This window comes from Taurulus bubalis (genome assembly GCF_910589615.1).
Source record: "Taurulus bubalis genome assembly, chromosome: 5".
NCBI classification, from domain to species: Eukaryota; Metazoa; Chordata; class Actinopteri; order Perciformes; family Cottidae; genus Taurulus; species Taurulus bubalis.
This window is the reverse complement of record NC_136593.1, coordinates 20838282-20910370: the sequence shown is the minus strand read 5'-3', so window position 1 is coordinate 20910370 and position 72089 is coordinate 20838282. Positions and strand designations below refer to the sequence as shown.

The 72089-nt window shown below is 43.2% G+C and overlaps 1 protein-coding gene across 1 annotated transcript; it reads right to left on the bottom strand.

Annotated features, from left to right (window-relative positions):
• Window positions 1-35570: 35570 nt before the first annotated feature.
• chl1b (cell adhesion molecule L1-like b) lies at window positions 35571-62000 on the bottom strand (the record flags this gene model as incomplete). The annotated part of the gene is made up of 26 exons (XM_079218990.1): window positions 35571-35778; window positions 37871-37943; window positions 38891-39022; window positions 44741-44920; window positions 48321-48443; window positions 48578-48782; window positions 48981-49096; window positions 49975-50197; window positions 50984-51054; window positions 51296-51493; window positions 51827-51928; window positions 52306-52430; window positions 52550-52715; window positions 52804-52970; window positions 53259-53370; window positions 54217-54357; window positions 54940-55071; window positions 56110-56291; window positions 56426-56537; window positions 56723-56749; window positions 56990-57160; window positions 57844-57966; window positions 58471-58661; window positions 58820-58928; window positions 60194-60211; window positions 61898-62000. The coding sequence occupies 26 exons, from the start codon at window positions 61998-62000 to the stop codon at window positions 35571-35573; spliced, it is 3510 nt and encodes a 1169-aa protein (XP_079075116.1).
• Window positions 62001-72089: the final 10089 nt, after the last annotated feature.

Here is a 72089-nt window from a genome sequence, read left to right as displayed (position 1 = left end):
TATATACACTGTATATCATTTTCTACTCTAGCATTAAAGTGGTTATTGCCTATTTTTGACTTTTTGAAGTGCCCTTGTTTTTGGGAATCTGTCTTTATCTTAGTGGTGGTGATGTGATGTCATGGGAACTCTTTACTTCCAGCATTTGCATTTACGGCCATAAAAGTGGTTTTCATTTGTGAAGATGACCCTGCTGAACAAAAAGTGTAATTAAAAACCTTTATTTGCCACAAAGCTTATTTTATGAAATGATCCAAAATCCAAAGGAACAATTTCCTTGGCTTTTTGTTATGGGAACCAGTGTGATATATTCGTGGTTGGCCTTCAAAAATATGTCATTCCTTTAGCACTTTATCAAGCACAAAGCAAATGAATCATCATGTGAAATGCAAAGTTTGCTTCTCTTTGTTTTTAACGTTATCTATTAATGAAATAGCGTATATCCCGGTGTGCTCTGGAACCGAGCTCTGGAGTCAACGGCTATTTAAGGGCACAATGCAAAGCCCTAAACATGGAAAAGCCATTAAACAAATGAATGATATCAGTTAGTAAGACATATTTTACTGATTACATGAACTACCCCATGTCAAGACTCTTCAGGGCTCCGAGCGTCTCTCTGGCTCGGCTTATTGTACAAAGCAATCAGTAGGGGAACAGATGACGACTGCCAAACGATGCCGTAGCACTGTGTGGATATCTGTGGTCATAAATGATCTCTGGTTAAACATTTTAATAATGAAATGGCATCCCTGGATTGCAGGCAGGACGCAGTACTTTTCAAAATCGTTACCTGCCAGAGGTTCTGGGCCATTGGCCAAAATGTTGAGTAATTAAACCCAACTGAAACACCAACTGAAGCAAACCCACCAGCCCAGTGCATTTGGTGAATACAACTACAAAGTACAAAGCATACACTGTGGGGGCAGAGGAGTCAACATCATATACAGTAGAGACATAATAAAACAGTATCAATAAAAACCCATTTTCAGCGACTTTGTGCTTCATTAAACCCATAATCTGCCATACAAGCTCCCCCACCACCAACACAAGGAGACTTTGTCTTGTCACACAAACTGTTTTTATGATAAGATAAGGAATGATGCTTTAAATGCTTAACATAATTGGCTAAAAATAATTTCTGGAGTAATCTTGAATATCCAGCATCCCGTTTACTATTCCAATAAGGGGAAAAAAAACATTATATGCAGGATATTTGACAATTCACTTGGCAGCAGAGACCTCTCTCTCCATCAAGAAGCATTTGCGACTGGCACCGTGAGTGATGAGCAACATTTCGCCGAACGGGGTCAAGGTCAGTGATGTTCTGGTTGTGTGCGCACTGAATACAAGGTCTCACAGCTCAGGGGCCGAGCAGTTCTTGGTTAATCAAGCTGTGGCTCTGTTTCACTGCTGGATGACACATCACAGCATGGCATTAAGCACCAATGATTTTACATTGGTTGTTGTAACGTCTGACATCTTTCCCGGAAAAAAAGAAAACTGTGGTGCACGAACCCTGAATGACAACGTAGATCCTTTCTCTGTATCTTCTAGACAAGAAATGGGTTATTTCAAAGACGTGTTGTACTTAGCATGTCCTTTCTTACAAAGAAAAGTAAAAAAAGACACATTACATGCACAATCTGAAAGAAAGTGCATGCTGAATGGACAGTGTGAATTCAGGGTAAATGTCTTTGATCCTCTCTCTTTTGTCCTTTACCCTCTGCAATCGCCAAGAGGGCTTGAGATGACACGCTAAAATGCAGAGAGCCACCGGGGTTTTTCACAAGACACAACAGAAGTATAAAAGCTGCATTACACATCCACTCTCGATAGAAACTGTCAGAGACGATCAGGGAAAACGTAGAGCTCTTACGGGATAAAACCATGTGGGCATGGGAAGTTCATGCTGCGATTAAAACAGGATGTGTTGCCAGACGCATACTGTAAGTCAGAGACAGAGAGCTGCCATTATATCACAAATCCTATTTTGCAGATGACAGTGGCAATTGCTTTTTCTTCTTCTGCTTTCATCAAGTGTTTAAGGCTTTACTTAAACGTGCGGAACTCCAAACTGTGAAAATCGTCAGCAAAAGCAAAATCCCACCCCGCAGCAAATAAGGCGTTACCCATTTCCCCAGTGTCAGCTGCATAAAAACACTAAACAGCCCTGACGAATCTCGCTCCTCTTCATTTTTTTTCTCTATTTCCCCCGAATCGACTGTCAACAGATCCTCGAGAATTTCAATTTTGTGACATTTGTGGGGGCGAGCAATTCAAAGCGCAGACACTGTTGAGAAAAAAAGTATTGATATCCGCTGAGATACTGAGAAAATGCAATGCATCCCCTTCCCTCCCCATAAGAAAACTCGCAATGGGAAGTTTCAGAGAGAAGGCAGTGACCTCAGACGGAGCTCAAAGACATGGTTACTGGACTGTTCAATACTAAACGAAGACTTTTTCCTCTGGAGACCACTGAAGCCTTCCTGGAGCGCAGAGCCGCAGACTTCTCCTCTGTGGCAGCCTTCAAGGTGCAGGAGATAAGGAAAATGAAAAATGACACTGTGGGGAGGCTGAGCACTCTTGTTCTGGAAAAAAAGGAGACGTGCTCTCTCCAAAGCATTGTTTATTTAGACTTTTTGTACTCAGGAATAGTGTCTTTTGTCGGCTGCCATTGATGATCCCTCGCAGAGCTGTTCACAATAAATTCATGTCCTATTCATATATTAAAGTAGCGGCAGAGAAAATAATTTTTCTAAAACTTTCACTATGCAATAATGGCCAGCGGGTTATATTCTCCTGGGGAAATTATGGCCTGAGGGCCTCTAGATTACGAAATCTTAGTTTGTAAATATTGTATTCATAAAAGACTTAGAGAATAAAAGTGTGAAAACACATTCATAAAACATATTTCCAATGCGAAATAAGTTGCACTGTTGTGTTAAAAGATGAAAACTTTGGTCTCTTGGATGAAAGTTGAACTTGCATTACACATATTCATCACTTCGACCTTCACACCCTTACTGTCAGCCATGTGGCCCACTACTTCCTAAATTAGCACTGAGCATTGGCAGTGGATAACCTGTGAGGTGCAGCAGTTATTATTGGGAATACTGGGACTTATGGTCTGATATTTCTTCACTTTAAATAGTAAAAGAAAAACATAAACTGGTCGAAATAGAAAGAAGGGCCACAGGGACCATTAGTGAGTTTGTGGCCATCTACAGACGTGTTTATGCAGAATTTACATAGTTTTTTCTTTCATGTATATCCAGACTCTCATTGAGCAGCAACTACACCACTATCAACCTGTGGAGGAAAGGAGATGAAAACAAATGCTCTGTGCAGACAAAGAACTGACAGCTGCTGTTTCTGAGGACAGAGAGCATCTGAAACATTCATTACTTTGTTTAATAAAACACCACAATCAGGCCATGTCTGTGTTGTCTTCGCAAAACAAACTCTCATTGTTCAGAAAATAAAGGCTCCGCTCCCTACGACAAACAGAAGCACATGGCTAATTATTATGCATAATGACTTCATCAGACCTTCCCAGTTTTTTCCCCCATCTATGACGAAGGCCTGACCCGCCCTCCTCTACCTTTGATTGGTTTACCTTTATATATTTACCCTTACCCTAGACTCAGTCCTCATGCCTAGACCCAACCAACCCAAACAACAAAATCAAGAAGTATTATCCAATGGGCATTTGTTTTTGGCATAACGCTGGCGGACGAATGCGTCCAATGGGACATGTTTTGGACGACTTGAGGATATATAAATAATGGGCTGTCTGAACAATGGGCAGTCCCTGTGGAGGGTTGAGTCCACACAGCATGACACTGGGGAACATGGTTTACATCTCACCCCTTACAAACAGGTTACATTTAGTTCATGGCTAGGTTAGAGCTTGGCAAGGTTTCCTTTAATTGTGTAGGCAATCTCTTCATCACCTTAACCAGACCTTAACCACAATATAATACATATTTAGTGTATCTTTGTCCTCTTGATGGAACACTAGCATTCCCTTTTGCTTATGACAAAAGACGTGTTGAAAAGGAGAGAACAGTCACTAACTGTTGGCCAGCCAGAAAGTTAGCTTTGTATTATATTTATAATTAATTTGTACAGCTATTAGTATTCCCATCACATTTCAGAAACCAAAGTTATGCCCAACTTGAACAACACGTCATGACTTGTGAAGTTGAGTTATATTTTTATGTTTCCATTCTCCAGTGGCCTTCTAATTGACCTCATTTCATTCAACCTGCAGGCAGTGATTATCTGGTGAATACACCCGTCTAATAGGCGTTTTATAAAAATATTGTTTTGATTTATGCCTCATCTTGAGGCAATGCTGCAATTACGCTTCTAATTATGTATCATTCTCGCATAGATACTCCACCTGTCATTAGATTTGATGTGTTTTGTATGTCAAACACAACACAAACTGCTCTGAAGGTGCTGAGAGACTGAAATTGTTTAATTATATAATTTCCATCACTTGGTTTCTGCTGAGTTTTAGTCGCGAAACAAATCACAGCTCTCCATTTTGATATTGACTTCATGAAGGGTTTGGTGCTCCCTGTGTTGGCGACCGCGTTGAAGGGAATGGACAGCATCTGTGCCGCCAGCTGAGTTGACTTAAACCTCCTGGAAAGCGTTTTCTTTGGAGAGCGTCTGTGGTGTAGAGAGAACACAACACTTCCCCACATCCCCGTGTTTGTTTTTATATTACATGGTTTGTTTCAGTCAAACTCCTGTCGCTCTGTTTGTCTCTTTTGAGCAAGACGTACTACGGTGGACGTCTTGGGAGAAGGGTTGCTTAGCAACAATGGCTGTGGTCAGGGTAAATGTATTTATAAAGCGTGTATGTCAAAGTTTGTCGCACTGCTTTCAGGAATAAACTTGAAAAAACAACAAGGGAGTACAATATTAGAGGACAAATGTGTTGGAATCCACCTTGTTTTCTGAGCCTTAAAGTGGTGTAACAATAATGGCAGTGATAAGAAATAATTACCACAAATCTATCAGATTGCTTCTTTAATTCAGTGAGCAACCTCCCTTCAGTTTCATAATTTAGTCTTTTTAACCTTTCACCAAAAATCACCTTAAAAAACGAATATACATGTGCAGCCTGGTCTTATTCCCATGGCGTCAAATAGCTTACCGATGCTTTGTCACGGCCCTCAGTGTCGGATACTGTTGCACAAGACACCCTTTATTGTCTTTTAGAGATGCACCCATTGACTGTCAATTCAAAGTAGACACAGTTACCATGGCATCATCCATTGGTTTGTGGACTGCTATTTTGAAGCCTCAAATCCGTTTTTTTGGCAGTCGCCATCTTGGATTACCAGTTAATTACCATTACATCTCGGTTTTTGGCCGTATTCAACCAGAAGTGACATGAGAAGGTGTACAATAACGAATAATGAGACATTTCTAAGTCGCCAAAAAGGTTCCAATTAACTTTAATGAACTAAAAACGCATGTGGTATCAACCTGTCACTCACAAGGAAGCCACGCCCTAAAGCACACGCTGCTTTATGGTCTATTTTAGAAATAGACCATAATTGACTAAATTAACATCATGCTGTATTGAAGAAGACTTGAAACTATAGATTGAAACCATAAACTCATGTTTACAATGTTTACTGAGAGAATAAATCAAGAGAGAAGTAGAGTAATATTCTCATAGACGTCTATACAATCTGACTTATTTTTGCATCCAGACGAATCGCTCCCTGCCATTAGCAAAAAGGTAGGTTTATGGCACTTCAGCATTGTCCTCACACTTCAGACCCGGAGCTTGCCGCCTGGATGGACATGGCTTTCAAGTAACTCCAATGTGAAGCCATCCGCAGCAATATTAGATACTCAGAGCAAGCTCCCCGGAAGAGACAACATCCGCATAGGGAAGAGGTCGGGGCGGATGGCTGGGTCAAATAAACACATGGCTTTAACCCAGAAGCTCGTTGTTTGTGTACCTTGTGAAACCAAAAGTCAGCGTTGACTTGTTAACATTGACTTTTGAATTCACGTAAACTGAGCAATAAACATACTTATTTGAACCCAAAACATGATCTTTCCCTTTGAACACAATGTCACTTTTTTTAAACTGCGACTGCAGTGGTGCATTATAATACAACATGGTTGTGTGGACCTGTGTGGACCAAACAGACCAACCCACAGTATTAGAAAATTGCAATGTTCAGATAGTTCCAGGAGAGGAGTTAAATTCCTCGTTTGAATTGACTGGAGACAATTAATGTAAAAAAAAATTAAAAAAACCTTTTATCAAGGTTCACATTGATATACCAGCAGAATGTTTTCTTTAAAATGACAAACAACAGAAGACTCAGGACCCTGAAGATGTCTGAAGAATCTCTGCTCTGAGAATCTTATTCTCAATCGGCTGTGATGGCTCATTGTTGAGGACAAAGGTTAAAAGACTCGGCCCAGAAGTTGAACGAGAGGTCTGTGCATTTTCCTCCCCTGTGCTGAGCATTAGTGACAGAGCTGAACTAGAGGACCAAGCTGATCGATTTGGCTGTGTGCTCATTCTTTTTGATTTTTATGACTTTGGTTGGAAATCATTTACCTTGATGTTTAATGGTGACAAAATAAAATCAGTTTCAGGTATAAATGCCAGAAACAGTTGACCCGGTGTTGCATCATTTCAAATTAGCCGGCAGATATGACTAATTAATTATGTATTTTGTAATGTAAACATTGCTGGTATATTATGCCTTGAATAGGCGTTTTAGGATAATTTTACAGGAATGGTAGCAGGTTAAAACATATCCAATGTTGGGCAGAATTCCTAATTAATGGATCTTCATAACTGTTTATTTGATTTAAACCGACAACGTTACATAGTATGAACGCCTCCATATTGATCTAACGCAGGGAAACAGTTGTGCAGGAGGGCCATAAATCAGAGATGACGCGGGGGAAAAAACAACTACTGTGTCCTCCGCCGTACAGTATGAACTAATACAATCCTTATTGTGCGTTCTCTACAGTTTCATCAAGCCTCGAGGAAGATGAATGATGTGCGAAGGAAGCCCTGTGGAAAAAGATCGGCAGTGTGAGGCGGCGGCAGCTCTGGGTCTGTTTACTGTGCTTTGTAGTCACCGGGCCCACGGCCATTTGTCACAGTGTTCGGCGCATCGGCATACAGTAGAGCCCGCCCCGAGCTGCTCCGTCGTTCATCAAGTCGAAAGCTGATGAAAGACTTTTGACTTAAATGAGACAAAACTGAACAGAGCCGTTTGCGTCGTCCCAGTGTGAGCATCCTTTGTCATTTAAATGCCTGAGATTCAAATGACCCACATTTGCTTGTCCCGGCTCCCTGCGTGCGGAGAAAAATACACAATGACACAAAATTATCATTTAAATGAGACGAAGTTATGTTATTTGTAACAATGTCATTATCTTCAAATATGCCAGGCATAAAATTGCAATGTGATTACCCTCCCTCAAATTGTAATTTGAATAAATCAGCATGACAGTGATATGAGCTCGCTTCAGTTTTTTGAGTCGGGGGTGGAGTTTAAGTGAGTTGTTTGACGAAATGTGTTACAACGAGGAATAATATAGTTCTACGACAGCGACTCCCACAATAAGTGTTGGAGGGGTTTCAATCAGCTCTAATTTACAATGTCGTTTTTTTCAGAGACAGTAACCTTAATAGTCCACAATGCAATGCAGCCACAAGGCCAGACAATGCCTTTTTGTTCACAATCCTCGTCGATGTGTCATTACAAGCTATTCTGTGGAATATAATAAATCATGTTTTACATTTCTAGAGCTTCATTAACAGGACTAATATTGTATTCAATACAGGGAGCGCCTGAGGCCTGAAACCATTTGGAAATCAACCCTATTAGTTTTCAAACGATTCAAACTAAAACAAACCGCAGCCTATTATTACACATAAGTAATGAACAAGGCAGTAATGTTTGACGAATTAAAAAATATGTTTGGTTACATCAATAGTTATTGTTCATGCAAAAATATTGATTAATGCAGCTTTAGACTTCCAGATATTTCAGGCTTCATCAGGCTTTTTTTTTCTCGAGAGGAATATGACTGAGCTGCTGTGAGAACAAAAACGTTTTCACATATTGGCATTGTCACGCCTTTTGACTTTTATCTACAATAAAAATGCATTTGGAGTAATAGATTAGATAAAAGACTGTGCTCACGCTAGCAGAGGAGGCTGGTCTGTCATAAAGCTGCTCCTCTGTTTTTGAGAGGCCAAAGGGAGATTAGAATATAAAAAAGATGAATTGGTCGACATTAACCTTTACTAAATCTCAATCCCCGGGTTGAGGCCTCGCGGCATCGAAGGATGTCCAAGTTGTGCGTTATCACAATGTCTCTAGCATCTCCTGCTGACACACAGAGGAAAAGCTCTCTGCATACAAACTGAACTCTGATCCAACAGCGTGTGCTATAATCAAGAGCCATTTACACTCTGTTCTGGGATTTTTCAATCATTGTTGCATCAGAGTGCTCAAGAACAAGTCCATGGCAAATGACCGTACTTTTAGAGATACAAAAAGGCTTTTTGCCGCATTCTTTTACAGCCGCCCTATTAGCCTAAATCACAAGGGAGGAATACAATGCTTCTGTAGGACAGGAAAGGACATAATGGGACTGGCTGGGACAGTATACCTTAATAATCCCAAAAGGGGATTTGGTGTGTTACAGTAAGAAGAGGGTACCAATGAATGATAAATGCACATAAAGCATTATAAAGCAATATAAAGAAAGGCTGTTAAAAAAGAGTGTAAAACAGGCCCAGAGGGGCACATAAGTGGCAGTAATGTTCCTATTTAAGAGCAATAGTTCATGTTGAGATTCAGCCTATTTGTCCTTGTGAAATTCCCGTAATGCATAGAAGCTTTTCCACTTGGTATAAAAAGGTGCAACATTTAAGATTTAAACACAAAACTAGATCCAAAATGAATGTACAAGACGCGGGAGACACTGCTTAGACCTCCCAGGAACTTGCCTCTGGGACAGGCCTTAGCGTGATGCTCTTCATAGTTATTTTTTGGGGACATTGGTGCAGTTAATGGGCAAAAATCCAGCAAGTCCCATTGATTGATTTTCCAATGGTGGGTGCTGCTGTGTAACCTCCGGTTCAGACTTTGTGCCATATGTTCCTCATTTTCAACTCCTTGAATGTTAACCAGACGAGGGTGGGTCTGTGTTGTGTTAATACTGAAGCTAAAGTTTCAATCAGAATACTACATGTGGAGATCTCTGTGGAGAAATTCTGGTGCTGGGCACATAAAATAGGGAGCAAAGAAAATATGAGCATATTTATTAGACTTGGAAATCCTCCCACTGAGAAGAAAGACACCCTGGGAACAACATCAACAGCTTTATGTTCTTTGATGATTTACTATTTGTATTATGTGACTTTGTACAGCATGTTAAAGTATTAATCCTTGAGATTTTCACGATATCAAACCCTGTTTTTGCTACTATTTATGGTCAACTATTTTTTCAGCAATAACCATTCAATTCCATTCACTTTGCATTATGCAATTATGTCTCCACTTTTGTTTGTTTTTTGTTCGTGGCGGTGTGAAACACTGCAGCATCAAACCCTGCAATATTGTGGTTATTATATTTGATTTATATAGTAGCCTGACTGTTTACTGTTCAGTCTCTTTCCACCATGTTAAAACTGTAGTAAGTTACTGCTAGTGTAATCTCTATCAACAGATATCTGTATATGAAAGCAGCATCGGCATTGAAAGTGCTTTTGCTTTTTTAGTCTAAGTAGTATTCACCAATCACGTAAATGCAGTGGCGGGCCGTGGATTGTGTACCTACGGCTGCTCTAACAAGCAGGTTGAGCTTTTTATCATTTTAATCTGTTTACTGAGTATGAACTGGCAACTCGTGAAACAATAGATATCATCTTTCAATTGTCACGTCTCAAGTTGCTAATCTGACTGTAAACAATGACCAGCATACAGAAGAGGAAGTCTTGGGCCGGACATCCAATTAAAGCAACAACAATGTCAAGGCCAGTGGGCAGCGCACACACACAGCCGTATTTTTTTCTTCTGGAAACATTACATTGACCTTTACTCATATTCTGGAGTCTTACCATGCGTCAATGCGTTAAACGGAGTTTGCTATCAATCCATAAGTTTAATGTTGAAGTTGTATTGCTGTAGAGTTGACCAACCCTTCTTTAGTGGGATGTAACTTGAATTTAATTTAGTTTGTTCAAGGACCGTATTATTTTTAAACATCTCTCCTCTGTTGGAAAGTGCGGTCCAATAATCATCAGCATATAGCTGAATCTTCAACTTGAGCTTGAGGCTGGGGACAGTACCACAACTATGGAAGACGTCCTGCGTGGTACCGGTACCAAAGACCCCGCGGCCCAAGGACCTCAACAGCTACCGGCCGGTGGCGTTGACAGCCCACCTGATGAAGACCCTGGAGAGGCTGGTCCTTGCCCATCTCCGCCCTCTGGTGAGGTCATCCCTGGACCCACTTCAGTTCGCCTACCAGTCTGGCATCGGGGTGGATGACGCCGTCTTCTTCCTGCTGCAGAGATGCCTCTCTCACCTGGAAAAGGCTGGAAGCACTGTGAGAGTCATGTTCTATGACTTCTCCAGTGCCTTCAACACCATCCAGCCTTTGCTTCTGAGGGACAAGCTGGAGCAGACCGGGGTGGACCATCACCTGATTGCAAGGATCCTGGACTACCTCACCAACCATCCTCAGTATGTGCGGATACGGGAGTGTGAGTCAGATCGGGTGTCCTGCAGCACGGGAGCCCCACAAGGAACCGTTCTGGCTCCATTCCTCTTCTTCATATACACCTCGGACTACAAACACAACTCTGCTAACTGCCACCTGCAAAAATTCTCTGACGACTCTGCAATCGTCGGCCTCATTTCCGCCGATGACGACAGGGAATACAGAGAGCTGAACCAGGACTTTTTAGGATGGCGGCAGCGGAACCGCCTCCAGATCAACTCCAGTAAAACCAAGGAGCTGGTGGTGGACTTCCGTCGGGGTAAACGCTCTCCTCCGGTACCGGTGAGCATACAGGGACTGGACATTGAGACTGGACATTGGACATTGAAGTACCTGGGTGTTCACTTGAACAACAAACTGGACTGGTCTGACCACGCTCATGCACTTTATAAAAAGGGACAGAGGAGACTGAGGTCTTTTTGGGTGCAGGGAGCACTCCTGAAGACCTTCTTTGACTATGTGGTAGCATCAGCCATCTTTTATGGAGTGGTCTTCTGGAGCAGCAGCATCACTGCAGCTGACAGGAGGAGACTGAACAAACTGGTAAAGAAGGCCAGCAGCGTGCTGGGACGTCCTCTGGATACCGTGGAGGTGGTGGGGGACAGGAGGATGACTAAGATCTCGTCCATGATGAGCCACGCCTCCCACCCCATGCAGGACACTCTGGCAGCGCTGCACAGCTCCTTCAGTCACCGGCTGATTCATCCCCGGTGTCTGAGGGAGAGGTACCGCAAGTCCTTTCTTCCCACTGCGGTCAGGCTGCATAAAACACTGAGCTCCCAGTAGACCACTTTGACGATCGAACACTTGAACTGAACTTGGTCACTTTAGCATTCACCTGTTGCAATATTACGTGCAATACGTTTAAGTACTTTTTTATATATACTTTTCTATTCAATCTGTACATTAATATTCTACTGTTTTACTGCTATTTATATTTATTTATATTACTTGTTTCTATTTTATTATTCTTTTATTCACTTGTGAGCAATGCTGCTGTGATCCTGTAATTTCCCCACTGAGGGACTAATAAAGGATTATCTTATTTTATCTTAATTTATCAGTCGCACATGTCTGGAGTGACTCTGACAGTTATGTTTAGTGTCACACCCAAACAACCTTACACTCGACTTTCACTAACTTGCAGAGTAAAACACAATTTCCTAAAAAGATAGGTGAGAGAGAATGCCAAGCGTTTGAGTATTTGTGGATGTGCTGAGTTTGTGTTGCCGCCACGTTGTTGCGACTGGGTTGGCATCGTCTGTACGGATGTTGGTAAGCCTTTCATAGGATTTGGAATCTTAATTATGACCTTTTGTTTAAAGTGATTGCATTATGCTCCGGCGTAAACCCAAGGATAAAGAAAACACACATTCCCTCGAGTAAAAATTATTTATCTCATAGCAAACATGGAATTAGTCATTGCTTAAGGCGTTTGCTCTTTTGTCAATTCAAATACCATCTGGGTAAACACAGTCCCCGCTGCTCATCTGTTTTTTGTTTTTTTTCAATTTCAAAGACAACAGTATGCGCTGCTTATAACTTGACAGGTGGGAAAGGTTTGAAGTTGGCAGCTTGCCACCGCATCATAGCCAGCGAGCTTTGCTCTTGCAGTATGTTACTGTAGACGGAAACCATTGGACACTGATGATAATCAACGCAATTGGTGTCAGAGGTAAGTACAGAGGAAATTTTAAAATAAGTTGTCAAATTGGAGCCAGCAAATAGTCTCGTTAATGGACCTTTCCAGTATTATTTCTCACAGGTTTATAGTAATCATGTGTGATGTTTGGCACTTTCGTGTCATGACAGAAAAAGGCTGGTTATATATCTTTAAATATTGCTTTTAGCTGTCATTTGTATGGACAGTGACACAAATGATGACGATGTCTTCATGTTTTTGCTATGGGTAAATAACTATGTGAAGGATGGGTGTAAAGCACGTACAGGTATCCGTCATCCGTTGGTACTTGTCCTCATTTCCCTTTTTCCACTTTATTTTAGGTGAATGTCTCAATTCCCCTGAGGTGATTGGAGGGTTATTCTGATTACCTGTTGTGCAGGGTGTGAAGACTTGCTCATGATTAGGAATTGAGAGCAGTTTGGTGCATTTCCCTGAATAGCCAATCAGGGTGTTACTACGCCCGTTCTTTAGAGAGGTGGGGAACTGAACACCAAGGACATTCTGAGGCAGGAGCCCTGCTCTTTAGGCTCTTGAGACTTCTTTTTTTCTGATTGGTGTGATTGAGGTGGTTTTGAGTGTTTTGAAACCAAGCTAGAGTGAATGTTAAAGAACAGCTTTCCGACCTGCATCAGGACCCATTTTAGTGCTAATCTTTCATTCAATATTCAACTACTGCCCTTAGGCTTTTTTGTTGTTGTTTTGTTTATTAGTTTATTTTCATTCAAACCCCATTCATACACACCATTGTTTTCTTTGTGAAAGCAATTGTGGGATCCGTCTCTCCGAATAGATATTTCTTAACTCGCAGTAAAGAGTCAAAATATTTCAGGCTTCTTCATCTAAAATCTTGGTAATCAGTATTGCCACACAATTCCCATTAAAAGACTAATACCAACAATGTGCTCCACCGTCTGGCACTTCCTCGACCCTGTTTTCAGTAGGAACGAGACTGTTGGTTCCTAATCTGTAAATCCATAAACTCACAACTATTCAATAATAGAGGAATTCGAACGAGTGTCGTTTGGGCTTTGAGCGCGAGGTAGGTTGAGTGACGTTAGGAGTGGTGGGGTGTTCAACTGCGACTTGAATTTAGTTGCCGTTGACGTAGGAACATTCAGAAAAATGCCGCCAGAACACTGAAAAGAGTTAAAGAGTCTTTAAAACAATATTTGTTTGTTCATTTTCGCACATCATTATTTGCATTTTTAAAATATGCTGGGAGGGTTCTAGCAGAGCTTGAGGGTGTAGTTACCCTTGTTAATGACTTGGATCAGGATATCAGGGCCTAAACACCTCGGAACATCCCTAATTCCGTATGCATCAGGTGGACCAATCACATACTGTTAGTGACTGTTATAGTCTGCATGTCACGTTAACAGAATCCAAAAAAGGGAATGTGAGAAATGATACAGGAGGTAATTGAGGGCTGGTATTCATCTTTTTTTTTTTTTTTAATCCACCGTCCTTCAAACCATTGTCAGACTCAGCCTTGTAAAGACCGCAGTGTACAAGTGAAGGCTCACTAATGATGAGCAGTGGTCAAAAAGCCAACAGAACATGAAGGCCTCCCTTTGAAAACAGACTTTGATAAAAAGCATTTGTATTGGGTCGTAGTGAAATACTCCCCTTTTTGTATTTCCTCAATGGCAATAAACCGCTCTTTGCTGGCTCAGCAACCATCAGATGATAAAAGGATGGCGGATGCACATTTGATTGTGAAATCTCCGCTATAAAAGCGAGGATAAAGTGATTCTAAATCAACCATAAAATTGCAGATGGTAATCCACTGCACGCCAGTAAATATGTTAAATGACTATCATCATTATCGCCTCTCCCTGCCTGACCCACGGCATACATCATTACCTCATCAATGAGATGGAACTTCATCTTTCTTGGAGGAGAAAGTGTTTTATTTGATTTCCACACAAAAATAAGCAGTCAGTGAAATGTTGTTTGTTTTTCGTTACAAATAGAATATATATGTAATATTCACAAAATGGTTGGGCTAAGAAAGTACCATATTACTGCTCTGAAACCGTAAAGTCATATCTCCTCTGCAGCCGGTGAAGTTGAGGCTGTGCTTATTAACCTTATACATTTGCTCGAACATCCTCAAGACACAAAAATAAACGCAAAGCCCCAAATTGATTTATAGACTGAGATCAAGTTGAGATATGCGATCTCTGCAAAGGCAAAGCAGTAGCAGCAGGATTCCGGTCAGTAAGACAAGGAAATCAGATAATCTGCTCCAACATCAGATAAGCGTCAACCTGTTGGCTCCTTCCATCTCCTCTCATGCAGAGAGGATCAATGTCAACGAGGTCATCATTCCTGTAAGTAATCGTTGTGATGGCAATGCTGGTGGATGATGTCAAGTGTTGTTTTCTTGGCTGTCCAACTTACTGTGGACAACAACACAGTATCACTATGAGCTTCCAAATGTATTCTGGGTGATCTGCTTGTAGGGGGGGGGGGTGATACAGAAATGTTTTAAATCCAAAATCAACACTTGCGGTCAATACATTTGGCGACAGAACAAAAAAAAGTCATGCAATTGGTCCCCATGCAACATAGAGGACATCCTGCAATGGAATTGTATTTTCACAGACAGTGCATGCAGATTAATTCATCAGTACGGCCCTCAAATAGCAAAATACCACTTTAATGTAATGTATGTGGATGTAAAACAAAAAAAAGTGTGATGCTCACGCCATTAAAAATGACATTAACCAAAGGGTCGGTAACCTTTTCGTTATGAAGTGCCATTTTTACATTTTCTTGTTAATCAGTGTGCCGTACCAGCATCAGCTAACATTAAGGTTAATTATGACACCACATCAAAATTGAAGTCACTGCACGTGCATAGCAACATAATTTTTTTTCTCATTCAGGACATTGCAATTACATATAGGAGGCTGACATCCTTATGAAAACCACATCGGAGTTGAAATCATTAACCGTAACAACCAATCTTGTTCACCAGCAATAAAGTTTTGCCTACAAATTCTGCAGAAAGCCAATCAGAGGCAGAGTAGGGCGGGTCTTTGGTGATATGAGAGGGGTCTTTTCAAAGACCAGCAGTTGGCCGATGCGTTGGCCCCAGCGGCAGCCAAAGGGCAGGAGAAACAGCGCTCTAAGCACTTTCAACAAGGCCTGGCAGGTCCGGCATCACTGAGGATAAAAAGAAAGAAGGAAGGAAGAAAATGCGACAACAAGCGCCAGCAGGAACCAGCAGCTCCATCGCCCTGTTTGTCCTGTAATAGTTTATCAATCATCATCTCCACTTTCAGCGCGTTTGGCCTGGAGGCGAGTCACCACCTCTTACCAATTTGAAATCTCTTCCTTCCACTGCTGCTTCTCCTTTGTGAGGTGGTAGAACTCCTTCTTGTGTCTCGGGCAGTTTTTCAGCCGCTCAACTGCCAAACTTTGACAGATGTACTGTATGTTAAGACAGCAACTCATTTGTCCTCTAAATCTTGTTGTAAAGCCAGTGACTACTTAATTGGTTTACAACTGAGTAGATATGTTTACACCAATTATTAAGTTCAAACAATCATGTTAATTAATACATGCACAATGTATATGCTGTCCATTGAGGATTTGAGATTTGGGTTTTTCCTTTAAACTCCAAAACATTCAAACAAAGACAAGAAAGTTGTCCTCAACCTTTTTAAAATTTCACATTGCTTTGAGTAACTTTTACTTCATATTATTTACTAGAAAATAATGATTTAGTAAAAACAGAAGATTCTGGCGGTTGTATGTTAAGAAAGCAAAACAGTTTGTCTTAACCCGTTTTCTTTTTTCTTCTGTGGAAATGTTTTTGTTTTCATGTTATTGAACGAGGGCGTGATTAGTGATATGAAAGTATAAGTGGACAATGTATGGGTTGTCAATTGTCCATCACCTTTTTATTAAGCCATATAATCACTTTATACATTTTCGTACAACTCAAAACTAAACTTGATGACTTTACATTCAATGAATAATGTCACGTTCACAGTGTTTGTGTCAAGTAAACCTAATGCTTTTCTCTTATGTCATTTCGACAGTCCTGAGCATTTGTGTAGCCTTGACAAAAACATTGTATGTCATTGATGGATTGAGGTTTTCAACCTTTGCATCTTGTCTGGAATTTAAATAAAAGTTAGGTGAGTTTGAACAAGCATTTGCAGTGAGCGGCTCTGGCAAAGAGATGCTGTACATGACAAATATTTGGTGAAGGAGAGAAAAATTGGATTTTAATGTGTATGCCAGAGATGAATCTATAAAGCCAGAGCAGCATGTTAATGTCAGGTGGAAAGGATGCCACCGCCTGAGGACATTTTACCCTCTTTACTCTCACTGCAACAGAGAGTCAAAGACAAGAAGAGAGTTTTTACGTCCAAAAGCTATAGGCGGAATACCTCTGTTCTCTGCAGATTTATTATGGCCATTTCGCGGTATGTGTCAGCAAAAATAAAGACTTTGTTTATTTCTTTGCTCTCTTATTTCATCCACTTTTCTTTTTTTCCCTCTCCTGAAGGTCAAAAGCAACAGAGACAAAATTGCTATGACTGTGGTGCATCCAGACTGATCCTCTCAGAGTAGGAGGGTATTTCAAAGTGGCGTGTTAGGGACTCGGCTCAGAGCTTATCCACCAAGTAACCGGTGTGAAAAATGTGGACCGAATCTTTTGAAAGACCTCTTCTTGCCTCTGTGGGTCATGCAGCCCCCCGACCGCGGCTCGAGAAGGTGGACGGCGGCACGAAGGAACTCGCAGCAGATAACGCAAGCCCTGACCTGATTGGATCAGAGTGTGGAGAGGAGCCTTCTAGGGAGCATTGCAGCAGCTGGGAACCAGGGGGGGGGGGCATGGTAAGGGGGGGGGGGGGGGGGGGGGGCACTCCAGCCACAGAGTCATTAGTTTTACCCTGAGCTAAGACCCTGAAGGCCCATGGGGGACACCGCTCGCCTCGGACCAAGAAACAGGCTTTTTCTGATCGATTACTGTACTGACGTTTTTGCTGCATAACATATATTGGTAGAATTAAAAGAACCATTTTAAAACCTGTCTTTAGTTAGAAAAATAGGCTGCATTGTAGGAACGCTGACAGGGAAACTGCAGCAGCTGACCACAGATATTGGATTGATTTTTTTTTTTTCAACACCAGAGAATGTTTTGCACAATTATCTCTATATATTTGAACATCAGTATTTCACCCTGCTTTGTTTGACGCATCATTTTGAGTTTTTAGCAATGAGTGATTTTTAGATTTTTTTTTTTGTCCTTGTCTTGCCACTTTTAGTCATCAGATCATACATTTTAACCTGCATCCCTCGCAATAAAACTTTTCAGGAGCCTTGCTAACGTACGCATCAAAACCCCACATACTCTGATCCGGCTATCTGCATTACACTTCCCCAGATGGTCTGTAAATTCAACAGCTAATGCCCTGAGACTCTTATGACAACAGATACAATGTATTAACATATGTATTGCCATGCACTTACATTAAGATGTCTACTTGTCCTTTGCAGAGGACGTTGTATCCAGGGTAATAATTGTCAAACCAACAACAGTGAACCAGGATTTGCAAGAGGCATTAAAGGAAATTTGTTCAGTACCCTCAACAGCACTTCAATAAATAATACAAGCAGCTCTGAAATTGCGGTGTTATTGAATACAAGCCGGGGGCAATTCCTGGATTACCCTTCTTTCTTTTTTCCTGTATCAGTTCACATTACACAGAGAGTGGGAGTATTTACTGGGGAGGAACTTTATCGGATTTAATCATCGTTTGAACTTTTGACTCTCTCTAATCATCCTCTAATGTAGCTATTACATGTTATAAGTGCTGCGACTGTGGTTTTTTTATGATTTCATGTGGATCTATCGCATTTTCGGTGCTTTTAATCTTTTAAGTATAGAGACCATGCTGATAATTAAATCTACGATTACTTATTTTATTGGCCACTTGGGGGCAGCGGAAACAAGTGGGGAACACATCGTTGCCATATTATCACTTTGCCGCCAGCTTGGTTTCTCTGATGGTACTTTAGTGGGAATTTGTACAGTGCGACTGAAAATGACTATGAAGGTGTGAAACAGAACATTATACAGTCGGCTATACAATGATCTGAAACTCACTACAAAGCTCCATAACGCTGAGAGGAGCTGTAGATAATCCTCTGTAGGCTCATCACTATGACAACCCCTTTTTCCATGTAATTCTCCCATGTTGTATAATTTCATTGTAATTTGTAGTACTCATGGGCAGGGCTGCCACTAAGGAAGTCAAGCAACATAATCTGCATTAGGAGGTTTGATTGATTGGTCAAACAAACCCAGGACATTCAGCCAGGATGTTGCTGTACATGTTCGATATGGGACTAAAAGCACACATTGTTTTGTATTTTATTTTTTGGGGGGGGGGGTTGTACACCTTTTTACACATTTACCACCATCGCAAACAGGAAGTATCCAGATTACTAAATACAAGAACCACTTCCTGTTTAACATAACAAAAACAACAAAAAGATGAGCCATGCTAAATAGCAGAACAGGAATGTATTCTGTTCTGAAAGGGAAAACTTGAAAGCTGCATCATCTTTTTTTATTAACAATGAACAATGGGATGACTAAGTGAAATGTGAAAGGTGTCGCTCCTAATCCACAGATTTATCTCTTAATTATCACCCAACTTTGCAGCTTGACTCCACTTTACCGGGACCTTTTTGCTCTTTTTTTTAAGATCACTTAAACGACCATAAAACAACCTTCTTTTCTACCTTGTTTCTGGTAGCAACAGGCACCTATCTTGGTAAAAAGCAAAGATACTTACTATTTGTTTTCAGCACTCGGAACCAAATGGCTGACAGACAAAGTTAGCTACTAGCGGTTGGGGGAACTCTTTTGAATAAAGACATTATTTTTGTAAACGTTTATGGGCCCAACAATGACGATGCCACATTCTTTAGTAACCTCTTCATGACCGTTTCCTCTTTTCGAGGTGAAATAATTATGGGTGGAGATTTTAATTGTGCTCCTAACCCCCTCCTAGACCGCTCATCAAGAAATGACTCCTCCCATACAAATACCCGAAAGGTGATAGGCCACTTTATGTCAGAGCTGCATCTTTGTGATATCTGGAGAATTAGAAATCCCACCACACTAGAATATTTATGCCACTCAAACACACACAAAACACAATCCCGCAGAGATTATTTCTTAATCTCTGGGACTCTGGCGACCAATGTACAGGACTGTGGACACAAAGGCATAGTTATTTCAGATCATGCCCTACTGTTTTTGCATTATCGCCTTACTCCACATCCCAGGGGCCAAACAGTGTGGAGGCTTAGCCCGAGATGGCTCCATGATCAGAAGTTTCTAAATTCTGTGGAAAGGAATATTGAGTTTTTCTTTGCTACAAATACAGATGAAACCTCAGCATCTATTAGATGGAAAGCCTTCAAAGCCTATATTAGAGGTGTGATGCAAATAAGACGCATCTCTGTATGACTGAACTTGAGCGAGATATTAAAGACCTAGAAAGGGAGCTCTCACTGAATAATACACCGGAGAATGTACAGAGGCTCTCAGAAGTAAGGGCTAAATATAATGAGGTTACAGCAAGTAAGGCCTTAAACAGTATCACTCGGTTAAAGCAGACTTACTATGATCAGGGAGAATCAGTGAGTAAATTACTAGCATGTCGGATTAAAACACTGCAAAATGATAGGGCTATCACTGAGATTGAAACTGAAAGCGGGACAACAACTAATCCGACAGAAATTTACAGAGCCTTTCAAAAATATTATATGAACCTTTATACGTCAGAGTCCCCAGATACTAATGACCTTCACTCCTTTTTGGATCAGCTCTCCATTCCAACCTTAGAGGAAATGGTAAAAGAGGAACTAGACTCTCCCATTACAAAGGAGGAACTGTTTGAAGCGCTGTCCCATATGAACGGAGGGAAAGCACCAGGTCTTTCTGGACTACACATTGACATCTACAGGCGCTTTCGGGAGATGCTTGTGCCACCGCTCTTCGATATGTTAGTCGAATCAATTGAAGCTGAACATTTACCGTCCTCCCTATCCAATGCCTTAATAACACTGATCTTAAAGCCAGATAAACCCCCCCATAAAATGTGGTTCATATCGTCCTATCTCACCAATAAACTCAGATGCTAAGATTATAGCAAAGGTGTTTGCGAGACGTCTCGAAAACCATCTTCCGTCTCTGATCGCTCCTCACCAAAATGGTTTCGTGAAGGGTCGTCAAGGTTTCTATAATATTCGAAGACTACTAAATATCATAGATGTGAGGAAGGAAAGCCCAGACACAGCAGTAGTCTCCCTGGACGCCGAAAAAGCATTTGACAGGGTAGAACACAATTATCTTTTTGAAGTGCTTCAGAGGTTTGGGTTTGGTGAATACATCTGTAAGTGCGTGAAAATGTTATATCACTCCCCAAGCGCGTCAGTCATGACAAACTTTGTAACCTCCCAACCCTTCAAACTCCAACGAGGGACCAGACAGGGGTGCCCCCTTTCGCCCCTTCTGTTTGCATTAGCAATCGAGCCTCTTGCAATGGCAATTAGACAAAACAGCAGTATAACCGGTATCAGAATAGGGAGTGTGGAGAATAAAATAGGACTATTCGCCGACGACATAGTTTTATTCCTGACTCAACTAAAGAGCTCTATTCCAAATCTAATTAGATTAATAAATACTTAAGGATCAATTTCAGGATATTGACTGAATGAATCTAAGAATAATCTAATATCCTCTTTCTTAAACAATCAGAGAGAAGTTGCCCCCCGATACAAACCACATTTAAGAAAACATCCAGTTTTACTTATTTGGGGATCAAAATTACTCATTCAACAGAGGTCCTTGTATCCACTAACTATAGCCCAGTGATATCAGGAGTGACTAATCTTATTAACAGATGGACAACAATGCCAATTTCAATGATTGGCAGGATTAATATCCTCAAAATGAATGTTCTACCCAAATTTCTTTACTTATTCCAATGTATACCACTTCCACCTCCGACAAACTTCTTCCCAAATATGACTAAAGTAGAGCCTCTCTCTACTATATCTGCCATATGACAGAGGAGGGTTGAAACTCCCTAACCTCAAATGGTACTTCTGGGCATGCCAGCATTGGACAACTTCCTTCTGGTTCAGATCCGGTTCATCCCTCTCGTGGGTGGCCATGGAAAGAGAGACTTCATCCAACATTCCTCTTCATACGTATCTATACTCAGATAAACCGGATAAACTAAAGAAATTCACAGGTAACCCATTTGTTTCCAACTCCATTCGTGTTTGGCATGAAGCTCATAACTACCTAGAGGTTCCCCTTAAGCTATGACAGTTCACACCCATTTGGGGAAACAACAATTTTCATCCAGGGGCTAAAGACAAGGCATTTAAACTATGGGCAGACAAAGGTATTGGCCAAATATCAGATCTCTTTCATGAGGGTGTTCTCATGCCATTTGAAGATATTAGAAAACAATTTGACATACCTGCTAAACATTTCTTCAAATACCTACAAGTCAGAGACTTCATCTATAAGACCCCAAAAAAGCTCTCAATACCGGTCCTTTCAGCAGTAGAAAACATTCTGGTAAGCCCTCACCAGAGAAGACTTATTTCCATGTCTCCAGAGACATCAGAGGACAAGAGACTTCCTTGGAGCGCAGACATAGGGGAGGAGATAACGGAGTCTGAATGGCAAAATATTTGTACCCAATCACAAATACAAACATCTAATTCAGGTTTCAGACTGTTACAGTACAAATGGTCCATGAGGCTGTATATCACTCCAGAGCTGTTGAATCGTTTCAATGTTAATATGTTAATATTCCTGATCTAGGTATTAAATGTGAAACACATAAGGGGACACTTTTCCATTGTTTATGGTCCTGTTCAAAAGTACAGGAATTCTGGAGGATGGTTGTTGAGACACTCTCAAATACATCAAAGGTGGCTCTCCCTATGTGCCCAAGAATGTGTGTTTTGGGACTCATACCAAAGGACATTAATCTCAGCAGAGCCAACAGAAAGATGGTTACCCTATGCCTACTACAAGCCAGACGGACTATTGCAAAATGTTGGAAATCTATACATAAGCCGACTACGAAAGGCTGGCTAGAGGACATTGTACAAGTTATAGCCATGGAAAAAATAACCTATTCACTGAAAGGAAAATATGCACAGTTTGAAGAGATGTGGACTTCCTTCTTGGACTTTGTAAAGGGCCCTCAATTTCTTAGGGCTCTAAAGTGACCATACAGTCATTACCCCTGTACAATCGCTGAGCAACCCACTGTCTAAATACCCCTTGCCAATGTACCAATGAGTGTGCCATTGAGTTTTGAGTGTCATTTTATATAATTTATTTTATTTTTATAATTGTTTGTATTTTTATTTATTATTGTCTGGTAGCTTGTTTCTTATGTTTACTGTATTTGTAACTTGAAAGAAAAAGAAATCAAATCAAATAAACACATTTGGAAAAAAAAAAAAGTTAGCTACTAGTGGTGGGACATACTGTGGTCAAGACCAAAAATTGAGCTAAAAGAGAGGAAATATTGGACTTACATTATAACACTCAAATTAACTACTAGAGCTAAGACAGTTTAAAGTCTCGCTCTCACAAATAAAAAGTTGAATTCACAAGTAATAAAACCAACTCTTCTGGACTCCTCCTGTCCTCCTCCTATGTTGGCAGAGCAGGTGTCTCTCATTTTTTCTCCTCAGTGCAGTGCAGAACGAGGCTCAAACACGTGGCTGCAGATGAATGGAGAGGCGAGGTCAAACATGGAGCCACCTGGATCGGAAGAGGCCGATGCCTCACTCCCTGACCTGACAGTGTTGGGCTGTGTCCAAGGAGGGGCTATCTGAGATGTCTAATATAGGCCCATCTGCCATTCTCCCTGGGGTCCCCCGCTACCTTTGCCCCGCCATGTGTTCCCCTGTAGCCTACATTCCCAAATCGGTGGCAGCCCACATTCAGCATCTGTCTGTGCTAGATACGTCGGCCTGAGCTCCCCCTCTTGCAGCCCCTCCACGAGTACCGAAAAGGATAGTCTCGCACTATCCCACACCTCTCCAGTAAATTATCACCTCCCCAGAAAGAAAGCGGTGGGTTGTCTGAGTTTGGATTGCGCAACGTCGAGTGCTGGGCCCAGACGGTTGACATTGCTGTGTAATCATCATTACCCTCACAACTGCCTCTCAAGTAGGGTCACGGGGAAGTCAGCGCTCAAGTATCATACAATAACAGCTATGTAAATGCTTGGATGTTCCAACTGCCCCTTGTCTGCAGGAGTGTATTTTAGTGCCGGCTTAGCAGAGCTCAGTTTTGTGGAGACTGTGGTCTGTGTATAATCGTTTTTTATTTCTATGGTTTGTGATCACTTGAGAAAATATACAGTGTATATGATTATATTTGTTGTTTGACCATGAAACGCTGTGTTGCAGCGTCCAGCAACACCTGTCAATTTCCGCTCGTTGCATGCATGGAAAACAACTTGGTTAGGTTTCAGAAAAGATAACTCTGGAAGCTTTGTTGCCTAAGAACAGAATGTTTTTTGTTTTTGTTCCAGTAGAAAACAAAAATATTATGAACCTGAAAATGTATGAACCTGAAAATGAAAAAATAAAAATAAAAACTGCCAAGCAACACTGCCAAGACATTGGCAATTTCTTTTTATTACAGGATTTGTTTCTCTTTTTTTGTGCACAGCAGATCATCTGACAATTCAGCATATATAAAGTTGACAATTGAGTTTTTATGGATGAAGTTTCCAATACAAATGGATAATCAATTAAGATTGTACTTTCATGTCTCATGTCCATCAGTGAAATTATTATATTCCTTATAATTAGGAACACATCTCTCCAGGAAACTTCCTAGTAGATTATAAATGAAGACCAAATGCATCCTCAGCTTAAACTAGATCGACTTCTCAACTGTAAAACGTTCAAACTGGCACAAAACGTGCACTTGTCTCTAGAAGGGAGAACATTGGTATTGCACCTCAAATGGGAAATAAAGCAATCGGACAGCCACCACTTCATGATTTAGTTCTGCAAATGTTCCACAATGCCACATGGATATTCAGCACGTCAGAAAAAGAAAAAAAAAAGTTTGGGTACATTTCTTTCCTACTTTTCAAAAGTTGCTGCTCACGGGGCAAAAAATGTGTTGATGAATGAAGCTCTGATACAAAGTGAGTTGCTGACAGCCCTGGAGACCCGGGGGACCAATTCATTTGCGGCGCGATACGTTGCGATCGGTCCTTCAGATGTCCCAGACGCCTGAGCACTTTGAAAGAGTCACAGGACTGTGCTGGCACTGGAAAATTCGGTGCATCCGCGCTTTAGAGCGCAGAGCCCCCGCTGCCACTGTTAGGCAGGATTTCTCATTTCCCGACCGTATGAATCAGGCATCCACTGGTTTGATTTGCACTTATAATTTCCGACATCGACTGCAATGGGCCGGTAAGTGGCTTTACGTGTGTGTCTGCTGAAGAAACGGATCGTAATATGTGTGGCCTTATCAAGGAATATGAAGTCATCTGGTATGAGGCAACGGCACACAGACGTTTTATCACCCCTGCACTGTGAAATGATAATTGGATCCACTGTTTCCTTTTTGCTTTTGTGATGTCGGCCTTGCAGCGTTTTTCCTCTTTTTTCGGCAACATGGGAAGAAATTTATATGGCGGGAGAAAGGATCCATTTTTCCTCTTTACTTAATGCAGCGATTCCTTTCCAGTGTGAGACATTCGAGGCAATTCTGACGTTCATTTGAGTCGCGTATTATTTATAACTCTGATTTCGGTGAAACGCTGTCGGAGTGCTTTGCCTGGGACAGAAGAAAAAAAGGCTCTCGCACGTCATTGGAGCTCTTAAAAGTCCACCTTGTGCTTTAAGTCATTGACCCTCCCACTCCTCTATTCATCACTGAACAAATGGCGATGCCCGTAGAGAGACGCTCGCCTCTATTACCCGCTGTGAATTCCATTAGAGGTACGGACACACAATATAGCATTTCTCTAAGCCTTTGACTTTGCCATTGTAATGGACTGAGGGGTCATGGATTGATATGTAGGCGCATAAAAGGCATGGTTAAATATGACACTGTAGGCTACTTTATGGCTTACACATTATCGGCTAATCCTCTCACCTCCATCCCAAGTGCCGCTCCGGGGTTGTTTACCTGAATATATCATCGCCGAATTAATCACGTGACCCCCGTGACCCCGGCGCACACAACACAATGCCTGTGTTGGTTTGACGGTGGCATTCGTATAAGTCGGCATACCCACGGTTCACCTGGGGGCTATTTCACGAAACCCAGATGGCGGATTAAGATTTCACAGTTATCCTGGCTGAATTCTAGCCGTGACTCGGTTTCATGAAAGCAGTGGCACATGAGTTACCTTGGGGATCTGTTCTGTGCAACTAGTCTGCTCCGGACCAGGCTACCAGCCAGCATGGATTAGTCCTGGTGCCTTTTCTGTTCAGTCAGAAAGTCAACCGTCGATTGGAAAACAATGTGTTTTTACAGTTATTCCATGTTGTTCTGTATGTATTTAGCATTAAAATGCCAAGGATACATATTGCATAACAACGAAGTACTGATATTATTGAATAAATGGAATATAAATCAATATTATGCATGAATCTATAATATCGGTCACATTGTTCATGTGACAATTGTCATTAACATTGTTAGTTATGTTATGTTTTTATGAAGACTGCGCTCCATATTGTTGTGAGAGGTTTGATGAACATATCAGGCTATTAGTTGATAAAGCAACTTTTTTAATAAGTAATTTCAACACCAATTAAAGGCTGAGTTGCAAAGATGTTTTTAATGAAGTCTGTAATAAGAACACTATTTACAGTCCTTCATACACAAGCGTTTCTTCCTTTTTATGGAGTTCCCTTTTTCTGACGATGTCATAGATGATAAAGCGCTCCCACTCAGAGAGGATAGGATTTTGTGTTTCCAGTTGGCTTTACTAACTACTACCTGCCTGAGCGGTACCGATTTTCTTGGGATGGCATACCTGCGTAAAGTGCTGGGTTCAGAGATTCAGCATTTCAATTGTTGTGATCTCGGGTGAATTTTCCAGCGTGTTGCTGAGAGACTAAGGGTTATGCCTGTCAGCCATTTCCACTCACTCACTTTGCAGATCCCCAGCCAGCAGCACGGCACACATACAATCTTGTCCATGGAAGTATACGGGCCTGAATAGAAATGGCATCTGGCCTTTTTCAAGTCCCGTTTCCAGTTTCTCCACCACCTGAGAGTCGTCCTAAGCAAGGCCTGTGACATTATTGTTGACTGCACTGTCCTTCATAGCATTGCCTGTCTCGATAACCAAATGGCTCCCATAGTAGCATGAAGATGGGGCTGTGACGATACTAAATGCAATGTAGATGTAGGTATGTCTGTATATAGAGATGCATGTGTATGTCTGTAGGTATAGAGATGTGTAGATGTAGGTATGTCTGTATATAGAGATGCATATGTATGTCTGTAGGTATAGAGATGTGTAGATGTAGGTTTGTCTGTAGGTATGTAGAGATGTGCAGATGTAGGTATGTCTGTATGTAGAGATGTGTAGATGTAGGTATGTCTGTATGTAGAGATGTGTAGATGTAGGTATGTCTGTAGGTATGTAGAGATGTGTAGATTTAGGTATGTCTGTAGGTGTAGAGATGTGTAGATGTAGGTATGTCTGGAGGTATAGAGATGTGTAGATGTAGGTATGTCTGTAGGTATGTAGAGATGTGTATATATAGATATGTCTGTATGTAGAGATGTATAGGTATGTCTGTAGGTATGTAGAGATGTGTAGATGTATGTCTGTAGGTATGTAGAGATGTGTAGATATAGATAGGTAGGTAGGTAGATATAGATATTATCATCTCTGTTTCTCTTCCATGTGTATTTATCACAATATAAGGTTATAAGGTTTCACAATTGTATCCATTGATATATATCTATGCATATATATGTATTTGTTTATTTATTTTCCAAGTCCAATTTCCTCAGTCTCTTTTTATCTCAGTCCAAGTCCTGCCGTTTTCAGTTGTGATAGTTGGTTTTCTCCTTTGACAACTCTATTTGTTTTGTGTGTGTGTGTGTGTGTGTGTGTGTGTGTGTGTGTGTGTGTGTGTGTGTGTGTGTGTGTCTGCTGCACAGACATCTGACAGTTTGTGGATTGTGTAAAAACACACATTAGATAGCAGCAGGAATGGTGCATGGTGTGGATGTCCTTCAGGTGATACTCACTGCATTTTCAGATTGGCTCTCAGGCTCTGTTACCAATATGATATTTCCCTATGAGCACCGCATCCCCAACGCCTTATGCATTATGGACTAAATGAGCTTTTCCAACGAGACCTGATACGTGCGTCCTCCTGCAGTCCACCGACACCGACTCTCACCTCGTGCAGCACCGCCTTCACCCTGCCACATTATATAGAAGCAAGTGTTGACCTATAGTGTTGACAGGTGCCAAGCCTCTGCCTTTTTAATAAATAATACTCACTGGATCAAGGTTATTGTCTGGTGGCTCCACAATAGCAAGTGTGTTGCCAGACTCAGGAAGACAATGTCAGACTGCCCTCAACCAGGCGCATAGGACTGGAATAACATCGGCGACCTTGAATGAAGAGGAGTCGGAGTCGAAGCTTGATTCGCAACTGTCTGACGGCGAGAGAGTACTATTCTATATGTTGTGTCTTTCGTGCTTTTCGGTTGTCCCCTTCACATTTATATGATATTATGTATGGAGTGAAAACTGACTGACTTCTTTTGGGACCATAACTATTGTAAATTTAAATGTCACATTTGGTGTCTGAATTATAATCATTCTGACTATTTGTTAAAATTGTCATTATTGACAATTTGGAAAATTAGGAAATTCTTAATTCTTAAATTCTAAAAAGAGTCAACAAGCTTGAGGAATTATTATTGGATGTTTAATATTACCTCAAATGACGTCATAGAGTATGAAAGGACCTGCAGAACTTAGTCTATTTTGAATTGTTGTTCCTATTGGGCTCTCTTCCAGTAATGCACACCAGCTTCCTCCTGGTCCCGCCTCCATCTCATACAAGTAAGTGGACGTAAAAGAGGCGCACTCTAAAATCAATAAAACAACGGGATTCAGAGTATCCAATCAAGACCTTGCACCATGGAGACTGCCCCTGTTCTCCTTGTGTCAATAATTGAAGCCTTCTGTTGCTAGCAGTGCTGCACTGTCGCCTCAGAGCAGGAGGGGTCGATTAGAGATAATGGATGGATGGATGGATGTAGCAAGAAACAAAGCTGAGCTGTCGGACGACGCGTGTTTGCTTTTCTCATTCAGTTGTTGAGTAAATGTTGGTGTCAAAGCTCAATGCGCAAAGCTAGCTAACATTGCTCATGTGTAAATCCCAGAGTTCCATCAGTCACACCCGGTTACATCAATACCAGCTGTTACTGACGTAGTCAAACTGTAGCATAAAAAGCAGCAGAAATAAATCAGCGCTCATAACTGTGCATACATAAGAGCACTTCTGTTCTGAGAGTGCGATTCAAATTGATGTTAGTTTCAATGCCTGCATGTTGGAGCCGCTTAGCTTAGCTTAGTGTAGCCGAGGGTTTATCTTGCGCCTATACTGGACAATAATAATAAATAACAACACGATGGTCCGTTAGTTGGCATAAGACGACAACCACTTTCTATTCTCCTCTCACTTTTCACTCGAACATTTCCTCCTCTCCTCTCCTTCCGTTTTCCCCTTCACAATAAAAGCCCCAAAACATACACCAGAACACTGCTTCCTAGAGAACTGTTTAAATACACAATACAATAGCTTACATTAGCATAAAGACTGGGGGGGGCAGAGGCAAACAGCTAGCCTTGCTTCCCATCTTTATGCTATGCTAAGCTAACCTGAAGAGACTCCAGCTCAGTCGTTAAAGTGCAGACATTGATATTGATATTAAGATTGATATACATTTTGGCATCCAGTCGTTGAGGAGAAAAAAAGCGAATATACTGCTTTGCTTTCAATGAACTGGCAGCCGGAAAAACATTGTTTTGTCGGAAGTCAAGCAAGAATAAATTCTCCCAAAAAAGAGCCAGTTTCCCGATAAAATTGCTGTGTATCATTGATCTTCATGAATGATACACTTCAATAATGAATTGTTCATTCTAATGGAACAGCAGAACCACAGGAGGTGAAAAATCCTCCTTATGTTAATATTTAGTGAATAATTTCCTCTTCATTGTATATAAGAAGCACGTTTGTCGCACTTTTCTTTCTAACTTCATTATTAATTTATTGCAAAATGCATAAAGTCGCTGGCAATGTGTGGTGTCAATTCTTTAATCAGTGAGTTAAAAGAGAAAAATCCGTTGGTTGAAAACTATTTGATGGAACATATGCAGCTCCAGTAGCGAGGCCTTTCAAATGGATAGAGACACACTTACACACTTACACACACGTAAAGCAAAATGCTATGAGAATAAGGGCAGGCAGGGTAAGTTATGAGCATCAAAGACCCATTATTGCACCGTGGATGGTACTGTGTCCTTTGAGGGGGTTGTCTCTATACGGATTATTAACTCCTCCTAATGCTGGACCAAATTGCGAGCTGTAGAGGCTCCACTCTATGTCAGTGTCTCTGCGCCGAGACACCCAACATTCATCAAACTTACTTTGGTCACTGTGTTGTCAATCCAAAGATTTCAGATTCACTCTCAGACCAGATCTGATATCCAAGTGGACCTGAGCTCTAGTTTCAATAATACCTTCGAGCTTTTGTGGCTTCCCACAACCCTCAACAAAATTCTGTAAGACATCCACCGTGCTAAATGAGATGTCATTTGTAAGGTTGCTGCTAATGGACGAGTAACGCAGCGAAGGATGCCGAAACCTCCAAGGCCACACGGGGAAGAATCCCCTAGGCCCTGTTTTAAGATTTTAAGAGTTCCATCGACGACACATCTTCACACATCAAATTTTCATTTTTGGTTTTTCAAGCACTGGAACATCTGCACAGCCTTTGCGCTCCATAATTTTGCAACATCAGCCATCTCGGTGCAATATATCACCTTAACTGTATCCACAAATGCTCGCGTGCTGTTTTTGTGTGCATCTGGCTGCTCGGTGCTTTATCCCCAAATGGACGTCAAAGACTGTGGAGTTGTCTGAATAATATTTAATATAAGTTATTGTCATTAATTATATTCAGTATTTTGTCTATATTCATCGTGTATTAAGTGTCATTTTCGCACAAATTTGACCCCTGAACCGTTTTAGTTTATTTACTCACCCCAACCAGCCGATATAACGTACCAATATATCTGGGGACTGTGCAAGCATGCTGTTTTAAAACATATCTTAACTATATTTAGTATAGTTTTAATCAACGAAAACTATATTTTGTCATCAACATTACATTCTACATTTGACTTATTGTAGTCCAGCCAAAATATACCTTGTTTCTTTCTCCCAAGCCCTGCTGCTGTAGTCCTGATATGGTGCGGGAAACCGAACTGCTGCATTGAATTAAAAAAAAAAGAATATTTTGTATCTTTTTTTGTCAAAGGAGGTTATTTTTCAACACTTTTCTCTCAGCATTTTTCTGCATGTTGATACAGTCGCAATCAGTGTTTAATGACGCGGGTGCCAACTCATCATCGTCTTGACTTACTAATGGGAAACAAAAAAAGGTGTTTGAAGGAACCTTTAGTTTTTGTTTTTGTTCACAAAGACAGCTCAGCCAGAACATGGATGGATTACCAAACCGGCCGACCGGGCACAGACCCAGGAGCCTGAGACACAAATCAACAAAGAGACACAAATCAACCAGGTGGAGACTCGAAATGATCACAAAGAAACATAAAATGACTGAAAAGAGGGGCAACGAAGCAACTACAAAGAGACACACAGAGACCACACGGCACACCGAATGATAAGAGACAGTGACCACAAAGAGACACAAAACTACAAAGAGACATGCAAAACGACCACAAAGAGATGCACAATGAGCACAAAGATGCAAAACGACCACAAAGAGATGCACAATGAGCACAAAGATGCAAAACAACCACAAAGAGATGCACAATGAGCACAAAGATGCAAAACGACCACAAAGAGATGCACAATGAGCACAAAGATGCAAAACAACCACAAAGAGATGCACAATGAGCACAGAGATGCAAAACGACCACAAAGAGATGCACAATGAGCACAAAGATGCAAAACGACCACAAAGAGATGCACAATGAGCACAAAGATGCAAAACAACCACAAAACGCAACACACAATGACCAGAAAGACTAGAGCAATTTCATATATTTTTGCTCAAGTTGAAACATTCTTAACTGCTTGGGAGAACCACAGGAACAGGCATAATAACGCCTTTGTATGAAATCACACAGATTCTAAAATGAACTCTTTGTTGTGCCAGAACACTTATAGGAACACTTATAACTCTATAACTATAAAAGGTTTTGTCCAACTCAAAACAGCACTTATGTGTCCATACAGTATGGATGTCGAAAGGCTTTTCACTAGCTTTAGACGACGTTGAATTTCAGAATAGACTTTCACAAAGAATAAGGGCCGTGGATTTCACTGTTAAGTGAGCAGTTAAGTGAACAGGAAGGAATTATCACAATTACTCATTAATTTCTTTGTACGTACGGCCGTGTGAGTGCCTAGAGGATCTAAAAGTCTTAAAAGTACCTAGAGGCTTTGTCTAAACTGAATTCCTCTCTCAGTGATGCCACATCTCCCCGGTGAGTAGTAATTATGTAGCAGTTAATCCCCGTGAGCAGCAATGCTAATGACATGTGTAGAGACGCGTCCAGCTGTTCGCATCGTCGCCAAAGAGGACCTTCAAAATGGCAACCTGAGGGTCCATTATCAACACCTGAAGGTCACATATGAGAAAGCTTTCATCACTCAGCCACGGCTCGCCTTAGTCACTGCGGCGTTTCGAGTGTGAGTGTGTGCGTGTGTGTGTGTGGGGCAGATGTGGCGGTGAGAACCCTCAGTGACACTCAGCGCTCCCTACCATCACCCATCAGACGTGATTACAGCCCTCGCTCTGTGATCCAGTGCCTGTCTGAGCCCACTCCTTTTCGGTTTCTCATGATTCCGCCGGAGCAATCAAACCAGGAGCGACTCAGACGGAGACGTGACCCCGGCGCAACATTTGTTCAAGTCATACCACAAACGGGGACAGGTTTGTCAAACACCTTCTGTTTTATTCATCGGGAATGAGGACGTTTCACCAAGCAACCCAGTGTCATATATATATATATATATATATATATATATATATATGTATATATATATATATATAAAAACTTATTTTTTTTGTAATCGCTGACTGGAAGTGGAGGAAGTGATTTATTCCCCCATGTGTACGTCTGTGCAGGCGTAGAAACGGAACGGGAGGTACCATTACCAGGATGTAAGAAAGTAAAGCAATTTTAATGACATCGAGAAAAACAAAAACAACCACCAATCAACATTCTTAACATGCAATGACTGAATTTTTACAAAACATTGCAATTTTTTTTCATGGTGCTAATGTTAATGCTGAGCGACAGAGTGAATGTGTATGTGAAATGGCAGAGTATTGAAAGTAACAGTAAGGCTTGTTAAGACTGATGCAACGCTGACTACAGTCTATTTCATCTCAGCACACAACCAGATTACAGTAATCTGATTACATTCAACAAACAAATAAATCCCATGACAGGTGCTCCTCTTAAAGGGCCACTCCACAGTCTGTGTATTGATCACATGGAGTAATATTCAGTGGACAAAAACAGTTGGTTAATGTTCTGTGGCTCCGGTGGTGCTTTGTCAAGAAGACTAATGATGATGTCACAGTGATGTCACCGGGGTTACCCCAATTTAGATTTGAGACTGCGTTACAAACCGGGGTCGCGGGATTGGAACGATTTGGGATTTTCCCTGACAAGATGAATTATGGGAAATGTAGGATTTTGTATTTTTGGAGCTTTACCCAAACTAGGAGCCGCTTCCACTTTTACTATTTATAAAAAAACATTATTGGACCACAATACTAAATAACTGGAGAACTGCTTAAGAGGAATAGTTTGATGTTTTGGGAAATAGACGATTATTGATTTGTCATTTTTTACCTTTTATGGGTTGGACGTTTCCAATCTGTATGCTAGGATAAGATAACCAGCTTGAGCTATAACTTCATATTTACTCTACAGAAATGTAAAGAAGCGAATATGCATATTTCCCAAATGTTCCCACTATTCTTCTGACCTCCTCCAGTGTGAGGCTACTTATTGAACAAAATTGTGTTTTCAGAGCAACTTCATTTGAAATACCGGCTGTCGGCAACAGTGGCCTTCTAAAATAGTCTGTTTATAAACTGGATTCAACCATAGTGGTGCTTTTTTATACAAATTCGGGTATAAAAGTGATCGACTGGATTACACAACAATTTCTAATAATCAGATAAATAATAATGTGTAATGGGTTCAGTGTTGGGGTAGTCAAAAAAAGTAACTAGTTACACGTTACTTCTGAAAATTGTAACTAGATTACTTTACTAGTTACTGCATTTGAAAAGTAACTTCACTACTAGTTACTTTACCTTTCCTTTTTTTAAGCAAATGTCCAAATTAACTGCAAAGATACATGGACAAACCTTTCATCACTTTATTTTCAATTTTCAATAATAATTTATTATTATTAATTAATTTTCAATAATAATAATCGCGCGAGTCACGCGACACTTCCTGCATGAACAATCTACCGTAAACGTCGGGTTACGAGCCGCTACTACCTTCGGTCAGAGTCCCCGTTAGCTCCCCGCTGTAGCCGGCTGGGGCTCCTGCTAGCGCTCCGTCACTTCCCTGCTAACTTCCGCTAGCTCTCCGTTAACTTACGCTAGCTCCCCGAAAACCACTGAAGGTAGCGGGACCAGGCTCGACACCCGACTTGGGCGGAGGGGTCGCGGGCAGAAGTAGCAGCAGCAGCGCTAGCTAACAGCTTGTTGCTATTGTTCATGCAGGAAGTGTCGTGTGACTCGCGCGCCACTAAAAGAGAACTTTTCGGACTGGTAAAAATGGCTTGGGTAACGCAGGAAAGCGCGTTCCTGAGGTCTAGTAAAGTAGTGTAGTTACCAATATTTTGAGTGTAATGCGTTACTTTACTTCGTTACCTATAATAGTAATATCGTTACTGTAATCCGTTACTTTGTAACTCGTTACCCCCAACACTGAATGGGTTTGATTTTCTGAATATCTTCCGTGTCTGGTATGGCAGTGTACGGCGCTGTTTATCGTAAGTCCAGACATGTAATCTGTCTAATGCATCTAAATGCTATACAAGAGACATTATAGCTACATTTTACTTTTCTTCTAGCATCACAGGGAGATTGATGACTCGCTGTTTGTGATATGTAAATGTCCTGATTATTACAAAACCACTGGATAGAATAAGTTAATAAGCTTCCTTTTCCATATACATCTTCCATCATATTTAATGAATCCGTTTCAAATATAAAAGGTCAGTAATAGTCGGCTGCAATTGAAAAATATCAACTAGATATTCCCACTTATCTGAGAGGCAAAAGCTGCACATAATCATGTGCAGTGGAGAGTGAAATGTTCTGAACATTTGTACAAACAGCACTGCGGCTGACGCAACGGAGATGAAAAAAAATTAACAAAAAAGAAAAATCCAAGCCCCTCTACTTTTTATGTGTGTGTAATAATAATTATAAAAAAAGACACTTCGCACATATAATATACACTATATATACACAGTATTTAGTAACGGTCATCCTGTTGCGACTCGACAAAAACAGAGCTGTATAAAATGAGGGTGGCAGTGTGCGGTCGGCGATGACGCATTACAGTTGACACCAAACGCGTGTGCTCGGTATGAATCGTGTCTGTTTTCCTCTTTCATTTGTTTCCCCCCGGCGGGTTTGACGAAGACGTTGCCAGGGAGGCGACGGATGGATGGGATGTTATCGGCGGCCGCGCGCTGCTCACGCCGGGGTCTGACTGGTGGCCTTGATCTCGGCGGACGCCCTCTTCCTCTCCTTCCGCCCCGCGTACTCGCCGATGAAGGAGCCGTCCTCGTTGAACTGGACGTCCTCGTCGCCGTAGTCCACCAGGCTGTCCCCGCTGTCCCCGGCTTTGATCTCTCGGCTCAGCGAGTGCTGGCTGCCCTTCAGCGGCTTCTCGTCGTTGTCGCTGCGAGAGAGGGCGCAGTGGATTTAGAATCGCCTCATTTCACCCATGGCTTCACTCTTATGGTTTACTGGGGAGGACGAGTGGGGGGGAGGGAGGACGTGGGGTGTGGTGAGGTGGGACACACACACACACACACACACACAAACACACACAGGCTCCACTATCACTGCCTCTACGATGAGCCTCTGTGACTGGCATTGGCGTTAGCCAGGGAAATAATGTCATGGACCACATGTTGGACAATATTAACCCTCACGCTACACAGGCATTGATGCATTCGACGAAGTGTGCGGCTGGACTAATAAACCCATGATGAGGTTCATAAGTAGGTAACTTCACATAATAGCCGTTGACATGAACGTCACGTGACCTTGGCGCCGCTTGCACCAGCGTTTTGTGTAGTCAAATCTAGCCTCGTTAAATCCCAAGTGTTTGCCGAGTGGACATTTAGGAGCATATTCGCACTCATCAGAACTCGTGTATTTTATTTTACGGGCGGTGCTGATCAAATTTCTAATGCTCATGAATATCCTCCCGCTCTCGCGTTCCAGACAGATTTAGGCTCTCCAAACATGGAACAGGAGCGGGACGGTTGGAGTGACGAGAACTGCTGACTAGCAGGTTTGGCAGTGGTCGACACGCCGACGGATTCAGTGCTTATGTCCTCCGTGAAGTTTACTGGAAATGATGCGCTGCGCTTTTACACGGAGGCAGACATAAAAAAAAAGTAGCTTTTTTAATGCTACATTGCTTGTCACATGGTAACTTAATTGACCGTTTGGCCTTGTGTGTTTGTCCCCAAAAGGGGCACATTTCATTTTTTAAATAAGTGCTGTGGTGGATGTAATTTATGTCGATATTGAAGAGGGGTTCATGCGGATTTCCAAAAGCAGCTGATTGGTGAAAAGTAACCGAGAGATATTCAAAGTGTTCAGAGACTGTTTATGTGCTACGACTACTATTTCCAGGGTGTCAGTATTGACAGAGAGCGCGTCGTGTTTCCTGACAGTTCGGTGGTTTTATATGAAGCACTTTGAATCGACTTGTTGTTGAAATGTGCTATACAAATAAACTTGCATGGCCTTGCCTTAAAGCAATTTTCTTAGGAAATACACTTGTTGATGCCTTTTATTCTCGATGTGTAAACACCAAAAGCTTCTTTTTTTTTTAACCATTATTTTTATTTCATTTCCACCCCATGATATTTGGGTTCTATGTGAAAGTATTTATGACAAAAACTGCATATTTTTTTTCTTCTCCTGCAACGTAATCACACAAAAAGAAGAAGAAAAGAAACGCCCCTGCAGTGTAAAGGCCTTCAGGCAGGAAGTGCAAGCGAGTGTGCCACCTTGCCCAGGCAAGGTACAGACATTAGCTTGATGTATGGATGTTCTCATCTAACGCTTGCAAGAAAGCCAACGAGAAACATATTCCAAAATGTTGAACTGTTTCTTTTCAGTTACCACAATAAGCCGCTGGTCTGAAGCTCGTAGTCAAAAGAACTTAAGAGGGACTTTACACACAAACAAAACCTCCTGGAGTCGACGTGACGGAGTGTGAATCCCGTCACACTTGAGCTGCTTCTGACTTCACCGCATCATCGCTTGTTGTGCCGTGCGGGACCCACCGAGTGGGGAATTACACCGGGACCCGGAACACACCGCTGCCCTGGAGATGGGCTGCTTTCGGTTACACGGATCGGTTTTAGCCTCCCGCTGTTACGCTAAAGCAGCCTGCGCTCAGAGACAGGAACCGCTCACCCTTTGGGGGACGCAACGTCCATCACAAGGAACTAAGAGCGCCTATGGAGAGGGATGCTACCACTCGGACAACAGCGATGTGTAAACAGCTCAGGGATGCTACCACTGTTTATCACATACTTCCCAGTTACTCGGGCCATCAAACGTGTTGAGCAGAAGACGCGTTAGGCTCCGCCTGCACCTCGTGCGTGCCAGGTTGTCTTTTCGCCGGGAGGAGAAAGAGAATATCGAGAGAAGAGGACACCAAAAGGAGGATTTCATACACTGTTGCACATGAATTGCAATGAGGTGGTGAAATAGTGCTCCAGGGGGTGGGGGAGGACTCCGCTTACCTGTATTCACAAAATGTGTCGTCATTCATGCCCTGGGACTCCACGTCTGGGTGAAGGTCCTCTTTTTCTTTCACTGCTCACGAAATGAAAAGAAGAAGATATCAGCGATTTTCCCCTGAGAGACGGCCGATGATGAAGTTTCAAGTCTCAGTCCCCCGATTCCCTGCAACTGACTCACTGAATGAAAGAGCGCTGCAAGCCTTGGAAACAGATTGCGACATTTCAAAATCGATTCAAGAGCACCCTTTACCGTCTCATTTATGACGCTCTAAATCAAATTCGAGATCAAAATCGAGCTTCATCTCGAACAAACTACGCTTTCTTTTTATATAAATTCCTACAGAATTCATTAAAAATTCTACTCTTATATGTGATGTAACAGGAAAAGAAGAAAAAAAGAAAAGGGAAGGGAATGAAAGAAAAGCTTGTCGGAGCTGCGGGTGATAATGAGAACTTAATGAGAAAACAAAGGACAGGGCTGCGTCTCGCTCTCTGTTCTTTTCTGCTGACGAGTGGAGCGATCGCTGCCCGGACGACAACCTGATGGCCATTAGCCGTGAATAATAAAGCCGATAAGGACTCCCATGTACCCGACAGGATGAATAACATTGAGATACCGCGGCGCTTATGTCATCACTCCGTGCTCGGCCACCCCGTGTGCAGCATTTGCATTTTTGTGTCGCTGTGGGCTGTACTTTGTTTATATTGCTGCTGGGGGGAGAAAAAGAACCTAAAAAACAAACAAATAAAAAGCTGCGTGTCTTAATAAAGCCAAATTCAAATGTGGGACGTACAGTAGAAAGGCACATTTTCCGATCACTACACAAGCCTTTTTCTGTAGGAATTTGCATTAAAAAAATGGTTTTGTGGCTGGAAGCAAAAAGAAAAACCAGCTTCCTGTAATGGTGGCCAGTGTGATTGATAATCTCGCTCATGGCAACAAACAGCTGAATAGAAATATAATGATGCTCCAAGCAGCAATTACTATTCAAGCAAGGTGGTGTGTGTGTGTGCACCTACCCGAATACTTCCCCCCTTTATTTCTGTTGACAAAGCAGGCGATCAGCACAATGAGAGTGAGGAGAGCGATGGCGCACATCAGGCCGATGAACCAGCCCTGGGTGGAGACTCCTCCGTGGACGCTGGCCAGACCTGGGGAGGACAAAAGCCGGTGACTTTGACACGCCTTGGCCTTTTCAATCGGGACACTTGATTGAACGTTCGAGCGTCGCCGGGGGCCTATCTGATGGCGGTGGCTCGCCGCTCGTTTGGAAGCGGTCCAATATTAATATTAAACAGCTAATCCCGCCTGTCTAATTAATCAAGTAAAATGGACGCTGTACAAATGTAATTCCTCTCGGCGGGTCCGCGCGGCGAAATTAAATCCAAGTGACAGCGGCTAGGACCACACGCTGAGGCTGGAGTCACTGCTCAAGGTCGTTTTAGTTTTGCCTGCTTTTGCTTTTCTTTTCTTTTTGTCGTTTTGAATCCCCCCCCCCATCCCATCCCACCCTCCCCTCCTCCTCACCTGTTAACCCGGTGGTGATAACGTCTTCAAATATGCTAGAATTATCAAGCCAGCTGTTGGGAATAAGGCGCACAGTGTACTCTGTCCCCGGGTCGAGCCCGTCGATGACGTGGAAGGTCTTAGAGGTGTTTAAGGCCTCTGATATCTTCCAGACACCCTCACCTGTGCAGAGGGCGACGGGTCAGGATGTGTTAGTACCGGAGACGACAGCACACGGATACTGAATTCACCAATGAAGGGACACGGAGGGCGACTACTATGCACTGTCACTAAAACTCACTCGTCACAAACTACCACAAACCACCAGAGAGACAAAAAAAACTAAAAGAGTAACGTGAGCTTACGGTTGTTCATATGTGCAATATAAAACTCTGTGTGCTCTCCTTCAGACATCCAGCTGATATTTGCAAAGCTGTCGCTAACAACTGAGCTAAAACTTAACAGGGCCGAGGCTGGAGGTGAAATGAGAGCAGGTGAGAGAGAAGGGGAGAGAAATGGAAAAGAGTGGTTAGTGAAGGACATCAGGGAGGGAATGTCATGAGGAGGAGGAAGTCGCTCTTCTCCTATTAAAGAAAGAAAGAGAACGAAAGTGCCCTTTTGTTTCCCACACTATTGTAAGGAGGCTTCAATTATGTCTGAAGGGGGGAGATTAAGATGTGGATGCTGAAATGGGAGATTAAAGGAGATAAATCAAAGAGATTTGTCAATTTTTAAATGTTCTATATTTTTAAGGCTTCATAGTTCAACTGAGAATAGTTTTGTTTATAAATTTGTAGTATTTAATAGAATACATTATTACCTTTCAAATCTGTAACTCTTAGGATAAGATATTATTACACATTACATTCTCGTCGGTCGTACTTTCACATACCTACGACTAGAAGTGTAAAATAAGACGGGCTATGTACATTTATTTCAAGGGACTGGTACATTCTCTATCTTGTAAGGGGTTGCCAAAAAAGACATACAATGCACTTTTTATTTATTTTTCCTGTAATGGCTGGTGGTGCAATATGTTTATTATATTCCTTTGGGTTAATTTCATATTTTTAAAAGCAGTCAAATTTGACGGTTTCGAGTACCTATAAATAGGGACAAATTATCAGTAGATTAATTGATGAAGCATTTAGTCATTGAAAATAGTGAAAAAAGCCTAACAGCGGTTCCCCAGGGATCAAAGTTGTTTCTGTCGATTGACTAATCAAATAATAATTTCAGCTCTAAATCTTTGTTTACAAAAAAAAACACAAAACAAAAACAAATAAATCTGAATCCTCCTTTGAAGCCAGCCATGTGTAATTTAATTCCCATTAGCAGCATGAGCCCTATGTCCTCACTGGTGACTACAGCCCCGGTTATACTCTTTTTCTTTGAAGATCCAATTACGAGCCGGCTTTAATAATTATATTTGACGTTATTTGCTTTGAAGGCAGACAGAGCTTTAAGCTTAAAAAAGGCAGAAGGGAGTTTGATCTCAGACGCGTCGTGCGGTGTCGCCTTTCGGATACCCGACTGCGAAGACAAACAATCTAATAATGCCGTGAATGATGTGCGTCATTAGTATGGAGGACGTGTGCTCTGACAGCCGCCGCCTGGGCCGGTCAACAAAACCACGATCCACTTCATTTCCCCGCGGCAGACATGCAAATCCTTCGGCCGCGCGTCTCCAGCTCAGGTGCGATGTTTGCTCAAGTGATCATTCTCCACGCGAGGACACCTGCGCCGGCCGTCCCGACCACCGCAGATGACGATGCCCTCTGACTAATGCTGATGGATTAGTCTGCGAGCTATGGTAATTCCAATCATTGGAACTACCCGATGACTTGGACTGATAAACCTCCACCCCACCTCCTAAAAAAACACTAAAAATATCAGCTGGCCGCTGTGTTTTCTCACAGCGCTCCTTCAACTTGCTATTAAATGCTGCAGAAAGCAGCTGCTCGCCCAGCAGGGAGCTGGTGTCCTGGAAGACGCCCGCTTCAAAGTCAGATGGCTTTTTTTATTTTTTATATAAGGAGTGGCCAGAAAATATTCTGATACAGGAGCTTTCAACAGCTCCCACTTATCTTAGTGTGCCGTGAATCACCTCCCAGTTTGAGCTTGCGCCTCCCCGGATCGGCCCATTATTTATTTTTCCCTCTCTCAGCTCGGATGCTGCCCTGGACGACTTCTTGTCCCCGTTTACCCAGTTGAAGATTCCATGGAAATGTCAGGTGACCGTTTGGTCAATACCCTGATGTGTACACAATCAATCGCTGACAATTAAGAGATATCTGTCCGCTTCAAGTGACTGCAATCTACAGCTTCACTGTCGGGCTGGTAAATATAGATCTACTATCTCAGGTTTCCCCGTGGTGCAGCCGAGAAATTAGAACCAGCTGTTTTCATCAGCGTGCTACGGAAGCCGATTGTCAGGTGACCAATCTTTTGAGTCTGATCTCAATAGTTTTCTTGTTCATGAAATAAGACATGTGGGGGAAAAGGTTTTGCCAGTAAAAGCATTCCACGTTTCTTCACTTTTTTTTTTGTATACAGATTTTTTTTCTTCTTCTCATTGTACAAAAACTGAACTGAAAGCATCTAACCCCGCTTTGCCAAACGCGCTCTACTTTGACGGCACCAAATCTGTTTTTTCTGCATCGGCTGTGTTGGTTTGGAGAACGCTGAAAGGTATACAAAGTGAATATTTTAAAAAAATTCCTGAGAAATATTCTTTCAGCCAAGTACCCCATAAACAGCGCAAAGCATTTTGGGTTGAAAAATATATATAATACACAGCGCTGTGCCATCATTGTCTGATTTAATATGGAATATATCAAATTCAGTTTATTAACTTATTGATGCTAATTTTAAATATATGTAAAAAAAAAAGATCTAGTAAACTTATTTTCATCATATCAATAATTTAACAATGTAAAGGGGTTGATGGGTATCTGAATAATAATAATTTCTCAAAATACTTCTAGTTCTGTGGTCTCAAACCAGATGCCTGCAGTGCGCCATGGGAGCATCAATGACACGTGTCAAATGAGGCATGTCTTACATCACTTCCAGTGAGTTTGGGCCTGACGTGTTTGTCACTATACACAGAATGTATGTAGCTGATGTTAAGAGTGCATGGAGGAATTAAACCCCACCTGAAAAACATGAATGCTTTAAGTCCTATTTAGAACATGGGGTAGTGGCGCACTTCAGCCTCTTGTGGCGGAAATGAGCATTGCAACAACTAATATTTATTTCTTTGTAAATAATTCTGGCAAAACCTTTTTTCCCCACAGATAAAAAAATGTATCGCCTGTTACTCAATCATGAACACGGTGACATTTCTTTCTCTTTCTGACCTCATAAGACTTTCGTACCATGCACTTTTTTTTTTTTTTACAAACGTGTTTTAGAAAACGTCAATCCTCGTTTTCACTGGAAACAACACACACGATATATAAACATAGCCGTATATTTAGTATTTAGCTCTTCTCTATATCCATGCCACAGTTTTCCCTGACCCGGTGGACGGATGCTTGTTGTGTCATGATGGGCTGCCGCTCTACCTATGGTGGAGCGAGTGGGTTTGGTCACTGGGGACCTTGGAGTGCTTGGAGGTGAGGGGGAAGCTGACTTGCCTGAAAAGAAAGACAGACCGTGTGGTTATCAATCGAGACAGAGCTCGGGGCGCTACGTTCTACTGTTAGCGCGCATGCTGTTTTCAGCTAAACTCTACCATTAGTAACTAGCACGTCTACTGAGAAAACAATCTGGACATTTTTTTTTTCATTTTCTATACACAAGGTGAGATGCTTCTTTCTTGTTTTCTTTCTTTTTTGACATCATTGATGGGGAGAAGAATGAATGTCTGATGCTCTTAAAGCCTCTTAAAGCATCATTTATTTCCTCAGCTTGAGCTCGACACACGAGTCTGCTGTTGTCAGGATAAAAGTCAATATTCGTTTACAGTCACTAATGAGCCCAGATTAATATGAATTTATAATTAGGTTACTCATTACCATTGCTATTAGAGAGAGGGAGAGAAGCCACAAACTTTATCTGAGAAGTTGACAATTTTCTAATGAAAGGAGGCATCAGAGTGCTCTCTGCTGATGGCAAGGTCAAACGGCTGACAAGGTCAATGATCTGCGGAGGAGCCGAGTGTTTGGAGCGTTTTAAATTCCGCACAGGAAGGAAAAATAAAACGCGTCGACCTGTTTGAGAGTCGAAAAACCCTGGTGATTTATTCAGGCCTGCAGCATCCACACCTGTCCACACATTTCTACATCTAGAAAGCATGCAACCGCTAACTTAAACGATAACAACGACTGCGGAAACATGTCGTACCAGCATACAGCAATATTTTTTTAGAAATTCATGAAAGGATGTGGTTCACTATTGCAGGTTTTAGTGACATTTCACACAAACACACGTGCAACGGCTCCACAAAAATCAATACCGTATAAAAATTAGTCCTCTTCCCTCTAATTATTTTTTGTTGTTGTTGTCTTATCAGCATGCAAATAAACAACCCCGAAGAGCCAATTCAGTTCCTTTCCGTGATTGTGAGGATTCTTCCAGTAAACACTAAGTACTCGCTTGCGGAATTCAACACCTGCAGTGTTTCAACAACAAGTGAGCCGTTTTTTTTGTTTGGCATAACACAACCTGAATGGCGCACTTGAAGCCTTTGAGGTTGCGTTTGTATCAAAACAAAAATGTTAAAATAAAAAGCGCCCAGTCATTTATTTCTGCTGCTGTTCCCGCAGTTTCCCCCGTTTCATTTCCTGTCCGGTGGCCATCAGAGCCGCCGCCCCGCAATCTCACAGGAGCTTGACTTTTGAGATCTCGCCAGCATGAAGTGCGGCGTGCCGTCCTCGACAAATGATGTGTAATTGAAAAGAAAAAGATTACACGCTGCAAGCCGGCTCATTATGATTACTTACCCGGCAACTCTTGTCGTGATTACACAATTCAGTATCAGAACCTTCAGTTTCCCCTCCTGCTCAAAGCAATTTTCTTTCTTTGCTGATTGTTTCATGGCACGCACTCTCCGTCCAATCAATAAGCACTTGCTCTCTTGTGACAGTGACAAATGAAAACCTCCACTGCCGGCTGTATGAAATTGTTTATCCACAAAAATTACTTACATGGAGATATGAAAAGCTCTGCTGCCCAGGCGTGGATCATATCCTGCTAGTTCAATGCCGTTTTGAAATAGTGCAATGGCTCCGTCACAGGCTTCTCTCGGGCATGAATGTGTTCTCAGCGCATCCTTCCCATGCCCGCCCACAAGCTCACACACACACACACACACACACACACGCGCGCGCGCTTTGCAGGACCCTCCAATCACTCACTTGTTTCCAGGGTGGTGGTGCACTCCTCGCTGACGGCCGGCCCGCAGCCCACCAAGGTGCAGGAGCGCAGGTAGAGCTTGTATTTGCTCACGGGCTCCAGGTCGCGCAGGGTCCACTTGGTGGTGTCGGGTTTGCTGATGTTCACCGTCTGCAGTGGCCCCACTTCCTCCGTGTCGTTGACTAGATGGAGAAAATACAAAAAAAAACATGTAAAGATCTATGCAAAAGTTGGAGGCCTCCCTCGACCAGTCAGGTTGCATTTTACGTCCATGTTTTTCCAAAATGTCATCCACCACTTTATTCTGTTGGACATTTGTGTGAATTGTTAGAATTAGCATTTCAATTATTGGGTTCTGAGTTGTGTGAGGTCACAATGACCTTGGACTTGAAAGAACCGATTAGGCTTAGATGGTCAAAATGGGCGTTTTGTTTAAAATATGAAGTGAAAGCTCATGTTCACGAACAGACGGACAACTCTAAAAGGTAACGCCTCAGGCCACGGCTTTCGCTGAGGCATTTAAAGGGTTAATGCTTTTGGTTAAAGCGAGCTTATGATGGCGTAAGTACTTTGTATGTAAGAGGGTGTCATACTGGGAACGTATCGGTAGATAAGAAGTACAGGGAGCAAATGGAAGGAACTAATTTGCATTCGGAAGAGAACTATTGGACTCACTTTGTACATCAAAAAAGTGTGAAATCGAGATCGAAAAAGAGTGAAATCGAGATCCGTTTTACAATCTGCATGCATGTTGCATCGTTGCTGAAAAGGGAGCGCCTATCAGCTCCAACCGCAAATCAACGTCGTTTTCCGGACCGCGACGGGCTCTTGTTTGGCTTAATACCCCGTTTTAAAAATGTGATTTTTGCATTCAACAAACAAAAAGATGGTGGCCTGCACATTGGCAACGAGAACGTACCGGCGTCGCCTTTGTCTACATTACGGTGGGGTCTCGTTTTTCACTCCCTGAAGCGCCGCACTAGGCAGGGAGGTGGCATTTATGTTCTTTGTGACAAAAAACAAACACAGCAGGTGTTCAGGCGACCTTTGCAGTGAAAGAGGTGCCACAGAAACAATGACAAGAATGTATCGGTCTGCCAGTTTTTTTTTTTTTGCCCAGACACCCCCCACTGTTATCAGAAATCAGGGATTTTTATTTTGTTGTTTCTAGGGAGTCTATTTTTGGTAAAAAAGTCCAGGCTGTTGCAGAGAAGAGGCCACGAGCATCCCATGTCGACCCTCATGGACGGATCCTTTCTCACATATCCGGAAGCACTCAGGCCTGACAGCCGGCACACGCCATCTTATAGACCGAACAGGCTGAAGGCGGCAGACTTTGGCTCTTCCACTGACTACAGACAACAGTTCCAAAATATTCTTCAGCCCTTCTCCACTGGGCCAAATATCGTTGGCCGAGTGTAGTGCGAGACGGACCCAAGACCGAAATCTTCAGCTCAGTTCAGCTCAAATGGGAAAAGAAAAACGGAAATGAATTGAACTCCCCACTGGTGCGGATTAGTGCGGCGCAAACTTCACTCGGCCAAATCTGTCGATGAGTTGCTCCGTTGTAACTCCGGTGTGGAAATGGCGCGGTGGAAAAAGAAAGATCGGCACAAATACTGTATATACGACTGCAGATAAAGCGAGAAAATCATCCAAAGAATTCTTCAGCGGATTCAGAAAACAATTGCGGTGTAAAATGGAATTTATTATTTTCCATTACAAATGAAACACTGAATGAACTTACTTTTAACCACAATTAACTTTTTAAAACATGTATAAACTTTTTTTTAATATTTATTCTCCAGTGTATTTATGTCATCCCATCTTATCTTACATGTACTTGTAATTTCTATAATTTCTACAACTAGCGCTCTCATTAGCACTTCCTCTCGTAGAGTACGTACCGACATTTTAAAGTCTAACTGAAACTGAACTACTCTGCCACACAGCAAAACAACAACGCGGTAAGCAAACCAAGCGACAGAGCGGACGGGAGTGTGAGCCCCACGTCTTCACCTGCGTGACACACTCGTGTTTGTCAAGTGGTGCGCCGATAGCTTCCGGAGAGCCGGACTGCTGTTGGTTTTGTCTGAACTGGCCCTGCTCTGCTCCGGGCTTCAGGCTGGATCAGCGGATCTCTGAGGCACCGTGACCGAGCCACCCACTCAACGCTGTGAGATACGCTCAGCCAGAATGTCCTCAGCGATGAAGAAAAGAAAACTGACTTTAACTTTTCCGTATGAGCTTAGTGAACAGTTGTTATGATTGCTATAAAGTGTATCGGTATCATGCCCATATCTACTGGGTGCAATCCTTCCACATGTATTGGCACTAGGGGCTGCGCAATGTGAGGAAAATCTTCGATAATGTTTTTGAATACCTAGATTACTTGGTGATAAACAGGTATCAGTGTTTTATAAAGGTGAGAATAGTCACACGGCTGCTATGATGCCATATACACCTGAGCAAGTTGGATACGCTACTTCATTCAGCAATAGTTTGCCAGCCGAAAGGCTTTACGCTTTGTGAATAGTAGTAATCGTAAGCCAATAGTAGTATAAAGTGTGACACGGTGGTGGTGGTGGCAGATGAATGGATCAAATTGGTGACTTTCACCCAGGAGACTGGGGTCTCAGTTCTGTTATGCTGTCAAACAAAATCAATGCAAAAATGCTCGTCGTGTTAGACAGTGTTACAATGGGCCGTCCTGTGAAAACCTGACGTGACGCTATTACGTAGCCGAGCTGAAGATCGGCCGTAACGCCGTCGCCCCCCGTCCACAAACAGCTGTGCTGCAGCTCAAGATTCCCCGAGTGTCGCCGATGACACGCCGACAGCTGGCTGCATTATCCTCAACAATCTTTCGCACATGACTTCCCTCAAGGGGATACAGAAAAAAGAAGAGAAAAAAGGCACACTTCAAAGAGCCCATCAGCTTTATTGCTGTGGTAAAATGAAAACGTCCTCTCCTGAAAATACAGCCACTTGGGCCCCTCTTGTGCGGCCGACGAATCAAACTGGGAAATGCGGCGCTAAAGATGACGTTGGAAGTTAGTCACTGGGTTCGTGGTGACTTTTGTTTGAGGGGCGGGTGAGCTATAAGGAAAATGGACTGTCCCTTCCCCCGCAGACAGGATGGGGTCAGTAAAGCCGGAACCTTAACAGACTGTGACACGGTGGCCTTGGTCAGCACTGGCTGAGCCGTGATCGTGACGCGCCGGCCCGCAGACATCACTCTGACGTGCCTCCTATACACACACTCTGATCCCACCGTGACCCCGGCCGTATTAGAGGGGCGCAGTGAATTTCCTCCCGTTGCGAGATGCTCCTACTCCACCAACACACTCATGTACTGTAAATACTCTGTCTGCATCGATACGACACAGAGATTTTAAATAACGAGGCTATTAAAGTCCACGCCGTCACGGTGTCCAAATTGAAACATGCGGTCTGCGTGTTTTTCTTTCTTTCCTTCAGAGGAAGAGGAGCACCGGGATGTGAACGCTGTTAAACACAAGTGGGGAAGAAAGCAATACATTCCATCCGAGTCAGTTAAGCATCAGGAGAAGGGATACGTACTGAGCTGATACTCAAGGAGGTACCGGGTGAGAATTCCATTAAGCTCCGATGGCGGGGCCCAGAGCAGAGAGACGATGTGCCTCTGCACATCCGTGACCCTGAAAACAGGATTTCTCTCAGGGACTGCGGGGGCAGAGAAGGCAATACAAACAGTGAACAGTCGAAATTCTGCAACCCACTTTCTTTGGTTATTATTAGACTTTCCCCCTCAGTAGTTGTGGATCAATACACCCCATGCTGTTATTCCACAATCCTACCTCCCTGCGGGGTTTTGAAGTTGAGGGGGTGGCTGCCGGGGCCGTTGCCCCGCCCGTTGAAGGTCATGACGATGAGGCTGTACTCGGAGAAGGGCGTCAGGCCCGGCACCACGCCGTGGCTGCGGTCCCCGGGGAACACCAGCGTGTGTTTGTCCCCGTAGCTTTTCTTCAAGTGCGCCAGACTGCGCAGGCGCCACCAGTTTACCTGGAGAGGACGCACAGAGTCAAACTATGTACGTGTGTGAGAGAATGCTAATCGAGTTAATGTGAGGTGTTTTTTTCTCTGTCCATGAAAACATGAAGTAAAGGAGAGACGGAAAGAGGTGAGATGAGCACACATTTAGAGCAAGGTCAGGTGCAGCTCCTTTGTCTAGAAAGCAAAGGTCTGTTTGTGAGGTATTACCCTGTAGCCTCCCAGATGTCCATGTAACTTGTCCTTGTGAACACGCGTCCAGTTGACCTTGACCACTGAGCTGTTTATCACCTCCACGGCTACGTCTTCGGGCGCGGCGGAGGGAACTGCGGAGGAAAACGCACGTTAGAATCTGGACGTTTAGCCTAGAAATGATGGCTAACTAAAGTGAACCAGTTTGATGATTTCATGACTGTAACTATCAAACTACCTACATTCACTGAACACCTATTAGGGACTGACAACGGTGGGCTCTACACAAGCTAACGTAACTTTTGAGCTAAGTGTGTGTGTGGGGGGGGGGGGGGGGGGGGGGGGGGGGGGGGGGGGGGGGGGGGGGGGGGCATTTACAAACACCACATGTGAGTGAGGACACAACAAGGAGAAGAGTCATGACCTGAGGTTACATCCTGCGGGCAAGTCCAGAAGAAAGCTAAACAACAGGAAATACAATAAGATTCTGCACGTTCCGCTTTGACCGGAAGTCGAGGTCAAAGGTCGAAAACATTTCAAAGCTTGGAAGGTAAAGGTTTCAGAGAGTCCACCCGAGTTAAGCAGAAGGGGAGAGAAGCGCTTTCTCTGTGAGATCATGAAGCGACACAAGCTACAATCGGGACCTTCAATACAGTCACATGGTCACCTGGTTTTATCCACCAGGACGTCTGACACATGTTTTCACCGCAAATAGCAACAAGAAGAGAGATGCAACTCTCCAAAGGTCTTCACAAAACACTTTGTGAAAAAAAAAAAGTATGATGATGTTATGTAAAGTAAAGTAATGTAAAGTAATGTTGTAAATATATAATATTATATAATATCGGGTTCAGGATCATTTCAAAAAGGCCTTTTCACCTGTTCTGCAGTAATAATTGGAGAAGAAAAAAACCAACACAAGAATGGATCACCAGAATGTTGTTTTTCTCACTGGCCTCTCGGGGTTCCGTAAAAATTTGAAAAGGTCCACGAAGACCACTACGGTACTCACAGTCCTCCCCCGAGTAGCCGGTCACTATCCTGGGCTCGGGACCCCAGCCCTGGTGGTTCCTGGCTTGGATCTTGATCTCGTAGGGCACAAAGGTTGGCGTGTTCGTCACCACAAACGAGTGTCTCTTCACCATGTGCTCCTTCCAGTCCTCCGCCACGTCCTGTCTCCTGTAACTCACCTTGTACTCCAAACCGGGACCATTGTGCTCAATGGGCAGCAAGGGCTGAATAATGGGAGGAAAAGAAAGCAGAAATGTGAAGGGTCTCATAAAGACATTCGCAGTTGCTTTTCACCGCACAATGTCACTGCCTCCGTGGGATTACAACGACAACCCAGTGAACTCTGGCTGGAACACTGGCAGTGTTTTATCCCGCAATCTAATAACGGAACAACTGACCTGGTCTAGCAGCAGCATGGCTTTTCTTTGATACGGGCCTTGCTAAGACGTCGCAGATGAAAAGATTTATCTGCTTTCAGAAGTCCGACCGTGAGAAATAGAATGAGATACCATTATCCGCAAAAGCAAATCATTAACAGTGGGAGAGCTCGTGAATCCAGGATTCGTGGGACTCCGTCGTGATGACAGGGCAGCCAGATAATAAGTGAAGGAGAGATTTATCTTTTTACAATAAAAGCAGAATATATTACCGTACGTGTGAAAAGATAAAGGGGGGAAAAATCATTTTCACAGCTCTTTCTCTTTTCTAATCAAAGAAAAGGAGCAGCGTTCACTGGGATTGCATTCAGAGTGATCCCTGAAAAAATATTTTTCTAAAGATCTGAACCGCAGAATAAAATATCAAAAGTGGGCTGTTTCTATTAAATTAATTCTATTCTAATATTTTCTAATATTCTATTGGTAATTGCCTATGAAGCATTGATAAAATTTCATCTCTGTTCCTTGACTTGCCAAAAGAGTAGCGGATGTGAATGACTTACTGTACAAAGGTAGCTGACATTACAGGATGTGCTTTAAGAGGATAATAAAAGACCAAACTCTACTTCTTACCTCCCAGTTGATATCCATTTCAAATGGCAAATGACCTTCGATTTTGATATTTTCTGGGTTCTTGTCAGGGGCTGCAGAAAAGAAGGAATATAGATTTTGTCGCTTTTGTTAGTGAATGAAATCTCCGGCGAAATGGGCACACAAGCAAGCGTGGTTTTCAGCAGGAGCGGAATCAATTATGTGCCGAGTCTTTTCAGGGTCCGCGGAGCGGCGGCGCTGTGGCAGCTCAAGTGGCCCAGAAGACCTTATCAAGAAGTATGATCAACAATGGGTGGGGGGGGGGGGGGGCAAAGAAGGATGGAAGCCTCTCACCTGCCGGCGGGGGTTTGTATCTCTCCGTGGACTCGCTGGGGGACCCCCTCCCCACAGCGTTGACGGCGGACACGCGGAAGCGGTAGTCCACGTGGCCGTGGAGTTTGGGCACGGCCTGGTTGTGGTTGCCAGGTACACGGAGCAGCTCCTTCCAGTTCCCCGGCTCCCACTGGCTCTCCTCGTACTCGATGATAAACTCTGTTGACAGGCAGAAAGACAATCAGAGCGGGGCCCCTCGCTGACACGGCTCTTGCCAAAAGGATTGCTTATCTAACCACCAGCTGTGCAGAAAACAAAAAAAAATAAACAAATAAATAAAGAATTCCTCAAACCCTGCTCTGAGCTTGTGTATCCCTGAGGGAGGCTAATCATAATTCATGCTCAGATGAATCAATAACAGACTCATATTGTACATGATCTATCATAGAAATCCATCACCATGCAGGATGACGCCCAAAAGCGTCATATACTCAGTGCTGTATGTACCGATACCTGCACACACAGATGCTCCATTATTATTTATTTTTTCACCTGTGGTGGAGCTGTTGTGATCGTCCCCAGGGATCCATTTCAGTTTCACACTTTTGCTCTTGTGTTCAGACAGTACCAAGTACTCGGGTGCATCGGGGACGTCTGCAAAACCATCACAACAACATGACTTTTTGAAAATCACAGACACATCCATCTCTGCGGCAAAAAAAAGGCCAACGGGAACAAATGTTCAATCAAATCAACCCCGAGAGCCAGAGGATGTGGAACGAGCTGCATCGCTGCATATTTCTTTTAAACTCTAACACGTTGAATATATCTCTTCAGAAGAAAAAAGGGGGCTGACTGTCGAGACACGGCAGTGAGCTAATAAAGCCGCGTGCCTGCGTGTCCACGCTCTGCTCGGGCTCCCGTGACATATCGATCCCTTTATGAACGCCTCATACATAAATGTAGCACCAGGGGTCCCTGATCCTTTTGTCCCCCGGAGCCAAGGTATTGGTTGTTATTTGTTGGCTCACCTAACACCATGAGCAGCATCGAGGCCGCGTCCCGGTCCACCGGGGTTCTCGCCACGCACGTGTACACGCCCTGGTCCCTGTGGCTCACGTTGAGGATCTGCAGGATACCGTCCTCCACAAAGTATCTGTGTACAGAAAAGGATGGAGGGCGCAGTATTGATTGACAAAACTGGAGAGCAAAATTCAGCTGGGATTGAGTCTGAAACACTCTAGAAAGAAACAATAAATAAATGCAGCCTCCTACCTTGAATTCTCAGTGTGGTTGAGGCTTATCGCCATATCGTCTTTTTCCCACAGGAGCTCAAAGTCGTTGCTGAAGGACTTGTCGTACTCCACGAGGCATGAGAGCTGGGCCGTGGTACCTATTAAGATCTGCTGGTCCTCCTGGGCCGCCACTATTCTGGTGGGATCTTCCATAGGCGCGACCGTGTTAGTCACATTTCAAGGACTGCGAGCCACAGCGAACACTTTTTACAAGAATAACAAAAAGCTGTTTACCTTTCACGTAGAGCATGGCGTCGACGGCGGACGAGCCCTCCGTGTTTTTGGCTAAACACGTGTACTGCCCCGCGTCGTCCTTCTCGGCGCCGTAGATCTCCAGCGACCCGTTGTCGTGAACGGCGAACCTCGGCCCCTCCACGGATTCAGGGGAGTCGTCTTTGCTCCTGGTTGGACATTCAGAAGGAAGTTCAATTACAGCGCCTTTTGATTCCAAATTAAATTTGAACACAGCGGCGGACCTGACTGGACAAACACGCACGCTGTGAAAGTCTAAAAGTGACAAGGTTACTGAAAAGCAGCAGGTCACCGATGGAGAAACAGGCGTGTGTGTGTGTGTGTGTGTGTGTGTGTGTGTGTGTGTGTGTGTACACAGAGGGGGCCGGGTGCATCCAGTGGTTGAGATCTACTGCTCTCTGCTGGTGGATGTGAGGAGGAGCAGGCTGCACACTCACCAAGTGATGATAGAAGGAGGAGAGCTGAAGACCGAGCAGTGCATCATCGCTCCCTTCCCCTCCACCGCAGAGTAGTCCTCCCCCTCTTTGGTGAGAATCATGGGGGCCAGATCTGTAAGAGGCAGAATCTGATCATCAATCTGAGGTTGTTCGGCAAAGCAGGAGGATTTGCCCTGATGTGGAAGAACCACCATGGAAGGACCCTTAACAACTGTTCGACTTTCAGAAGAAGAAAAAAAACGGCGAAGAAGGAAAGGAGGCAGATCATCGGGGGCTAAATGAGGTGGCGGGGCTGTTAATTGTCGGCTCCTTTTTTTGTGTCCCCAAAATAAATAATACTTGGCTGTCAGGTTGTCAGCAATGTGCAACTGCAAATAAATAATTAAATGAAATCAAAGACGAAAACAATGGAATAATAAGTAAGCCGGGCTCGTTTGCTTATCAGTTGTAGCCAAAGCCTCCTATTAAAATGCTCTGTCTCTCCTAATTGTTTACAAAAGCAGCCGCTGGGACTTAGCATTCAGAGACTGTCCAGCTTTATTAACTCCTGTGTCACCGAGAACAAACTCCGCCACATTCTGTCTTTTCTGTTTATCTGCACTTGTAAAGCAGCACATGTTTGTCTTATGGCCCTGAAATCAGTATGGAATTGGAAACTTGTTAGCATATAAATGGCAGGGAGCTGAGGCTTGTTGCTCCACGGGGAGAACCGCCAGGGCCCGAATGACGGAGTTACAGCTTGTAGACAGCCTTCCTTTCTTTGGGCTCCTCGCTGCTTTATGGGCACCTGCCAACATCAGCGCCGGCTCGACACATCAGTCAGCAGCACTCTCCCGGTGACTCGCCGCAAAGTCTGACACTCGCTCGCAAGCGGAATCTTTGGATCCTGCTTCTTTCTTTTTTTTTGGGACGGCGAAATGTAAAGTGCCGACTGGCTCGAGTATGCTGCAGCACTTACTCATGATCATGATGTTTGCGTTTGACAGGAGGGTCCCGTGCTTGTTGGAGGCCTCGCACTGATAGACGGCGCTGTCAGACGCTTTGGCGTTGTGCAAAACTATGGTGTCATCCAACACCTTCCTGTTGGCTGCATGGGACCCTGTAGAAAATAACAACAACAACAAAATCACAGACCGGTTTAGATCGTCACCATTCACGCCGTAGCTCTGTTTGCTCTAAGGCTGCTCCAGTAGGGCAAAAATATAAATATATTTAACACGATGCATTTATCGACTCTGTAAAAGTAAAAAAAGTAAAAAATAAACATAGTCTAGATATGAACGGTGATGACACAGAAAAAAAAAAGTAACACTCCCAAAGCCCGATAACAAGACAGGGTCCCTCAGGAGAGGGCACAGTGAGCACCAAGTCGTAAACAAAATTTTGGGTCATTAAGAAATGCTTACCGGACAAATTAATGAATTGGAAGCACTGTGTAAAGGAAAAGGGGTGCGCTGGATTTATAACATAAGACAAAATGGAATGCAAAATAGTAAATTTTGTATGTACTATTAATTAATAATCACCCAGCCCACGCATGTACATTAAAGTCTGAAGCGGTGGTTAGACCTGTCTGGTTGGACTTAAATATGGTTCTCACTCTAAACACATGAACTAATAATAAATGAAAGCAAACAAGACAATCAGTAGAAAAGTTTGAAACGGTGAAAGACGGACTGACCCTGCAGAGGTTCGCCGTTCACGCTCCACTTAATCGTCGGCCGAGGGGTCCCGTCGGCGTTGCACTTGATGAGCACGTCGGAGCCGATCATACTGAGCTGGCTCTCGGGCTCTGCCACCCACTCCGGAGGCTCTGGGAACACACAATCAGCGTGGCGTTATCACACCGATGAGTGCCGCCGCCAGGAAGACACTTAGACGCTCGCAGAGAGCGGACACAATCACGGGAACGGTCGGCCGACACACGGTATTCAGTACGAGGGGCCCCGCTGCACATGCTGCATTCGAGGGGCTCTGGAGGCGCTGACAGACACGAGAGGCCCTTCAGCTGCCTCCTGTCTCACCGGAATCCTTGAGCGCTTTGAACGGATTCTGTGCATAAGAGTGCATTTGCACATACGCCTCCGTATTAATAAAGTCAGCAGAGAGAAGATTTACTTAGACGCTGTACTCATGTACGATTCTGAGGTACTTGTACTTGAGCAGGTTGTTAAAGATGAACCCACCGGCTTCCAACCCCGTGAGCGCTGATGTGAAAACCGGTGTCTCCTTGGATTTCAGTCATCAGCTCTTCAGACACTTCTCCCCCGCTAAACTTCTCATGTTCAATGTTTCACAGAGCAAAGATGAGAAGAAAGTCCAAAACATGAATACAAATGGTTGTATCAAAACAGAGCTTTTTCTTCTGTCCTGCCCATATGCATCATCAGACTCATCGTGTGACCCTTTGGTGGGGCCTGACCCTTAGGTTGGGAACCACTGGACTAACGGTTCATTGTGGAAAACCCTTCAGGAATTATAACAGTCCAGTGTTGCTTACACATTGATGCGTCTGTATTAAAAAACATAAACATTTCGTCACAAAAGATTTTTTTTTACTTCTTCAATTAGCTGATAATGCTGCTGTACCTTTACTTCAGCAAGCATCCGAGTGCAGGACTTGTGCTTGTCATGCAGTATTTTTACATTGTCACGTTCATACTTTTACTTCAGTAAAGGATCTGAGAACTTCTTCCACCACTGAACTTAATATATGAATACACGACTGCTTCTTCAAACAAAGAGAAGGTCCCTCATCAGTCTATTATTCAAATGACTTGACTCCTGAATTGGTCTCAAACACGTCGGGCATGACGACGCCACTGTGGCCCTCGCGGCGCGGCGCCGTTACCTTCCACCGCCAGCATGAAGTAGTGGATGGCTTCTCCCAGCGCGTTCTTCGCCTTGCACATGTACTGCCCGTCGTCCTCCTGGTCCACCCTCGGCACAATCAGCAGCTTCCCGTGATTCTCCAGTGTGGCTTTGACGGGGAGCTGATGACCCATCTTCACCCACTCGACCTGCGGAGTTGGACTAGAGAGAGAGAGAGAGAAAGAAACAGGGGCAAAGGGCGAGTGATGAAACTACGTATCAAAAAGAGTGTGGTGAAAGAGCAAAAAATGTGGGACAAAATAATACTGGAGCGTGTCGGTAAAAGAGTTACTTACAATCCCTCAGCAATACACTCCCATTTCAGATCCTCTCCTTTGACCAGCCGTGTCTCTGATCTGACACCAGAGGGCGTCAGGAGAGAGGGTCTTCTCTCAAGGATTGCATTAGCTGAGGACGCATGGCAGAAAGCAGACAGCTACATTTGTATATATTTATACACACACCACACACACACACACACACACACACACACACACACACACACACACACACACACACACATCTAGTGCAAACAGCTGTTTACAGATGATGCACAGCTAAAGTGTGTTTTACTCTAAAAACTTTAAACTTACCAGCTTCGGGACTCATGCCACTGTTTTCTGAAATGGAGGGTGGGTGAGACATGAAAAATAAATTAAAAAAAGACAAAAAAAAGAGAGAGACAATGAACACGAGGACAGCGTGAATCAATGAAACACATCACAGAGATCAAACCACAACATGAAACCGAGGGGATGTGTGTGACACTTGTGCAGTCGTGAATGCGGCGGCGAGCCCGTTGGAAACGGCCGGCGCTCTGAAAACAAACTCGTGGAGGGGATCAGTGAAGGGACACCTACTCGTCTTCACCACGACGGACATGGCGGTCTTCTGAACGATGGTGCGTATTCTCGGGAAGGCAGCAAAGCAGCAGTAGTCCCTCCGGCTGTCCTTCTCCTCGGCGTGGGAGAAGTACAGGTCTCCGTTCAGGCCCATGGAGACCCTGTCGTCCTGCTCGATGTGCTGCAGGTCTGAGCACAGGACACACAACGAAACACTAGTTTTAATATACTCAAGCACTGGACTGTACTGTGGTACAATATCCAGGTACTTCTTCTTCATACTTCTACTCCACTTTATTTCAGAGGGAGAACTAGATTTATCTGTCTGTGTAGTTACTGTTAGTCACTTTTTAGATTAGGATTCCACATACAAAATAGTTAATTAATAGCTAGGTTCATAAAATATAGTGCATTTTTTATGGTAAAAAAAAAAAGACCAAATATACAAATTAGTGCAACAGAATTCAGTTTTTGTTCTTCTTTCGAACCCAATTCATGATCTCACCACCCCTCAGATGTATCTGACCATGGGGAGGTGGCATGGTTCTTCTTATTTGTTGTTGTATTATTTAATATCATTTTTCTTATCTTTTCCCCCTTTTGTTGTTGTTTGTTTGTTTCTCTCTTTAAATTGAGGTTTATAAGCCCACTTGTTGAATCTCTCCGACACATTTTAGTCTTTCATTTCATGCAGTCTTCTCATGTTTGTGCAAAATGAAAATAAAAGTTCAGCAGGTGAGGAGAACTCGAAATAAACCTAAAAACAGCATGTCCTGGATAAGAATGAAAGGGCGTACTGTTGCAAAAATAAACTTGTATTTCAAAATAAATTGCACATACGTCATCATTGATTTATCATAAGTATGACTTACTGATAGTCATCCAGTAGATCTGGAGTGGAGGAATGCCTTTAGGTGGATCACACTGTAAAACAAAAGCCTGGCCTTCCTCCACCACGACGGGGTCAAGTGTTTCTTTCGGAAACTTCGGAACATCTAGCATAAACAACAACAAAAAGAGAAACATGAATTAATCAAATATAGGATGCAGTTCTCTTCTACTCCAGGAGATGGCAGTCATATCATTCTGGGATTTAGAGGGAGGCTTTGTATCATTCAGTCACTTTGGGATTTCTTTTCACTTTGTGGCTGTCAACGCTGAAGCCCAGCCAAATGCACTTTTCTTTGAGAATGTACTGCATGTACTGTGTTAGGGAACAAAAATTGAAAGAAAAAAAAAAATATATATATATATATATATATATATATATATATATATCAAAGGATATTATGGAGAGGCTAAATCACACTCAGTGTTTTATTTTTGGGGTGGAGAGCTCAGGGAAAGCCCTCAATGACTTTCTGCCCCGTCCAATACAAAGAGGTGCTCACAATGGAGAGGTGCAGCCATTACACACGACTGCTGGCCCTGAATCACTTTGAAAGCACTGTAACAGAGCACCACACACACACACACACACACACACACACGCTACTCACGGGGCACAATGAACTCAATCTCCTTCGATATGGCGGTCCCCAGCTTGTTTGAGGCGTAACAGCGATAGGTTCCCTGGTACTCTGTAAGGTTCCCATTATTGGGTATCACAAAGGTCCCAGAATTCTCCTCTTTCATCAGCCGGGGGTCTAGAGAGGGGTCGAATTCCTGGCCATTCTTCGTCCATCGGAATCTACATGGAGAAAGACGGTATTGAAAAGTCAAGTCCCTTCAGCCGAGGCGGCTCATTTTCCAAACCAAAATGCAAACTGTTGGTGGAAAACTGTTGTTGTTGTTGTTGTTGTTGTTTGTGACTGGTGTCAGGGCAGACGGGCGAGGCTTGGTACTCACTCTGGCTCGGGGTTCCCTTTGGCTTCACACGTCATGGGGAAGCTCTCGTCAAACGGGAAGGCGATGAGAGAGCTGGGCGACTGCGCTGTGATGGTGGGCAGCTGCTCAACTGGGCGACAATCACAAAACGAGCAACGGGAAGGTGAGAGACACACAACACAGGCCGGGATGCAGAGCTCCTTTCAGAAGCATCGAGTTCAGTGTGATACTAGGGGGCAGTGGTTCCCAACGTTTTGTTGCTTGTGACCCCCCCCCACAGGTTGTTTAGCCTCAATGGTGATGTTGCATTTGTGAAAACTTCAACTGAAGAGTAATTTTTACTTTTAAGAAGCTTAAAAATAGTGAAAGTGGCCAGGGTTTTATACGAAATACGCAAAACAGTTGTCTCTCTTTCTTTCTCCGCCCTTTAACTATCTTGTGACCACTTGGGTTCTTCTCGGGGCCCCTTGGGTGGTCTTGACCCCCAGGATCAGGGGCCTTCTCTGGCGGCTCAGAATGGGCCTTTACGCACCATAGTAAGCATGATCGACCCCCGTCCAATAAAGGCAACAGAAATCTGTGCATTTTGCTGTTATCTCTGGCCACAATTTTGTTTATCATGCTCGAGTAAATGGAACCCATGAACAAGCCAAAAAACCCTACGGGCTACGAACCAACAATTAAAAAGGTGCATGCCGCCACCCTCTGTCCCGCCAGCTATGTGGAGATGCCAGTTTGGGAGCCGGCTAGTGCTAATGGGAGCTGTGATCCCGTTAGCACTACGGAGCTTCACAGCGGATCGTTCAGGCCCAGCCGAAACAATGCAGCTTAGCTGGCTTATCCGGCCAAAGCCGCTAGTGGATGAGAGGGGAGTAGACTGCAAGAAGTCGTATTTAAATTTCTGTTCATCTTGTTCAACAGTTGTTTGATATGGTGATTTTTTTTCTCCTTTGGCACTGACTACAACATCTTCGGAGGGGGTGGAGGCGCCAAAAGAAATTCCTCCATTCAGGAAAAAAACACCCCGAGGTTGGGAACCACTTTGCTATGATGTTTACGAGTATATGTCTCCACATACATAGTTGATGGTTTGCCTTTTTGTTTTGTTAGATTTGTTCTATTTGGTCTTGAAGCATGGAACAAACACAACACGATGGGTATGAACAGCACCGTGTGACCGGGCTGTGGAGGTGAAACGGGGACATGCCGTGAGTCCTACAAGCTATAGGATGCCACGCGCTATGGAGTCCATGACGGATGACACATGAGATTCAGAGCCAACACATATGGCTGCGAGCAAAGCTGCCGCTGTGCTCGACGGCGAGCCAAGGAGATTAACAGACGAGAGCAGAGGATGTCACTAACACCAGCGCCGGTGCGGCAGAGCGAACTTACTGTTTATATGAGCTAAAACTACAAAATCCGTGGCAGCAGGAGGGGGGGGAATAAACAAAGCAAAACAAAAACAGTCAGCGGTTTGTGAATAATCTCTTTATGTCACAGGTATTCTCTACATAAACCCTTTTAAAAGCACACACATGAGTAATGGAAAAACAGAGAGCTGAATTAAAACAATACTCTGACATCAAAAAAATACTTCTGCCTTGTCTGAAAACCTGTTTGAACAGTTCTTCATCGGGCCCTTAGATATTTCTGAATAATTCAGAGGGATAGGTTTGATATGCGTTTCCAAGGAAACTGGGGCTCCAACACAAAAGAAACACACACATAAAAACACACAGCCTCAAAGTAGAGAGTAGCTGTAAATATATTCCATTCACAGAATGCTTGATGATAGTAACAGTCCACCGTAGTGCGATTCATCTGCCTCTAAATTATTCGACACCTTTTTTTCCTGCTAAAAGCACTTGAAGATAAACCAAGGACAAGCTCCCCTCAGATGAGCATTAACCATTCTGAGACTCCTTTTGTAAGAGTCCTGTCCTTTGCATACTCGGCTGCGTCTTCCCGCTTCACAAATGGCCCGCCTTGAAGAAGCTTTTAACGTGCGTTTGATGATTAAGTGTCTGTGAAACGTCAAACAGCAACTGAAAACAGCAAATCTTTTATTATTAATCTAATATAGATGGATGTTTTCAGAGCCCTTTCAGAACTAACATGAGGTCATCAAGGGTTTTGAGTTGACATTATGATTTGACTGAATGTGCTGCTGAGTGTTTGCTCATATCCTGATGACATTTGTTTAGAAACTTAATTTGATGCGTTTAGCAGACTTCCCAGCATGCATTTGCAATGAGGGTTAAAACCATTGAACTAAGTAATGGGCATTTTGGACACACCCTGTGAAAGGGTTTAAGTTCTGGGTCGAATTACAGGAAACTCGAGGACCGGACAACGCCATGGTAGAGATCTGTCGATCACAGGGTAGCCCCGCCCTAAAGCGTACTCTGATTTATGATCTATATAATAAACTCATGTTTACAATGTTTACTGATGGAATACATCAAGAGAGAAGTAGAGTCATTTTCTCATAGACTTCTTTACAACCAGAATTATTTTTGCAACCGGAGCAGAAGGTGGCCATTAGAAAAGATGCAAGTTTGAGGCACTTCCCCATTGGCTTCACTTTTCAGACCTGGATATTGGGTAAAATTCTCTAGCAGCCCTTCTTACATGATGTATTTTTTTAATTTTTTTCACAAGATCTATCCAAAGACCAATAAATAACTTAAACTTCAAATTATTCAAGTAGAGTTCAGTTGACTGGTATTTTGAGATCAGCAAGAAAAATTTCAAGCCAAGTGTACAAGCAATCATATAAAAGGGGTCCGCTAACTCAAATTAGGAAAAACAGACTTAATGAAGGTCTTCAGTCGCCCCTCCTCCATCTTTCCTGATCATTAATTTTATATTTCCAGATATCTTTCTCTAAGTTTGTGTCTCCACTTAAACATGACATTTTTAATGCTGACAAACAAAATTCCCATTCACTTGCATTAATACAAAAAACAAACTCAACAGCAAAGTTGTCTTTGCAGAAACAATGTCCCCTATTTCTTTGATAGAACTACCCTGTTGACAGTAGCAGACATTGAAACAAATGAGAACCCTCCTGCCTCATCCAGGACCGGCACTCACCCTCCAGCGGGATGTCGATGGCTGTCGTCACGTGAAAGGCACAAACGCAGGTGATCAAGGCCAGCGCGGCCACCGACCCCGGGCTCCTCTGCTGCGACCTCATGGTTTCTCCTTGGATCTCGGGAGTCCTCAACAAAACGATTGGTGTCTCTCTCGCTCTCTGTCTCTCTCCTACTCGGTCCTCAGTGCATTTCCTTGGCGCGCTGAAGATGCGGTACCTGTAGGGAAGCACAGACGGAGGAGGCCTCATGAATCCACCCACGCGCTGGCAGACGGAAAAAGGCAAACCCCGAACACAACAAATCCACCGAATTGCACATTTTTCACATTTGCATCCAGAGGGACTCTTGCTCTGAGCCAGTTCAAATGTTGCTGCGACAAAGAAATATTCACATAAAGGACTCCCATCACCCCCTTCCCCCTGGGACGCAGCTTGTTTTGTAGTTTGATGTCGCTGGAAATGTGAAGCGGAGGTTGTATTATTATTTTTTCTCCGTTTGACAATGGAAATAAAGAAATAAAGAAACAAAAGGGGCCTGTGGATTTATTAATGCATGGCAGATGTTCAGCATTAGTGTGGGGTGGTGGGTTTGGAGGCGGGGGTGGACAAACCAAGATTCAAATCAAAATCACCATCAAAGTTTGGATACTATTCGGCCGATTTAAATCGCGGCGCTGTTTTCATCCGTGCCTGCATGTTTGCGATAACAATGATTCAAAGAGATTAACAATGCAGCTACACATTTGCCCCATTATTGGAGCAAACGGGGTGCGAGGCATAACCGGCTCACGTAGTTAACAGTCAGTGAGAGTACGCTGTCTGCACTCACACACTGACAGGCCTCGGAGCACTGGATCATTTTCCAGCTAAGAGACCAGAGTCTAGGCCATAATCGGCGCATGATCGGTCCAGAGTGCAGAACTGGAGGGGGGAGGGGCGATACGGCGAGGGGAGCGATGTATGGGAATTTCAGTGTCGGCGGCTACACTCTGGGGTGTCAGTTCATTAGTCTTCCTCGTGTCGGCTGGAGTAATTAGCTGAACAGCTACAGCAAACACCATAATAGCACAAAGAAAGAATAGGGGAGGGATGGCAAAAACGTGAGAGAGTTTGAGAGAAATCCCAAAGCTGGTGGGCCGGAGGGAGTGTTGCTGCTGGTCATGCGAAACAAGAGTGGTTTAACATGCAAGGGGCATCACGCCGATGGAGAGCCAAGCAACTGCAATTGCTCTGTTAGTGTTAATAGGGCATCGAGGCGTGTGTGCTGTCAGGCAGTAGAACCAAGACATGCACAACAGCTGGTGTGCAATCAGCCAGCTCTGCAATGTCTAGAGAAGAGTGGCTGTTCACAATAGTGCGTGAATCCAACTATGGCTTCTTTACTTGCTGCCCTAAAGTCCTGTTGAAACGCAGGTTTGAGTGTCTTCAGCTTCTGTACCGTCCCCTGTACCCCCATTAACGCGGAATATTTGAGTTCCTTGCCGTTATGGTTAAGAGAATTATGATCGTTTCTTTCGCCCCGTAGTCACCAAAAGTAAACACTGGATCCATTTTTCGCAAGACATCATCTTCTTCACAACAACAACATTCCGATAAAAAAAATGACGTTTTTCGAACTCGCAAATGGAGAGGAAATGTGGCATGCTGACAATGTGGCTGTTAGATGTGTAAATATCTCATTCGCAAATGTTAATACGTTGCTTTCATCCATCAGCACAACATTCACAACACTTCCAAATAAGAGGGGGATGACCACACACACTGAAGAGACAGGAAGTATCGTTGTTATGATATATATATATATATATATATATATATATATATATATATATATATATGTTGATGGAAGGATGTAATGATTTTTTTTATGTTAGAATCGGTCAGTACTTGTTTGCCTTAAGCATACGTACTATTTTATTTTACAAGATAATTGTTTGCATAAATTGTGCAATAGTGGCACAATAGAACCGGGGATGTGATCTCAAAGGGTCAAAAAGAGCATTTTTCATTTAATCTCTCCTTTTTAGAAATTCAATAGGAAACACTGAGGTCAAACTCCTGTTCAAGGGATGCAATTAAATAACTGACCACAGGCCAACAGAGTCGATTTCATTCATTCCGCGAAGATCTGTTTCCAGATGAACGTGCACTCTGAACTTTCCGTCCATGCATCATGTTAATGGTATTAACTCAATACTGGCTTTCTGAACCATTGTGACCCCTGCCCCACCCACCGACACGGCTCGAGACTCTTGAGTGTGCTGTACATTATATAAACCCAATCCGCTCAATCACAATTCAGGCCTATTGACTTTATTCCCAACTGAAGATTGGAGTCTCTGAGATATAAGTCATTCTGAAAGAAGAAGAAGAAATGCCTGAGGCTTTCCTTTGTTTTCATTTTTTCCCAGACATGGTGATTTATGTTACCAAACAACAGATACAAATCAAAAAGGTAAGAGCTGTGTGCTAATTGGCTTGTGCTTTCTTGGGAAGATTGGCCTGGTAAAGAGGAGAGGGAGTGGGGAGGGGGTTACAATCCCCACAAGGCATTGTTTTCTCATTGTCCTATTGTGCTGGACAAAATCCTTTAATAACCCAACAGCACCTTAGATGGATTACATTGCTCAAACTGTGCTCGGGCATTTGCCTTCTGATTTAATTTGTTCTCCCCTCGTTAAACATTTATTGAGAACCAGCTCGGGCCATCTGGTTGAAGCAGGTCCGCTCTCGGGGTTTAACTGCTGCAAGCGCTGACGTCTACATTCATGGGGTACGGTCCCTACCGGACCCATATGATGCACACGAGAGGGGCCCCCCATCAAGATCGCCTGATTTACAGACGGCAGGCGGTTCCTAATCCCCGCCCCTTTCAGCAGCGATCCCGCCAGCCTGAGATTGATGAAGCTGGCATGAGGTTAAAAGCTGCTCACTGTGGGAAGGCCAATATGAACCCTAACCTTAACTTAGCCAAGGCTCAGAGGGGACAGAAGCTCTGCGGTGGAGGGGGCACAGAGAGGGAACTCAAGTCAAGTGAATTCTCCTGCGGCACTTTAAAGCTTTCTCTGGATGACAGATGTAGAGCAACTTGTTCCCTGTCGTCAACAACAACAACAAATCACTTTTGAATGTAGACCAATTTGGTACAAAGGCATTGTAACCTAATTTTTCCCATCATCGTTTAAGTGTAACTTTGGTATTGTTTTAACTTGGAGCCTATTTCCCAATGTGTTTGTGCCTAATGTACTAATGTGAATAACAATTCTTCAAATTTCAGTATTGAAGGAGAATGCCACAGTCGAGAATCGGGCCGCAATGTAATCCTATGGGGCAATCCCTCACCATCAATGTACGTCCACTAAAAGTGCTTGTTTTCTCCACCGACAGGCTCAGATTGTTAATATAAGTGTCTGACAACACTATGGCCACCCCACAGAAAGCCTTTTTCTTGTTTTTCAGTCCTACCAAGTCTCGCTCAAGGAGAAGTCTTGTTCTAAAATCTCACATAGCATCCAATTCGTTGAAATCAGGGAAATATTCAGTCACGACCTTGAAAATCTTCTCTCAGCTACTCTTTCTGATCTCCAACAAACTCTGTCAACACCGACACCTCTCTCCAACTCTCGCTCACGTTTCCACCTTCCGGCAACAAGATTTCCAAAAGAGACTTCCACTACAGGGAAACTTGATCAGAAACATTACCTTTTGCTTTTTTTTCAAACTTCCAAATTTCCCAAATCCTGTCATGAACTCCTTGCTCAGTCAATAGCTTCACTTTAAAGCTGGGTGCCGCGGCAACAAAATTGATGGAGCTAATTTTCTTCATAGCAGTCAATAAATATATATAAGAATTTATATTTATATATTTATTCTCTTCATTCATATATATATATATATATATATATATATATATATATATATATATATATATACACACATTTTCATATGAGCTAAAAGATTCTCTTCATTTAATATTTCTAAATCGTTTAATCCCACAGCGTGATATGTTTAAAACCAGGAAGTTTGTACCTTGGGTCAGTTTTCTACCAGTTAAAATCTCATGTTCAACAACATCTGTTGGTGCCATTTGCTGTTAAAATAGCAAAAATAGTTTGTTGTGTCTGCTAATGAAGTGACAACACAACAGTTCCAGGTGGTTGCGAGAGTGTCGTTCCCTGGGCGGGTCTAATTGCTGGTTTGCTCTTGATTTAACATGTAGTTTGTGGTATTTCCTGTTTTAGCTACCAGTAAACATCCCCAACCTGATTCTGTTTCATGTTGGCCTCTCGCAGCTGATAGGAACGGTCTCATCAATGAGTGTGGCTCCTGCCTTGTTTTTCACAGTTATTTACACTAAAAAGAGTTTACCTCCGAGGAAGCACTCGCTTTTCTTAGAGAAAATACTCTATGGCTACTACTGTGATATATATATATATATATATATATATATATATATATATATATATATATATATATAGCTTTGCCCTACTTCACCTCAGTTTTCTTTTGAAGAGACTTTCAGCTTTCCTCAACCTAGTGGAGGCTGTGTCCCCTTATCGTTGTGCAGCTTCCATGGACTTTGGCACACTTCTGCGGTACAGTTGGCAAGCTGCTCTCCGTTTCTTGACTCGTACGGTGCGGCCATCTGGCGCGGCGCTACACCTTAACTATGACCCATGAACACATTCACAAGCATATAAAATGGAACCCGCGCTGGAAGGATGGCATGGGCAAGATTTCAAGGAAATTAATGGCACAACAACGAGCCGTTTCCTCGAGCATTCCGCGCACTTGTGGATGTGTTGTCTAGTAACGGGGTGGGGTCCAAGCGCAGCCATTCAAAGTTCACTGCAGTAGGCTGTTGAGCCGCCACCATCTGCTGCTCTCTCACACAAAGACAACAGGCGGAGACGTGTGGGCCTACTGTAGTTTAATGTGCAAGCCTGTAATAGGATTAAGCAGATCCTCGTCTTGTCAGGCTGGATTAAAAATATTCTCTCCGATAAAAGACCTGAGACGGGGGAAGACGGCAGCCCGCTCCCCTCGACAGTCCCGATAATGCCTCCACACTGATTCCCATTTGATCACTCCAGAACAATTAAGACAAAAGGCCGAGCTGATTAACACTAAGCGCCGATTGACTCGCGTTGCCTCTGATGTGCGTAGTAATGAGCGCAGTTTCTCCGCTCATCGTTTTTGCTCTTTTTTTTTTTTTTTGCTGCAATCAATAGCTCATTTAGCTTGCAAGTCAGACGGTCCTGCATAGTGCTCGCACAAAGCTCTTGTAAGTGGCAAATTTATAAAAAATGTTGACGGCGAAATTAATTTCCCTCTGTGTTCAGACTAGATTTAGTTTCCCCCCACTTCAGTATTTGAAAGAGATTGCATTCCGGCCTTTGTAAACGATTCACGCGATCCACGTTCTACTTGCTTGGCCATGCGATTCATCTATTATTGAAATATCAGTAGAGGGAGGGGAAAAAACAAACCAGAAACAAGTCGCTAGATGAGATTAGGAAGTGGGAGGAATATTAGATAATATGCTTGCGTAATTGAGATTTAGCTCGTTCTCTTACTGCACATAAGGAAGCACGGCGGTTCAATTACCCCGGCATTAATATTTCAGGGGTCTGTGGCTTTAGCAGGATGAGGGGACTGGGGATTGGAGCCGGGTGGAAGGGGTTGGCAGGAGGCAGGTGGAGGAGGCGGTGGTGGGGGAAAGCTCCTAGGTGTGGAGGAATGAGGCTCAGTCGGGAACGATATAGAGCAGCCGCACTGATGACCCCCCTCTGTGTTCTATATGAACTAATAAGCACGACCCAGGATGAACTCTCCCCACCGGGGGAGATGCACCACGTCTGACCTGCAGCGACCCCGCAGAGCCTTGCGCCTCCACACGCGGTATACTGCAGCGGGACGATCATGAACAAGTGATTGTATGATGCAGTTCACTTGAAATCAAATGCACAAACAACTGAAGAGGTTTCCAACCACTAGAGGTTTCCGTCTTGTCAGTAATGGGCAATTTTCTAAAAGCTTTTCAGTTTGTTTTTTCCCCGAACAAAGAGCAATGAGACTCCCGGGCGCCTAATTAGCTGCTCTCTTGTCTGTTTGAAAGCTTGCGTTTGTCTGTTTAAAAATATGAAGTTGTGCACAGGCTAATCAGGCCATACAGCAGTGAAAGCTGTACTGAATGAAACCTCCACATCAGGGCCGGGCGATGAAACCAAAAGATGTCACGACACAATCTTCCAAAAGCGCAACATGAACAGCTGATACGCTGTAGCCCCCCGCCATCGCTACTGTTGTGGCTGTAAATTATACAAACACCCCGTGCGCGAAATGACTCGCTGCAGCAATAGCATCTGATCAATTCTGTAAATTATAGACCATAATTAATAATAATTGTAAATTATGAACCATATTTAACCTTTTTTCTTTAGTTTCTTTGGTGCTCCGAAAGAGTTTGTTTCATGTCAGTATGTAAATAAATGCACATTTACAATGCACATGTTGGTGGCCTTAGTTAATCGATGAATATGTGTTTTGCAATGTCAACACAATAATTCACTCACTCAATTCCCACATGTAATGTCTCTATAATGAATGCAAAGAGGGAGGGGGAACCAATAAAAATGTGCTCCCCCCGCAAAACAAACAACGGCCAATTGAGCATTATCATTATTTATTCAGTGCTCGTCTTCTCTATGCTGATTAAAAACACTCAAACTGATCACAAGACTTGATAATAAATCAAGCAGAAGGTATGAGCTACTGTTTGTAGACCAAAACTGCATACCAGGTGCCGTCAGAGTCCTCACTTTGAAACTGTTAATATGGTGAAAGCAAAAAAGAAAAAAGAAAAAAGAAAAGGGTTTCCGAAAGTGCACTGCACCTGTGCCTATCACAGCTTACGGCTTTTTTTTCCTCTCTTTTTCCCTCTGATCTGCTCTCTTTGAAGTCCCACAGGAGTGGGCCCTTGCCCAGGACAATAATCACATTAGTGTGTGATCCTCGGCGAGTAGCCGGCAGAGAGATGAATTCGCAAGCCGGACTGCATGGACCGGAATAATATTTTGTGTGAGCTAACACAGCGTGCTCTGCTCCGCATGCATTCGCCCCGTCTGACTGATGCCGGCAATTTCCCCAGACGAAACTGTGAAACAGCAAGACCGATGATCGATGGCTCTTGTACACACACACACACACACACACACACACACACGCACACACACACACACGCACGCACGCACACGCACGTGCACACATATATATCCCAAATCCTCACCTCCATCAGACCCAGAAGGAATTTATTTTCCGCCAAACAACCAAGAATTTCTGATGTCCCCAGCGTGCACTGAGCAGCGGCAAAACCACATTTTTACAGAAATACTTTCATCCATATTTTTTAAATCCCTCCAGGTCTCTAATATACATACAGTCGAAATCATAATTTCAGCTTGCGAAATGCGAGTTTCTCTGCTCACATTAATTCAGCGTTTGGATTTCCTGTTCCGCGCTAGCGCCGAGCATCTGGACAGCGTTACTCCGGGTAAGCTGTTTGACACAGCTGTCGGATGCGTGGCCCAGTTCCTGTGCCTCTTCACAGGGTCGGGCTGAGGTTGTGTTGGGATGAATTCAATGCAATGAGCTCAAGACCAGACACTGAAGACTTTCAGATCTGACAAGGCGGAATCTCTCTAATCTCGCTGGATGCTCTACGGACGCGACGCCGAGGAACAGTAACAGCGGCACAAATTGCATTCTCTCAAAAAATGACCACGACATTGAATCAACGCGTCTCCAAACAAAAATGACCTTCATTTTGGAGGATGTAGTTAGTCAGTGAGATACACCCTTAGTTCATTAGGTACACACCAATTTGTTACCAAGCAACTGCTCGGACAAGACAGGGGAGACAGGAAGGGGCGTCATTCGTCCACTTCTTGCTTCGGTCCTTTTCCCTCTCTAAAATGTGACCTGACACAATTCTCTTGAGATAGTAAACCAATGAAAGCGATATTTGCATCAAAAATAAACTAGTTTGGTTTCACCTACAGATACTGATACACATACAACATAAAGCTCAAACGTAATGCAAATCATGCACTAACTAACTAACTTGAATATTTTACCATGTAGATGAGAACTTCAATGTAATAGCTTTTACCCCAAAACTTAAATAAGTTATCTCAAAATATGAACATCCCATGTTACATATTATCATACTGTGGCTATTCAGCCCATGATAAATGTAAATAGAGCTGTTTGTTAGTCTATAGTGAGGCAGCAGGAGGTCGCTTGGTGTAAATTTGCTTTGGCAGGAGGCAGAATGTACTTACAGCAAGCAAACATTTAGCGAGTGCTCCAGAAATTACACTGAAATACTGTTTACACATTGTACATTCAGTCTGCTGCACCGATGACGTCTAAGGCTTCTTGAGTTGTGTACTTTTAGGCCCGAACACGTGACTTCACAACAGTTTAGACTGTGATTAAACTCTTCCTGTGAAAACAAACAAGACCTTTTTAATCTAATCAATGAACTGGTAAAGCCAGCTGGTGTATATATGTGTTTGTTTTCATATGTCTAATCTCCCTTGTTTGTTTGTTGAGTCAATGTACAGAATAATGTGATTTACTTCCTTTCGTTAATTTAAGTTGTCATAATTCTTCTCTTAACATGCTTTGCATAAGGTTGCAATAAATAGTATGATTCCAAATGTACAGCTGCAATTACTACAGATGGTACTTGTGAATGTTGCAACAATTCAAGTATCAGCCCACTCAGACTTCTTGGTAAATAAGGCAAGAATGACTCATGAAGTAAATATTTGCGTAGTTATAAACTGTTGATTTTTAGTTTTAAAGTTATTTGTAGTTTTGAAAACTTTGAGTCGTAGACCTGCCTTGGCTGCGGCTGGCTTGTTCAAAACTCTTCTAAAGGTGACCCTGGTGGGTTGTGGTTTGATAAAGTTATTAATAACTTTATCAAATATTTTTAATAATATTAATAAAATAAAAAAACTCAGATGGCAGGTTTTTCTACAATATGCTATGAAGCTCATTTTTCACATTTAAGCATATTGCATTCACGAAAAGCAAGAAAACAAGCATCGGGTTTTGTAGAGGAAAACCTTAAAAAATATACTGGCTGTCTCCCGAAAACAAGCTCAACCCAAATCTGCTGCAACAGCTTTTTGCTACGGGATACTTACAAGATTGCACCTCATTCTCAGCTCTGGTCCCCGTGAGGGGGAGCAACCATTCTTTTCAAGGTAATAACATCCACAAGAAGAAACGGGGAAAATGGCGATTAAGGTCAAAATCAGATTGTGCCGGGCCCGTTCTGCATCGCACCCGCTGCAGACGGAGAAGGGAACTGAGGCACTGTAGCTACATGTGTTGCCAAAGCTCCTAGCTTGGCTTAGAGGCTCATTAAGCGACTGACAATCACTCCCACAAAGCCCCATCTGAAGGCTATTCACAGTGGGCGTACAAAGGAGAGTGGAGGAATGCAAGTCCCATCTTGCTCCCCTCTTCCCATTCAGTGTCACTCATGAAAGACGTCCGCCGTACCTGAAAGTAGCGGCGAAAAGTGATGCATTTACAGTGATCGTATGAATATGCAGAGCATAAAGTGTGTGTGTGTGTGTGTGGGGGGGGGATAGTTCGCCTGCTGTGTGAAAATCTGTTTGCCTGCAATCTTCCTCCTGTCAGCTGGTGACAATCTTCTTAATTGCTAATGCTGGTGAGAGATTGTCGCTCGGCGTTCGTCCGCTTTTGTTGGAGCGACGCTCCTCTCTACCCACCGTTAAGGAGGGATTGTGGGTAGAAAGAAATCTACGAGTATGCAAGCCGGAATTGAGGGGACTTTAGATTGTTCCACGCTGGTGAACAGAGACCCAGCCTCCACCAGACTATACAGACGGCTGGTTGACATGTCAAGGGAAAGCTCAGTGCGCAGAGAGTGTCGAGACTGTTGATAAGAATTCGGGCACGCACACACACACACACACACACAAGGAGGGGGGAAGGGAGGGAGCGCCCCCAGTCTGGATGATGTATGGTGCGGACCTTAGTCTGAGACTTGGGGTTTTAACAGGGAGAAAGGCAGAAAATGAAAGGGGGTGGGCTGGGGGGAGGGTTATGCTTGAATTATGCTGATGTGGGCGTTAAGCGCGGTAGGAA